Source organism: Microtus pennsylvanicus, chromosome 15, assembly GCF_037038515.1.
Source record: "Microtus pennsylvanicus isolate mMicPen1 chromosome 15, mMicPen1.hap1, whole genome shotgun sequence".
In the NCBI taxonomy this organism is placed as follows: domain Eukaryota; kingdom Metazoa; phylum Chordata; class Mammalia; order Rodentia; family Cricetidae; genus Microtus; species Microtus pennsylvanicus.
In genome coordinates, this window is record NC_134593.1 from 10,089,906 (window position 1) to 10,160,964 (window position 71,059).

The 71,059-nt window shown below is 45.0% G+C and overlaps 2 protein-coding genes and 1 non-coding gene across 5 annotated transcripts; 1 reads left to right on the forward strand and 2 right to left on the reverse strand.

Moving 5' to 3' along the window:
* Positions 1-3,875: 3,875 nt before the first annotated feature.
* On the forward strand, positions 3,876-16,953 carry Cnih1 (cornichon family member 1). Of its 2 annotated transcripts, XM_075949012.1 has the most exons (6): positions 3,876-4,067; positions 8,816-8,884; positions 9,117-9,164; positions 13,015-13,127; positions 14,350-14,493; positions 15,998-16,953. In XM_075949012.1, the coding sequence occupies exons 1-6, from the start codon at positions 3,987-3,989 to the stop codon at positions 16,023-16,025; spliced, it is 483 nt and encodes a 160-aa protein (XP_075805127.1). In that variant the 5' UTR covers positions 3,876-3,986; the 3' UTR covers positions 16,026-16,953. The 2 variants fall into 2 exon arrangements, with proteins under 2 accessions (XP_075805127.1, XP_075805128.1); XM_075949013.1 differs by lacking the exon at positions 9,117-9,164 and having other exon boundaries at positions 3,880-4,067.
* A 1,407-nt stretch (positions 16,954-18,360) lies between these two features.
* Cdkn3 (cyclin dependent kinase inhibitor 3) lies at positions 18,361-32,511 on the reverse strand. 2 transcript variants are annotated; one of them, XM_075949010.1, is made up of 8 exons: positions 32,410-32,510; positions 30,443-30,525; positions 28,518-28,573; positions 28,089-28,133; positions 24,867-25,089; positions 23,358-23,389; positions 22,029-22,132; positions 18,361-20,452 (listed from the first exon to the last, which is right to left on the reverse strand). In XM_075949010.1, the coding sequence occupies exons 1-8, from the start codon at positions 32,416-32,418 to the stop codon at positions 20,366-20,368; spliced, it is 639 nt and encodes a 212-aa protein (XP_075805125.1). In that variant the 5' UTR covers positions 32,419-32,510; the 3' UTR covers positions 18,361-20,365. The 2 variants fall into 2 exon arrangements, with proteins under 2 accessions (XP_075805125.1, XP_075805126.1); XM_075949011.1 differs by having other exon boundaries at positions 20,262-20,452; positions 22,029-22,129; positions 32,410-32,511.
* A 15,066-nt stretch (positions 32,512-47,577) lies between these two features.
* Positions 47,578-47,684, reverse strand: LOC142836214 (U6 spliceosomal RNA). Its single transcript, XR_012908015.1, has one exon. It is a non-coding gene; the product is annotated as a U6 spliceosomal RNA (small nuclear RNA).
* Positions 47,685-71,059: the final 23,375 nt, after the last annotated feature.

The following is a 71,059-nucleotide window of genomic DNA, read 5'->3' on the forward strand; positions in this document are numbered from 1 at the left end:
CATAGCTATTCCTTCCAAGGTTTATGTCTTGGGCACACGTGTAGATTCCTGTGTCACTCACAGTCACTTGTGATTTCCAGGTAAGATTACTATTTCTCTAAAAACACAAACCTCTTATGGCAGATTGAGAACTGTTGTCCTACAATATTCTTTGTGCATGGAGGATCTTTAGCCAAGGAGCCATTCTCTATCCTCCTGTAGTGGTTTGAAAAAAAATGGCCCCCATAAGCCCATTGGGAGTGGTACTACTAGGAGGTGTAGCCTTGGAGTAGGCGTGGCTTTGTTGGAGGAGGCGCATAACTGGGGGCTGGGCTTTGAGGTCTCAGAAACTCAAACCAGTTCACTTCCTGCTGCCTGATGATCCAGATGTGGGGCTCTCAGCTGTCTCCAGCACCATGTCTGCCTGAATGCCACCATGCTTTCTACCATGACGATGATGGACTAAACCTCTGAAACTATGAAATGTTTTCCTTTCTAAGAGTTGCTGTGGTCTTGGCGTCTCTTCACAGCAATGGAAACCCTAACTAAGACACCTCCCAAAGCATTGTATAACTTGAGATGACACGCCCCCCATTGTTCCACCTCTATGGGAGTCCCTAGATGAATGAAGGTAGATTGAGATCTGGCCAAGACTTGCCCTTTTCTGTTATACTCTATCTTTAAATATCCTACTCCGGCCTCTCCTGGAAGTGGCTGCAGGACTCCAGAGCCTTCTGAACCAAAGAAGGATTGATTCCTTGGTGTGAACTGGATTGGTACTGACTACAATGCTCTGGTCTTCCACCTGGAAGAACAATGGGCGAAGTGTATTCTGTTGTCGGTTGCCAGCACCCGTGGACAGGTAGGTGATAAGGAAAAAAAATAAAGGAATGAAAAGCCAAATTTGGTTGCTAAGAAACTCCCTAGATTTTGGCAAGATGGTGCTGGTTCCTGAGGTCCTGCACATCCCTTTAAAACGGCTTAGTAACTCCCCTTTATCATGTAACACTAGCATTACCTAGTCTGGGGCAGACTCTAGATGTTACAATCTGCTGACTGGTCTGTCACCTGAGTACCCTGTCCCTTTAAGAGACAAGCCCTGCCCACTCCCAACCTCCTCCCCAGCCTGCTTCCCCCTCCCTTCTTCTGAAGAGTAACTACTGCCTCCTTTTCCTCCCTTCCCCTCACTCCCCTATCTTCTGGAGAGGCAGCTTCTGCCTCTCTTCTCTCCCCTTTCTCCCCCCTCCCTTTCCCCTCCATAACCCACTAAATAAACTCTATACCCAAACTCTGTCTGCCTGGCATATCTGTCTGTCTCCCATGGAGGCCTCAGGCCACCCACTAGGGGACCCATTGAGGCCTCGGGCGACTCACATGTCTTTATAAATGATAACTCTAGATGCTTTGTAGGATTTATCCTTTAGATCACCAATGTCTGACTGGCAGTGTCTAGTTATATGAGTTGGAGGGCCTGATCAATAGGAGGTGTGGAGGCAAACTCATGGAAAGACAGCTTGAGCCAAGGAGGAAAAGAGCCCCGAGAGACAGAAGGAAAGAGAGTGCCTAGGCCAGTCAGCATCCAGCTCCATCTCTCTCTATAGTAGAACCAGGAACTTCATGTGTACTACAAATACTCCTGTGTTTTGAGAGTTAATGTGAATCCTGGGAGCTGTTTGGACCCAGGGCATAGATTGTTCACTGTTGGTAATGGCCCTCCAAAACGTCAGGTAGACTTATTAGTTCCCTTGTCTATTGCCTTGCATGGTTGATTGATTCAACTGGCTCTTTGCCCTCATTAAAGAGAATGTGTTCACCAGCAGTTTACAGCTGCAAGATACTCTATACAGTTCATTCGGCAGATTTTATTTTTGTGATGGCAGACATATCCTGTACGCATAGTGACTCAGTCACATGAGGACACTGAATGCTAACAATATGACCAGTGTGGCCCAGTAACTACTTTTTTTTTTTTTTTGATTTTTCGAGACAGGGTTTCTCTGTAGCTTTTGGTTCCTGTCCTGGAACTAGCTTTTGTAGACCAGGCTGGCCTCGAACTCACAGAGATCCGCCTGCCTCTGCCTCCCGAGTGCTGGGATTAAAGGCGTGCGCCACCACCGCCCGGCCAGTAACTACTTTTAAAGGTTTGGTTTCGGTTTATGTGTATGGGTCTTTTGCCTCCATGTCCTTTGTGTGTGCAGTGCCATGGAGGCCAGAAGAGGGCATCAGATCCTCCAGGACTGGAGAGAGCCTATCTGAAACGTACAATTTTCACATGCCATAATATCCTGGTGATACAGACCTTTACTGTTCACTACCTTAGCTGTGTGCAGTATTTGAAGTTCAGCTGAGGGCTGGAGAGTTGGCTCCGTGGGTAAAGGCATTTGGCTAAACCTCGAGTTCCGTCCCCGGGATCCACATGGTAGAACTGATTCCTCTAATTTGCTCACTGACCGATAAATAATCGTTCCATGGTCTCCAGGAATGGACCTGACTGGGGTGTCAAGTAAATGAATAAAAGAACAGAACAGCTGGGATTAGGTGAACTGGGTTCTTGGGTGGAGAAAGCACAACATCCTCTGTGTGTTTATTTTGTACAGTAAACAGGGAGAAGAAGCTATTGCATACAGCTGAAGGAGGCTGGTTTAGTAAGCCTCGGTAGGAGCATCCACACACAGATCAGAGAAAGGCTTTGCCATTTCCCTGAGCCTGGAGGTGTGGTTGGATTTGCCATTTTCCTGTGGATCTGAGGTGTTAGAATACTTGATATGGCCATGCCCATGTCAATAATAGCACACAATCACTCAGGGCTTCCTCCTCTCACCACAGACCAATGGGTGTGTGCTCACACAATACAGAAATGAATGTAGCGTTAAAATTAATTTTAATTGATTGAATGAGGCAAAATTTACAATTCAATTCCTTACCCACGTTAGCCACTCTGCATCTACAAGTAGCCAGTGGCTGTTGTATTGGATGGGTTCCAGTAGGGCAAGTGTCTACCACTGCAGGGAGTCTCTCAGACAGACTGGATATACCTTCTAAACCATTCTATACCATTTGCTAGTGTGAGCAAATTCCAGCGCAGATTTGGCAAGTCTTTCTTGCTTAAGAAGTTTTGAGTAGTTTTCACTTCCACCAGCAGCAGGGAGTAGGGTGAATTGCTTCTGTGGGTTGCAGCCCCCATTAAAAGTGAAACACCTTCTGTTCTGGAGAAATTTTATTTTGTTTTTGTTTCTTTTTCTCCACCTCTGACTTTCTAATTTGTGGTCTTTATGATGTTACAGGTTTGCAATGAGAAAAACAAAATCTTTGAAATCCTGTGATAAGCAAACATGTTTGAAAACCTTGGGGGTCTGGTTATAACCTGAGCTCCGGCACTTAACATATTTTGGTGTCTATGAATTGACCTCTCTCTGCTCTTTCACGCAAGTTCCACTAACAGACCCAATGCTATTTGCACACAAGTTTTCCTTTCCTTTTTGCCATCTCTACCTTTGCTCATTCGAACCATTTTCCCGTATTACTAGTGCTCCCTTCTCTTTGTCTGGACTTATCGTCACGAAAACCTCAGATTAGCTTCAAGGAGGGATAGGCGCTCGGAGGAGGTTTGGGTGCCCTTCTATGACCTTTCATAGCACGCACGGTTACCTGCTTACAGGTTATAACATTGTTATTTAGTCTCTCCTTTCTGGTAGTAGATTAAATCCTTTCAATACAGGCACTTTTAAATTTATTTTTGCATCTCAAGCAGGAGAACAGTCTCTGGAACAAACTAGGCATTCATTTAACGACAGTTCAAATAAACTAGATCAACTGTTGACAACAGAACTGTTAGGCAGACGCCGGCCATCAGGGGGCGCGCACGCAGGCGACCCTGTGCGCAGGCGCGCCGGGCGGAGGCCGTGGCGGCGGCGGCTGAGGCCGGGGGAAGTGAATGGTTTTACCCAGAGGGCCGTGCGCTGCCTTTCTCCGCTGGCCCCGGCGCGCCCGGCAGCTCCTCCCCGGCCATGGCGTTCACTTTCGCGGCCTTCTGCTATATGCTGGCACTGCTGCTCACCGCCGCGCTCATCTTCTTCGCCATCTGGCACGTGAGTATCCGGGGCAGGGGGAAGGAGGGCGAGCGACGGCGCAGCCTCTCGCGGCTCCGGGCCCGCGGCTGAGCGGGGGCCCCGGCGGCCGGCGCGCGCCAGGACGTGGCCCGGTCGCAGGGGCGGCGAACGCGGGGCTGCGCGCTCCCGGCCGAGGGGTCCGGAGGGCCCGGTGTGCGGGAGCCCAGTGTCCGCGCCGCCGCTGCGGGCCCAGGCCGCGCTCCGCTATTCGCGAGCGGGGCTGGGCGGGGCGGCCGGGCGGCGCCGTGGCTGCGCCCGGGCTGCCCGCGTCCTCCATCCGGGAGGATGCCCAGTGCGCTCCGAGCGGCGACTCTCGGTGTGAAGTTTTCCAAATTTTTATCCTTGAAAAACAGCTTGCCTTTTAAGGCTTCCTTGGAGCACGGCCAAAATCAGAGAGTTAGAAGCTACTTTAGCCGCATTTCCAACTCTGCTTTGCAGCACTACCCGATGGGCGCTTTTCTAGTAGGACACTGTGGCACGGATGCTGGCTCCTGGTGGACTTTGAAGCAGCTTGGATTGATTACTAAGTTGGCCACATTTCCGAGTTTTCCCCTTAAGTCATACTTGAATCGCGGGAGCTTTTCTGGAGTCAACCTTCTAACCCACCACTGTGGCCAGGGCTGCTTGATTTAATAGAGGGAGTTTTAATTTGATTTTGAAAATTTCAGAAACCTTCAGCTCCTCATACCGTTGTAGGGTGGACGCGCGTCTTAACTGTGCCAGGCCCCGTTGACAGTTCTAGTTGAGATAGTTTCTCTATCGCCTTAGCACTGAGAGCTCCCTGGAGATCACCAATCTTTAAAAGTTGATCTCGTTTGTTCCTACCCTTCCAATACCTTCTGGAATAATAGTATAATTTGAATGAAGGAGCGGGTTCCATCACCATCGTGTGCCTGGCCAAATGCAACAATAAGATGTAGCAGAAGTCTCAGAAGTCGAGCGATCCCACAGGGCCCGTTGCTTTTGCTAAACAGTGCGCTTGTACCTATTTTAGAGCCTTGTGGAGCGGGGAGTCCTGGTGTAGGCTGGTCACTGGGTCAGAAGTGACTGCTACTTCCGAACGCTCGTTGGTAGGAACCAAAAACTGGAATGGCATCTTCTGCCCTTTGGTGGAAGAACACTGAGATCATTTAGGAATGCGAGCTGGCCCCACCATGGCTCCTTCCCTTCTGTAGATGTGACTTTACAAATGCCCTTTGGGATGGTGGAGATTAATAGAAGAGAGTTGTTCTGGGCGCGTTCCCCTCATTTTCCACATTCTATGTTTAAGAAACCCCCAAACTGCACTTTTAAAAAATGGGTAATTTCATTAGAAAGGAAGTTGTCTAGGTAAGGTAGAAGATGCTTTTAAGTACTGTTACAGACTGAGAGATTGTACCACAGATCCGGGGAGAGCTTTTAGACCCAGGGATTCCTTAGTTCAGATAATTACTGTACTCTTTGGGGAATAATTTCAAGTATATGTCTAGTGTCCATTGCTCTACAGAGATCCATTCAACAGTTTACTTGAAAGAAACTGTCCAATCAAAAAAAGTCTTGACAGGGATGCGACTTGGTTGGTGAACCCTCTACATCTCAGACCGCATCCATCCCACCACACAGGCCAGCAGAGGGCTGTACCACATCCATCCCACCACACAGACCGGCAGAGGGGTGTACCACATCCATCCCACCACACAGACCAGCAGAGGGCTGTACCACATCCATCCCACCACACAGACCAGCAGAGGGCTGTACCACATCCATCCCACCACACAGACCAGCAGAGGGCTGTACCGCATCCATCCCACCACACAGACCAGCAGAGGGCTGTACCGCATCCATCCCACCACACAGACCAGCAGAGGGGTGTACCACATCCATCCCACCACACAGACCAGCAGAGGGCTGTACCACATCCATCCCACCACACAGACCAGCAGAGGGCTGTACCACATCCATCCCACCACACAGACCAGCAGAGGGCTGTACCACATCCATCCCACCACACAGACCAGCAGAGGGGTGTACCACATCCATCCCACCACACAGACCAGCAGAGGGGTGTACCGCATCCATCCCACCACACAGACCAGCAGAGGGCTGTACCGCATCCATCCCACCACACAGACCAGCAGAGGGCTGTACCGCATCCATCCCACCACACAGACCAGCAGAGGGCTGTACCACATCCATCCCACCACACAAACCAGCAGAGGGCTGTACCGCATCCATCCCACCACACAGACCAGCAGAGGGCTGTACCGCATCCATCCCACCACACAGACCAGCAGAGGGCTGTACCGCATCCATCCCACCACACAGACCAGCAGAGGGCTGTACCACATCCATCCCACCACACAGACCAGCAGAGGGCTGTACCACATCCATCCCACCACACAGACCAGCAGAGGGCTGTACCGCATCCATCCCACCACACAGACCAGCAGAGGGCTGTACCACATCCATCCCACCACACAGACCAGCAGAGGGGTGTACCACATCCATCCCACCACACAGACCAGCAGAGGGCTGTACCACATCCATCCCACCACACAGACCAGCAGAGGGCTGTACCACATCCATCCCACCACACAGACCAGCAGAGGGCTGTACCGCATCCATCCCACCACACAGACCAGCAGAGGGCTGTACCGCATCCATCCCACCACACAGACCAGCAGAGGGGTGTACCGCATCCATCCCACCACACAGACCAGCAGAGGGGTGTACCGCATCCATCCCACCACACAGACCAGCAGAGGGGTGTACCGCATCCATCCCACCACACAGACCAGCAGAGGGCTGTACCGCATCCATCCCACCACACAGATCAGCAGAGGGGTGTACACCTATGATCCCAGCACTGAGGAGGTAGTAACAGGATGACCAGAAGTCCCCCAACTCTTTCTTGGCTACTTTGAATTCTGAGTTACATGAAGCCCTGTTTCCAAAAATGGTTTTGTGTTAATTTGAGTCTTGCTAAATGCAATAATCATATTATTGTACTAGAGTAGACTGGGGATTATCCGTGGATAATTTGATGTAGCTGACTATTAATATTTATAGCTGATCAAAGCTTCTTTCTGCCAAACTATATATTTGTATTTTCAACATTTATTTTGCTAGAAATTATTGACAAAGGAAATCCCTTTTGTTGAGTTCTTTACATTTAAAATTTTTAGCCTAGTGTTTTTTTCCCCCTCCTTTTAAAGCTCCCATCCATTCAGTAATGTGCTGCGCATTAATTAATACTTGATACCCTGGGCCATAGTGATGTCCACAGTGAGAACTTTGCTGCCCTGAAAATTACATTTTTAAATTTTTTTTTAATTTGAGATGATTTTATTTTTGTAATCCTAGGACTGTAGAAGGGTGTGCTTAAAAGTTCCATGGAAACCGGGGTGTTTATTGTGGCTTAGCATAGTTCGCTGCTTCTGTTCTTCCTCCACCACGTGTGAGTTGTAGGTGGCTTCTGTAAAGTTTGTTTCCAGGCTGGTGGAAAGGTCACATGTGAATTCTCTTGTTGCCTCCACACCTGGTTTGAGGCCCCCATTTCTGCTCTTTCCCCAGCTTCAGCTCTCCTGCTGGCAGCAGACACTGGCGCTCCGCAGGCTGGTGTCGCCTCTGGCTGAGCAGGGGCCTCTGCCCAATGGTCGTCCATCTTTTTAAGTAATTATTTTTTTTATATTTTTAAAATTAAAATGTAATTATATCATTTCCCTCCATTTCTTTTCTCTCCTCTAGTTTCTTCCATGCCCCTCCTCCTCTCATCTTCAGGTTTCCTTGGATGTTACATTTTAATATTTCAGTTACTTTTCCTTCTATTGCTGTTTAGAGTTTTTATTACAGAAGGCTAGGGAATTTTATATATGTCTAGAGATTAAGAAAACCTGTACTCTTTTGAAACAAGGAATTTTAACTGAAAAGTGATGACAGTGAAAGCTAGAAATATGTAACTATTGATCACTGATGACTGCAAGCAGTCCCATACACATCTGAAGGCAAGAGAGGCAACAGGGCCTCACAAGCCTTCTGATTTGACCTCTGACACCTAAGTTAATGCCACAAAGTGGTGGGTATCTTCAGCTTTGATTCTTTGTACATTTTTAACTTTGCAGTTCTGTGTAAGGATGTTAAGACACTTAGGTGCAATGCTGTGTTCACTTAGAAGCATGAGCCTTAGCAGTGTATGTGATTGGGAATAAATTGAATTGTTGGAGTCCGTTTTAGAGTCTCAGAGCACTGTGCCGAGGGAGAGGGTTGCACAGATAATTAAAAATGGTCTTTCTCCCCAAGGCCCACGCAGTCCCGGGGGCAGGCACATCTGCATGCAAATGCAGTGTTCCAGAGCGAGAGATGCCAGAGAAGAGATGCTCACAAGGATACAGTTTGAGTCAGGGAACAACTGCAGAGGGAGTGGGACCAGAAGAGGGGTTTTCAGGATGAGGGACACTTCACACCAGTAGCTGTATAGGTAGGAAGAGCTCTTGCACATAGAGGAAACAACTGGACTGGAAGCATTGGGTAAAATGAAATTTGAGGTCACAGTGGGCTCAGATCGTTGTAGTCACAATGGCATGTTGTCAGGGCTTTAATTCTTGTTCTTTTTGGCACATTGGAGTTTTTGTGTAAATTGGTAACCAAAATGTTTCACTTTGTTTTATTCTGCAATGTTCTGATGGTTGGGGCAGGCTTGTCGCTGTATGTTAAAATGAGTGGTTCTAACTGTTGTAATTTCATTTTAGATCATAGCATTTGATGAGCTGAAGACTGATTACAAGAACCCTATAGACCAGTGTAATACCCTGAATCCTGTAAGTTATGACATCACGTTTATCTTTAGATTTTAAAAACTTACTTGCTTTTAACTTGATGTAACCTGAAGATGGCCAATCTTCTCAGTAGCATGCTGTCTCAAATGTTCTTGAAGTAGGCACAATAAAAAGTCCCCTTTGCTCTCAGACTCGACTGTTGTGTTATTAATCTGGTGATGTCAGCTGCCGTACTAACATTCTTTCAATCTGCTTTTTACATTGTCGGCCAAAGACAGTTGAAAAGGTCAAAAAGATTAAAAGAGTCAAAATTGCACTAAAGGTGTGTACTGCTTTTTTACAAGTTGAGTGTTTTAATGCCGCATCATCTCGCGGGTGGGCTAGGGCATTTGTATCTGTATTGTTCTGCTCAGTGTGCTTGTTCATGTGCCTGTTGAGGGTTATGATTTCATGAAACTTCATATTTTATGCAAATGTTTGCTTGCTGGCCCAGTCAAGTAGGGAAAGCTGTTAAATGCGTATGCTTCTTTTATGTTATGGCCATAGGCACATCTATATTAAATTATGTAGTGCAGTATTTGAAAGGCGGCCAATGTCAGATTTAACATTAGTCCTGGGGAGTTCTTCTCAGGCTGTGACTTGGACACATGGACTCTAGTGTGGACTTAGCTGCCATGTCTGCTTTCATCTCTGCTTATGTGGCTGGTGGAATAAATGGGTTCATGCATTTGCTGTCTCAGCCTTTGTTGCAGCTCTGGGCTTGGAGCACAGTCTTGTTTGTGGTGATGCCTCAGGATGCCAGAATTTTGTAGCTAGCAGTTTGTATATAAATGCCCCAGTCTATTGTATCTGCCTCAGAGTTCTGAAACAATCTCCTGTGATAGATTTATTGGTAACGTGTCTCTGTGGTGTTTTGGTTTGAGTCTAGATACATTTTAGCATCTGAGGAAAATTCTCTAGCCTGTGGGTTTGATTTGGCCTAATTGGTTAGAAATTGAAGAGCTGCTTGTGATATGGCAGCAAATAGTAGAAACAGGGTTACCCCTCAGTGCTGGTTCAGGACTGGAGGAGACCAGCGCAGGTGCGTTATCAGGCTCTTACTTGGAGAAGCCAGTGTGCCACTTGACCCTTGTAAATGTGAGCGGTGCAGCAGCTCTCCAGTGTGTCTGTGGAGAGCGTTTATAGTCAGGCCTCATGTAGCTCTCCAATGTGTCTGTGGAGAGCGTTTACAGTCAGGCCCCATGTAGCTCTCCAGTGTGTCTGTGGAGAGCGTTTACAGTCAGGCTCCGTGTAGCTCTCCAGTGTGTCTGTGGAGAACATTTGTAGTCAGGCCCCATGTAGCTCTCCAGTGTGTCTGTGGAGACCATTTACAGTGAGGCCCCATGTAGCTCTCCAGTGTGTCTGTGGAGAACATTTGTAGTCAGGCCCCATGTAGCTCTCCAGTGTGTCTGTGGAGAACATTTATAGTCAGGCCCCATGTAGCTCTCCAGTGTGTCTGTGGAGAGCGTTTACAGTCAGGCTCCTTGTAGGCCTCCAGTGTGTCTGCAGAGACGGTTTACAGTCAGGCTCCATGTAGGTACAATCCCAAGTTTTAATTTCCTGGCTCCCTTGCTCGAAAGAAGAAAGACGCCAGAGCTGTTTTCTGTAGGAACGTAACTGGTGTGCATTGTAGAGCACTTTGCCTCAGTCCTTAAAAGCGGTTGTCAGGCAGTCAGGCAGCTGGGATCTCTTGGTCTGTTAATAGTATTTCATGTTCTTCGGCAGTTTGTTAATTCCGATATTCAGATGGTGAGGCTGCTAGCTAGAATCAAATGAACACTTCCCTGGGTGTCAGGCCCGGCACAGAAGCATTTCCCTGGAGTTTTTCATTCACAGGTGAGTAGTTACTCTCAAGAGTAGGACAGTTGATTGAGTTGCTTTAGGAGGTCCAGGTGCTCTGACCAATGCTAGGTCAGAGGTTAAGGCAGAGACCACAGTTACAAGCTAGACATCCTAATTTTTGAAGCTCAAACTGTGTTTTCTTAATTTATTGTAACTTTAAGAGGGACAGATTTCATCATTGAATATAGTGTGTGATTTCTGACTTCTCTCAATGGGAAGGAATTCATACTGAGAAAAGACATGTGTTTGGACGCCTGCAGCTCCCAGAGGGGAAAGGCCGTCTTTGTAGCCCCAAGAGCTGTGTTTTGGAGAGGGTGCCGATAATTGGCTGAACAGCAGTGCATCTGACAGTTTTCCCTATTTAAGTTTGTTTTGACAGTTCTGCCAAAGTATGGGGGAAGACAAGTATTATTTTTAAAAATGTAAACTTACAAGAGAATACAGTTGTACATGTTTCAGTCCGAATCATTTCAGCCATGTTTGCAAGAGGTACTTTTTTCTGGATACTAGTCTTAGTATGAGCTGTGGGTCATTCATAGAATATGAGTTCCGTGGTAATTGAATGATTGGAGAGCTCAGGTTTTTGTGAGAAATACGTGATAGATGTTTCTGGACGTTTTTGAGGAGCGACAGTGGGGTCTAGTTCTTGCTGGAATGGTCAAGCTGCAGGAGAATGCAGGAGTAGTGCACTCTAAGGGCGAGTTGTGGGGGGGCGTGTGACTCCACAGTCCCGCTCTCCTCCCCTCAGTCTATGTAGTTGCCAAGTCATTCATTTTGTTAGGCCTCAGTGGCTTCAGGGCTGCAGTAGGCTGGACAGGGTTTAGAGCAGCATCCTGTCCTTTAATTAAACTTTGGTCACAAGAGCAGCTCCAGTGGAGCTTGTATGCATGCTTTTCTTGGTCCGTTCTGGTTCTGGTTACTGAGTTTCAAAGATGTCCTTTGACAGTTTCTTGTCTATAGAAATTTAGCCTGAAAACAATACATACATATGTGAATATGCATGCATGCATATGTGGGGCTTATATTAGTTACTTATTATTGCCTAAATTTGTAGAAAACATCTGGTTAGTGACTTAGGCTAGTTGACTCTACTAGGATTTTATTTAAAATAATGTTGATTAAAACCTGATGGTGGGACTGGGGATATAACTCAGTTCTGAGTGTTGCTCAGAACATGTGCCACGCCCTGGGCTTGATTTCTAACTCTGGGTAAAGTTAATTCACCATGTATGGCTTTCAGCTGGAAGAAGTAATATGGGCTATTAGAAGATGGACTTGAATATGCAGGATGATTTTATTTTTACAGCAGGGCTTACACAGGAAGGACCTGACTCACTGTTTTAACTTGGTGCAAAGCTAGTTAGTTGATAACTTGGACTTTGCAGCTGTGACTTAGGGGTTTGAGCCAGAAGTAGCTTCAGATAGTTTTGATATTTTATTTAATAACTCATTGGATTAGATTGAACCTTTTAGGATAAAGAGTGATTTAAAACAAATCATTAACTCTTGGTCATTTTATAAATGCATGTCGTTTGAATTAATTTTTCCTTGTTACTACTTACCAAAAGGCTTATTTTCTTTTTGAGGTCTGAGATTCTACTGGTCTTCGGCCGTGTAGCATTTTGTTGCTAGGTAGGCATAAGAGAACACAAAGGCTAATGGTAACTCTGGGACCTGGGAATTTCTTCATGGTTAAGAATCACGTCTTTTCCCTCCTACATTGCAGAAAATGTGTCCCTTGCATTGTGTGGCTCGGTGTTCTCCCCAGCTGTGCTGAGATGTTGGCTGGCTTTCCATTGCACAGCCTGTGGGAAAGTGATGTGACTTGCTAAATATTGTACATGCAGCAGTCTTGGTTTCGTCTAAGGCTTAAAAACTAATGTAAACTTATAAACGGGAGTTTGTTTTATGGATTTTTATCATGTTGCATGTGCTCTGGTTATTATTTCATTTTTGTATTCTTATTGCTGAATGATGGAAATAAAAGCATTCTACTTGATTCACAAACAATCAAACAATCTGGGTGGTAATTGCAGTTTAACTTGCTTCTCTAAGACCCTGAGTTTTAAATATCTCATCTTATTGTTGTAGTAAAAGCTTCATATCCCTTGGCCAGTTTGCTATAATCACTTTCAGTAAAAAGTCAAATACGGAGGTAGGACTCAGTAGCATCGTTGGTTTCCAGTTCTAGGAAACAGTGATGTTTTAAAATGGAAGCTTGGTTGCCACTTGCTTTCCAGATAAGCAGCTGCAAGCCAGGCAGTGTGATAATTGCTTTGTTTTCCTTTCAGCTTGTCCTTCCAGAGTACCTCATCCATGCTTTCTTCTGTGTCATGTTTCTCTGTGCAGCAGAGTGGCTCACACTGGGTCTCAATATGCCCCTTTTGGCATATCATATTTGGAGGTAATACTTATATACGCTTGAATGTTTTCTTAACTTTGACTTTGGCTGTGGTTGCTCCGGTCGTCTTTACTATTGTATGTCTACACAGATGGAGTTAGTTAGCACTGACTCAGCTCAGGTCGCTGTGCCCTTGCTGGGCTTCCTTCCATAGTCCTTAAAGGAGCTTTGACATAGCACATACAAGTCTGACGTGTATAAGTGAATTGTCTGTCATGCACATGTGCACGTGTGAACTCAGAGATGAAGATCCAGCACTTCTGGCCTCAGAAGATTTTCTGAGCCAAATGTCAAGCTGTCTCCCTCAACCAACAACCTTTAGTGGCTCAGCCTAGTTCTGCCATTTTAAATGTCATGGAAGCCCGAATGTGCAATACTTGTCTTTTTTATACTATAATTTTCATTCCTTATTTTATAACTTTTAAAGCATTTAGCATTTTATAGATGAAATCTATTATATAAGCTTACACAATTAATGCCTGACCTGAATAGAGTTTTCCCCCATTGCCCATAAGTTGAAAGCTTTGTTTGAATGGGCACATCAGAATCTCCTATCTCTCACTTTAGGAGCCGTGTTTAAGACTGTTCCGGTGTACAGTGCTGTTAGGTCTATAACCGAGTGGAGTTTTCAGAGAAACTGTACTCGTGGCTAGAGGTGGAAGAAGCAGGGCTGCAAAGCCAGTGTGGCTGATGTAACACGGGGAGACTCTGGGGGAGGGCCCTGCTCCTTCTTGGAGTGTAAAGTTAGGTTGAGATAAAAAGTAAAAAGAAACACTTTGGGGCTCAAGAGATGGTTCAGCAATAAGAACACCAGCTGTTCTTCCAGAAGACCTGGGTTTGGTTCCCAGTTCTACGTGGTAGCTTCTAACTGTCGGACACCCTTTTCTGGCCTCTGTGGCACTGCAAACACGTGTACATGATGCACATACATACATGCAGGCAAACACTCATACACATAATATAGATACCAATCTTAAAAAGAAGAAAGCAGACACCTAACTTTCCCTTCTATAGTTACTCCTGTTCTTCCTGCATCTCTGAGCTCCAAGAGACCAGATGTAGCTGTTCCTTTCTTGTTATTTAGTGTCTGTAGTTTTAAGATTTAGATGTAAAAGTAAGGATTTGGACCTGCAAGCAAAGGTGTGCCATGTGTCTGGAGCACTGCTCCCATAGCAAGTGCCGGAGAAGAAACCTTCCTCTTCTGTAACGACTGTGTTTCCTTCAGGTACATGAGTAGACCGGTGATGAGCGGCCCTGGACTCTATGACCCGACGACCATCATGAATGCAGACATTCTAGCCTACTGTCAGAAGGAAGGATGGTGCAAACTAGCTTTTTACCTTCTAGCCTTTTTTTACTACCTATACGGGTAAGTTTGAAACCACATGGCGTTCATAACCATAACCCCATAACCCAGTTCCAGGGGGTTCATTGCCCTCTACTGGCCTCGGGGGGTACTGTACACATGTGGCACACAGGCAGACATGCAAGCAAAACACCCAAATACATAAAATACTAAAAGTATTAAAAATTGGCTATTGTAAGTTGGAATGACTAAGTTCTGTTAATTTATATTTATTACCTGTTAATTTTCTATTCACATTTTTTTCTAAATCATATAAGTTTCTGTTATAGAAAAGAGCAAACAAAGTGTTAGGTTGTTGAGAGGCTGTTGTCTGTGCACCTGAAGTCTTTGCCCATAGGTGAACTATAATGATAGGTTCAGTCTTTTTGGTTGTGACCCTTACCTTTACTGCTGTGCCATCTCTAACCATGACTAGGTCCTGAATGGTGAAATTCCATCTCTTTTTCTTGCTAATTTTCAAGCTCTTAATTTTTTTTTTTTTAAGACAGTGTTTCTCCGTGTAGCCCTGGCAGTCCTGGAATTCGCTCTGTAGACCAGACTAGCTTCAAACTCAGAGATCCACCTGCCTCTGCCTCCCAAATACTGGGATTTAAAAGGTGTGCGCCACCATGGCCCCAGTGGTCTTAAGTGTTTTAGCTAACTCTTGGGTTACTGGACTGTACTAGGCATTTACAGTGTATTGCGGAAAGAAAACGCATGAGTACTTGGATTAGAGATGCACGCAGTAGACAGTGTTCCTCAGGACATGTTTGTTTTAGAACTGTCCATGTCTGCTCACCTCCTAGTTTTCTTTGGGGATAACAATGTGTACCATCCCCAGTGCCCCGACCCATGTTTTAAAAATGGTTTTTATTATTTTCTAGACTTTCATACACTATGTTTTGATTATATTTCCCCCTCCTCTGCCTTTTCTCAGTTCCTTTCTAAAGTCACTGTTGATACAGAATTGCCCTTGTTACTTTGTGAGCCTAAATCATGTATTTACTGCCCCTTTCACACACCCCCCCCCCCCCGTTGTATACCTTCTTGTCTCCATTTCTGTTGCTTAGAGTTGTTCTAGGCTATAATTGGAATGTCCCTTTCTTGACCGTTGGTTCCCTTGCATAGAATGGGACCAGTAACAAGCGCAGCCCCCTGAGTGCTTGGAGGCTGAGTGAGGTTATGCCTGGGGAGGACGAGCAGCTGCAGCACCAAGCCGGCTCTCCAGAGAGGCTCTTCCTGTGATGCTGGTCCAGAGAGAGCGCTGTTTGGATGGCTTCTCTAAGTACTGGTCCTCATTGAGTGCTCAGTCACACTGTTCTGCTTTCTAAACTTTGAAAAGATTCGGGGCCAGTAGGCAAAAGTCCATAAATGTAACTTAAAACCACACACTGAACTTGGCAATGTCTTTTCTATGATGCTGTGATACCGCGTATGGGCAGAATATATAAAGCGGGCTCAGCTCTTTTGTGCTCTTAGTTTTTGTGATCAGGAGTGTTTGAACTAACAGCTTCTTTCTTCGTTTCAGCATGATCTATGTTTTGGTGAGCTCATAGAACAACACAGAAGAATCGGTCCAGTTAAGTGCATGCAAAACGCCGCTGATGAAGGGATTCTATCCAGCAAGGTCCTGTTCCCAAGAGTAGCCTATGGAATCTGATCAGTTACTTTAAAAAATGACTCCTTATTTTTTAAATGTTTCCACATTTTTTGCTTGTGGAAAGACTGTTTTCATATGTTATACTTGGATAAAGACTTTAAATGGAATTACGTATAAATTAATATAAAATGATCACCTCTGGTGTTGACAGGTTGAACTTGCACTCTTAAGGAACAGCCATAACCCTCCGAGTGATTTCATTAATTACTGACTGCCCTGAGTCCTTTGGGAGCTTGGTTTAGAGGGCTCGTTGGGCTCCAAGATAAATTAGTGTAGATATGAGGTGCTTCTGGTGAACTGAAAATGTACATCTGACTCGTGGGGAAGGCCGTGGGCTTCCGCACTGATCGCTGTAGATGATTATGTACGGGCATGACAGTAGGAAGAGTGGGGTTTCCTTCCCTGGCGACTTGAATAGTATCCCTGTATATTGCATGAGAGAGGGGTCTCCCTCCTTTCCATCAGAGTAATACACTCGCTTTAATTCTTAAACATAAGTGATACAAACATATGCTGAATTACCTGTAAAGAATGCATTTAAAGCAATTTTAAATGTATTTTTATTTGTAAGACATTATTTACTAAGAAATTGGTTATACTATGCTTACTCTTCTAATCCAGTGGTCAAGGTATTCTTAAGAATTTGCAAGGACTTTAGATTTCCAAAGTGAATGAGAGAACTGTGTAACCACCTGCTGTTCCTTCGGTGCAACCCAATAAACTCTGAGATGAAGATGCTTTCCGGTTCGTTGTTTTTGAGATCACCAGCGGCTGTTCCTCATGCTCAGTCATAATAAAAGACATAATGTCATTTTAAAATTTAATCACCATATTGTGTGTTTTCTTAAAACAATACTTCTGAATCCAAAGTCTGAAGAGTTTTGAACAGACAGGCCCATCACTGTTCCATCTGAGGGAGTCCTCCCTCTGCAGACACAGGACCATCGTCCTCTCACTGATCTCCGGTACAGACAGGCCCATCACTGTCATTGGGGGGAGTCCAGGCAGTTGACGTCAGATGCTCGTGTTGTGCTTTCCTGTAATGCCCTTCACCTTAGCCAGTTCTCTAGCTCCCAGAAGTCTCCCCGTTGTGCCTGTCTTCTTGTGTCACATCTGGAGCAGCAATTCTTCCTTGTAGATTCTTCTGCGTTAGGCCTTCCGCAGCAAATGCCTGCTGAGCTGGCTGTTGAATAGTGCTGTATCATGCCAGCAGGCTCTTTGAGGCTTGAGTTAAAGGGAAAGTGATGGGAAATGACGTGCTAAGCCACTTTTAACATGTATTTGAGCATTAGTAACTGAAGTTTCACTTACACAATGACCTGTCTGACTTTTCATTTAGGTTTGTATGTTGAGTAACAGTGTGACTTGGAAACCAAGAACAGGTCATTGGCAAGATGTGTCTCCTGTCAGGTAGGAGCTAACATGGAGCTCCTATACCTCCCAACTCCATATGTTATGAGGGCCTATCTAATGTATAGAAAGGACTTAAAGTTGTGTATGCTTTTTTTTTTATAGTGTGCCTAGATATAATTAGTGGAGCATAACCAGTGATTTCTGTGTATCTTTCTCCTTGCAGGGTAAGTAAGCTCTTACTGTAGGTGTGACTGTAGAACTTTATCCAGCCCATTCAAATGGTCTGTATTAAAAAGCATTTATATCCAGCTATTTGTCACTTCATATCCACAGATGTACAGCTCAATAATCAGATGCAAGTCAGAAATTTGCATAACAAAAGTATTTTAGAGGGGAAAGAAAACTATTGCTCCATTCATTGCCTAGCCTTGTTCATAAATGCCCATCTCCGCTGGAAGCTGTAATAATATTGGTTTCAAGTGACTTTGAGGTGTTTTATTCAGACTGATTGATTTGTGGCCAGATGAGTAGTTAGAAAGTGTCTGATATTTAGCAGTATAACCTAGGAGATGGTTCTGAGTGAATCTTCCAAAGTGATGCCCAAAGATGTTCTGTTCCTGGATTTCTTGACTTGTTTCTCAGAGCCATTTACTGTGACTACAATTCAGAAATTTCCAGTGTCTGAAAGGAGTGTGTAACAGCTGCCTATTCTGTTTACTTCGGAAAGTGATATCAAGCACAAGGTGTGAGTCTGAGGTAGAGCGAGGGATTTGCTCTGCGTCCATTTCTTGATAACATTGTGGAAGACATGGAGCGTCTTGACGTGCAGAAGACCGGTGTCTCCCAGATGGCAGTGTTATACAGTGCCTTTTCTAAACACTTATATTTGATTGGTAATGCTTATGTATTTTGGAGAATGAGTTTCTTAAATGAGTTGATGACAATAGATCCTAAAACTAAAGAAAACACGAAATCACGAAGTGTAGTCATGTTTTGTTAAAGCCTAAGCATGGAGGTGGTGGTGCAGCCCTCTCTTAGGCCTTAGAGCGTGCTCGTTCCACTTTTGCATATTTAATAAAAACTGTCTCAACTACTCCTTGTGTCGTTGATGGGTAGTGCTTGAGTCCATGTAATCTTTGTGCTGATTTCAAGTGTAGCGTGCACAGACCAGGACCCTAGATTGTGTCCCCATTGCTTTTAGATAGATCATATACTTTGGGCAGGTAAAATACTTTCCCTGGAATATTGGCATTGTACTTCATTTTTGTGTGCTCTGCAGTGCAGGGTTTCTCTGTCTAGGAGCCTTAACTGCCCTGGAACTCACTTTGTAGACCACGCTGGCCTCAAACTCACAGAGATCTGCCTGCCTTTGTTGGGACTGAAAGATGTGCACACCACTGCCCAGCCGGGCATTGCATGTTTCTAAACCTCACCACACAAGTATATTCCATGACTAATGTTTCCCTGCTGTGGGTAATTAAAAATCTTCCCATGTGCGTGGAATTAGAAGAGTTTAGTCAGACATCTGAATGTAGAAGTTTGACAGACACTTGCAGTGGGAACTGAGAGGTACTTTGAAAATCCAGTTGTTAGATTACTCAGGAATGAGCTTTGTCTTGGGAGGAGTGACTGCAGACGTTGCTGGAGTCTGGGGCTAGGGAGGTGTCCTGTTGATGGAGTGTTTGCCCTGGGAGCTGAGAACATGCGTTTGCTAGTCTCGATACTGAGGGAAGAATCTGATGTGTACTTGTAATCCCAGTGCTGGGAAGATGAAGACAAAAAGAGTCTGGGGCTCACTGACAGTCTAGCCTACTTGGCAAGGTCTAGAAAATGAGACCCTATCTCAAAAATCTGGGTGGACAGATCCTGAGGAACTCATTCTCCACACACGGAGATTTGCTGGTGATGGTCTCAGTCACTGTCTAAAGATTCCAGGTACTGTGACTTTAAAATTGGTTGAAATTGCAGTATGTACAAAAACAAAAAACAAACAAAAAAAACCCTAAAAAAACAAATTAAGAAACACACACACACAAAACTTTTGGGACATTTTTTTTAAAATGTCCCTGGATTAAAATTTGGTACTAGTGCTGTATGATTCTCCCATCTTTCTCAGTATTTTTTAAAGGAATCATAAATTCTATAAGCTAGTTAGTTGGTTGTGGTGGCGCACACCTTTAATCCCAGCACTTGAGGGAGGCAGATGCAGGAGATCTCTGAGTTCAAGGCCAGCCTGGTCTACAGAGTAAGAGCCTGTCTCAAAAATGAAAAGAAGAAACACCCCAAGTGTGCATGGAAGCACTAGGGTCCCCACGGTGGTAAGGTGCGCTGGGAGGGAGCCGGCTCTAAGCTCAGAGTCCCTTGTAATTCTGTAAGTAGTGAAGTAGGAAAAGAGAATTGCAGGAGGGGGGAGGGTAAAAGTTTTTTACAAGTAGTGAGTAAGGTGTGTGAGAGATGGTTCAGCGGATAGAAGCACTTGCCACCAATCCTGATGGTCTGAGTTTGATCCTGGAACCCACGTGAAGGAAGAGGAGAACTGACTTCTGCCCCTTGACCTCTGACCTCCACCTGTACTGGTTAACTGTGGGTCTGCATACAAAATCTTCATTTTTACTGTGTCACATGCCTACCAGTGACTGTCGGAAGAGGCCAAAGCGGGCTAAACAATGAAAGCCCAGTGTTTTTCCTTTCTTTCCCTGGCGTCCTCTAGGTAAGCGAGAAAGTCAGTGCACTTCTAGAAAGACAGCTGTATCAACTGTGCAAATTCATGACCCGAAGCTTTTGGAGGAACCACACATAACATTTATATTCAGGATGGTAGCACTAGTAGTTTTGCTAGAGAACTTGGGAACTTCACACGTAGGCATGTATTTGAAATCTTCATTATCTGGACACAGATCTTGATAGTGAATCTCTTGATGATAGATATGTAGCTAATTTATCCCGGAACTCATGAAGATAATTATATTGCTGGAAAAAAAAAGTAAAGATATGTTGAAGTCCAGAAAATAGGACCAGAGTAGATAGACCCCCATACTTGCTAAGAACAGGAGAAGGTGCTGGCCAAGCCAGGAGGTGGGAGGGGCAGGGTCAGAGGTGAGGTTGGGTAAGGAAGCTACCCTTACTGGAAGGCAGGATGGAATTCACAGGAGGGTTTTCTAAGTCTATACAATGCTTCCTTTATTGCTGAGACTAATAGTCAAAGGGCATCTTCTGTCCCATGTGGAAGGGCTTACTTTTTGCTTGTGTTTTTTTCACTACTGAATACGGAGGAGGGCATTCTCTCTAACAACAGTGACACAGTCTAACAGGAGTTTGTAGAAGCCCAAGCTACTCGTGCTCCCCGTCCCCCATTTTTTTGGTTTTTCGAGATGGGTTTTTCTGTAGCTTGAAGCCTGTCCTGGAACTGGCTTTGTAGACCAGGCTGGCCTCGAACTCACAGAGATCCGCCTGCTTCTACCTCCTGAGGGCTGGGATTAAAAGTGTGCGCCACCACCACACAGCTGCTACTGGTACTTTTGATGACAATCCATTTGGAATAATTTTCATAAATAAAAAATTTAAAAACCAAACATCATTATACAGATAAGCTAAGTAAGTGCTTTTTGACAATTTATTGAAGTTGAAATCTCTTTCCAAAAGACAGCTCTGATAGCCCACCATCCCTGATAGTGAAACCCTGCCGTGCTGGCTTTCCTGGGAGAGGTGGGGATGTCCAGGGGATGAGCTGACGCCCACGAGTGTGGGCCTCATTCTCGGTGACACATGTATAGTGCGTACATGTCGGACCATGGTTCTTGTTAGAAAAAGGAGACTGAACTTCCTAAATTTGAAGTATTTGATGTTAACAGAATAAAGGGAGTTCTATTTTCAGAACTTCTGTAGAGAAGTAGATGCAGTAAGGTGTATTTTATGAACGGCCATGTTTAAACCTTGAGAAGCAGTTTGCTTGACCTGAATGAGTTAGTACAGTAAGTCCCAGTACTTGATGCTGGTGTAGTCCGCTAACCCAGGGAAGGGAGACTGGACCACAGGCAGCCTGTGGGTGAGGATTCGTGAGCACCAGGCTGATGACAGGCTAAGCTGGTTCCATGGGGTGGGGGTGGGGGGCGGATGATTGCCACATCTGGCGCGGTGCTGCTGCCTTCTTCCTACTTGTCTCTACATGTTCAGGAGAATGGAAGGCATCTGGTATCCATGGCAACAGACAATAAACTAAGCACTGCTGCGCAGTTCTGATACCACTCATCAACGTGTCGGGGCACAGCAGGATCTTTAGAGTGCTTGGGCTGCAAGTCTCCCCAAGAAAATGAAGGTTACAGTAGCCATTTCCTGACCAAGTGTGAGCATCAGCCCCAGAACTGACTGGGGCAGAGCTGAACAGTCACATCTCTCAGTGAGCAAAACGCAGAGTTTAACATCGTCATTATTTTGTTTAAAATTCAGTGGCTTGTGCAGATAGCTTGGTTGTATTTACATGTAAATGCAAAAGGTAAACCCATATATGTGCATCAGGATTTGGAATGTCAGCTCAAGGCCCTCTTACCTTGATGGTCTGTATGGCCCCAGATCCCCTGACATCTCGAAGGCTGTCTATGGCTTGCTGTGGTGATACTGAGTCAGACAAGTATAGGAGGAGACAAGCAGCTACTGAGAACATGACAGAATAATAATGGGTTATTAAAAACTGGTTTGCTTTTGTTGTAAAGAGGCTAGATAGACTTCGTGGCCACAGCAAACTCTGTTCAGTGCGATTGCTAAAAGACAGACACTATAGTCTGCACTTTGAGACTTCTGTGATTCATACTAACGGCTTTGTTGCTACACACATTTCTCTGTGTACAGAGCTAGGAGTAGACCTTTGAGTCACGGTGACTGAGAGACAGACTCATTTTAAAGAGCAGTTGTGCTGCTTTACATCCCCAACAGTAGTGCTGAGCTCCTGTTTCTTGGAGTGCGCGCCGATTCTTTCCATTTTAACATCGCAGCCATACCTAGCTGACATTACTGCGCACAGTTCTCATGTGCTTTTTGGGGAAATGTTTACTCATGTCCTTTGCTCACTGTTTAGTTGCCATGTTGGTCTATCTGTATGGGTATGCTACATATTCTAGATGTATTCCCTTACCACGTACATGCTGTGCCCCCCCCCATTCTATGTACAGTCTTTGCATTTTGGCAGTATCCTTTCATATGTTTTCACTTGGATCTTGTTTATCCTGTTTTATAATAAATTTTTTTTTGGTAGCACACTTTAAAATTAATACACAGAGGCTGGAGAGATGGCTCAGAGTTAAAGGGCACTGAATGCTCTTCTAGAGATCCTGAGTTCAATTCCCAGCAACCACATGGTGGCTCACAACCATCTGGTGGGATCTGATGCCCTCTTCTGGATAAAGGCAGACATGCTGAGAGAGCACTCATATACATTAAAAAAAAATCAATCAATTAAAAAAAAATAGACAGTAAGTAACTATACTATGTTGTTGTTTCCTATTTGTTTGGGGTTTTTGAGTCAGGGTCTCCCTGTAGACCTGCTTGACCTTGAACTCCTGCTATGCTGTGAGTTTTATACTGAGGCACTGGGTATTCTTTAGCATTTTCAATCAGTGTCATAACACTTCATGGGAAGAACATCAGGAAAACCCAGACACAATGCTAAGACTTGCAAGTGATCCTCCTAGGCCAGGCTGAGAACAGCTGGCACACCCACCTAGGCTTTCCAGGAAAAACCAAGTTCAAGGCTTTACTCAATCCCTGAGTCTTGGTAAACTTACATTGTGCTTTCTTTCCTTAACTATAAAGTGAGACAAGGTCTCCCGAAGGAGTTTGCCTTTTTTTGAAGTTAAAGAGTTAGTGAAAATCTATTTCTTACCAAGACAGGATCTTCCAAGTCCTCCATAGCAGCTGAAAGGGAAAGAGAGTTTTGAGGTGCGTCCATTTTCATTCTATCCCAGTACAGCTCAAGACTTCTCCTCTGCCCACGGTTACCTCTCCAGCACCCGGCACAGCACTGCACAGAGTAGCATGCGCAGTTAAACCACCCCAGAGCCGTGTGCGCTCATTCATATGGGGAGGGATTCTGAATACCTGGAAGGACCAAAGAATGCTGAACCCCAAGACCTATGGCTGAGAAATGGAGCACTAAAGAACTAGGAATCAAGGCTATCTGTCTTTTAGGTAAAATTTGAGTGGTTTTGGACCAAGTGCCAACCACACAATGAATGATCCGTCATCTGTCAAGCACAGAGGTGACAGATCAGTGTTAGGGAGGGGCTGGAATCCTTGCTTTTTTACCATTACCTGTGTTAATATTAGAGGGCTGCCTGAGGCAGTGTTTATCCCGGGCTTAGAACACAGGCTGGCGGAGGAAGAGACGAGTGAACGCTAGTGGAAATGACCTAGCACTGTGAAGATGTCAACAGTTCTGCAAAGCAGCCATCAAAGCTGGACAATCATTTTAAAGACTCTAAAAAAGTACATTGTAGGAAAATAAGCAAAAGCCCAGCCATTGGATGCTTTAATCTTACGAGCCTGAAGCATTCTCCCAGTACAGGGACACCCATCCACCTATCTACATCCATCTCCACAAAACAGAGGTTGCTGTGAAATTTTTGAAAAAGAAATTTCGAAACTGTTTGGAAAATGGGCCTAAAAGTTGTATTTTTTTCCTTGTTGCATCTGATGCTAATTTGTATATGCCTACAAAGAAATTATACACACTTGTGTATTCTGAAATTCTGCCTTTGCATTACTTCGAGATGGGCCTGCTGTTTTATGGGAGATTCCACCATGCCAAGCTTTTGCCTCAGGTGCTGGGGGTCAAACTCAGGCCCTCACACTTGTGGCAAGTATATTAGCCACTGGGCCGCCTCCTCAGCCCTCGGAAGTCATATTTTAAAAGACTGCTTTTTGTAGTGCTCAGATGCACTCCCTGCCTTCCTCTATAGGCGCTCAGATGCACTCCCTGCCATTAATCTATAGGCGCTCAGACGCACTCCCTGCTGTTCCTCTATAGGCGCTCAGACGCACTCCCTGCTGTTCCTCTATAGGCGCTCAGATGCACTCCCTGCCTTCCTCTATAGGCGCTCAGATGCACTCCCTGCCGTTCCTCTATAGGCGCTCAGATGCACTCCCTGCCTTCCTCTATAGGCGCTCAGATGCACTCCCTGCCGTTCCTCTATAGGCGCTCAGATGCACTCCCTGCCGTTCCTCCTGAAGGGCAGTAGCAGGAAGTGTCTGATGCATCCTCTGCACCAGGCTCTGAGCTAGCACTTTCCACGCATCAGCTCTCTAGTCCTGACAAGAGGAGGGAGATCATGGCCAGGAGGAAGCGTTGTGACTGGCATATTGCTCGTGGGCTGTCCAGGGAAGAAGAACGTACTGTATCAGGGTTTTCCGGTGGTTTTTAAGGCAGGTGGCCAGCTCCTCCATGATTCCCCAGCAGCTGCCTATGTCGGGAGTCCCTCCATCTGGAATTGGGTGGTGATGGGTGACAATTCCAGACTGTTGGTAGAGGTCCAGAAGGTTTGGGACTCTATATTTTGACAGCTCCCCTCTGGTGCAGAAAACAAATACGTCTTGGATCCCGTAGCTCTTTAGTTCCTCTGCCAAGACCAAGACACACACAGATGCACACATAAAACAGACATGTTTAAATAGTCAAGAGAGTATATATAGAGTTACATTCTTCAACCAAAATAGTAACAGCTGAGAATTTGTAAATCTGATATATCTGATGAAAATACCTAAACCAAAAGCTGATGAGAATTAAACCAGGTTGATTTATAAGTAAAATGCTTTTGAATGAATTTCAAGATAGGCTGATGGGTTTCTCTTGCAATAAATCCTGCCTTTAATAGTTAATATTTAAACTCTTGAGAAGGAACGATAGCACTATTTTAAGTTGTCCTTTTGTCCAAGAATTAGCCACGTGCACTCTAACCCTGCCTTTCTCGGGCAGGTGTTATAAATCATCTCCAGCTGAAGCCCTGTGTTCTTCCGCTGTTCTGCACTGAACCATACCAACATGAATTTACTTTTATAAACTCGGTCTTGAGAAAATAAGGCATTAACTGCACTAACCTTAATGATTTAGAGCTTTTCATTTTAATACTGTGAACCAAGAACTATTTCTCTACGATTTTATACTGGAACTTAAGAAAAAAGATTTTCTTTTTAAACTATGTGCATATATGTATGTCTGTGTCAGGGTATGTGCACATGTGTGCAGGTGCTTGTGGAGGCCAGAAGAGGGCGATAGATCTCCAGGAGCTGGAGTTACAGGTGTTAAAAACCACCCTATGTGGTTCTGGGAACTGAACCCTGGTCCTCTGCAAGAGCAGCACCCACTCTTAACCACCGGGCCGTTCCCCAGCTTCTGGACCTTCTTTATGGCAATATTCATTCTGGATTATTTAGTTAAAAACAAGTAATTCTGAGCCCAACCTGTGGACATTTATCTAAGCACAAAGTCTTTGCAGTTGAAGTGTAAAACATATATCTTACTTTAAAGACAAAGAGAATAAAGGTAGAAATGATCTTAATATTTTGCTTGATTGCATATTTCCTCTTGTGTGGAAATACTATATATGACATTCCTAGTATGTATGTATATATACACATACATAAACATGCACACATATGAAAGTAGAACAGATTATACGGAGAAGGAAAGGATCTAAAGGGAGAAGGAGGAAAGAGGGGAATGTGGAGGGAAGAAAAAGATTACTTTCTCATTTTGTTTTGTCTCATACGTGCAACTTATATTTTAAAAATACATATATTTAATGAGATGTGAAATCAGAGGGACTAACCTGGGGGGAGGAAGGAAAGATGTTGAGGTGAACATGAACAAATATAATAATGTTGTAATAAATCTCATAATTTTGTTCACAAAAAATAATATAAAAAGGATAATTTGCTTTCTACTTAAAGGCTGGGTTAAATGATGATACTTAGAATATATTAAATTATTAAAATTTTAACTTCTTTATCTTGTTTTTAGAGACAGGTTTCTCTATAACAGCTCCAGCTATCCTGGAACTCACTCTGTAGACCAGGCTGGCCTTGAACTCAGAGATCCACCTGCCTCTGCCTCCTGAGTGCCGGGGTTAAAGGTGTGCACCACCATGCCTGGTAGTTATGTCTTAGCTTTTTGAATGTGGCAACTAGAAAGTGTCATTCCGTACACAGCTTCCATTTGTGGCTGTGACTGCATTTCGTCGTGTTTGTTCTCTAAGTCAGGACTTTTGGTATGATCTAAGGAGGCCTGAAGCATGATGTCCTCCAGCCCACTTCCTCAGTGCTGAGACTACAGACATGCACCATCATGCCCCGCTTAGATAGTCTCATCTTGATAAAGCTATCATAGTGTTACAATTGTAAAATAATTTTAACATATTTAATAAAACTTTCAGAAGAGGGGATAATCTATTTGTCTTCCATACACACTTGACAAAATATGGTGGTTTTCAGATTTTCCCAAGGATACACCACAGGAAGTTCTAGGTCTCTCACCAAGTGTTTTGATCTGTTCTATATAATAAATCCTATGAATGATTTCATTGTTAAAAATATAAAGTTAATGAAAAAACTAGAATCTTCCTATTATAAAAGCCACTAAATAAATAGGAAACTCCAAAATGTGTAAGGTTAGTTTTTGAACCAGCAATTTAAATAGTATTTGCTATGTCCTCCAAATGGAACATGTATACCTGAAGCAGAATATGTTTATAAACACCACAAAGGCCAATCCAAGCATTAGACTCTTCATCCCTTTTGATTTTGAGACAGGGTCTCACTGTGTCACTCTGGCTGGCATGGAGCTTGCCGCGTAGACCAGGATGGCCTACCTCTGCGCCCTGGGATTAAAGGATTGCACCACCATGCCTTTCTTCTCATCTTTTTGATAGGTAAGAAATAAAGTACATTAACCAACTACCAGAACAAGTAGGACAAAGTATGATGAGTTTAAAAATTCTGTACCAGTCAGACTCAAACCAAGCGTAGATACTTATTTTCTGTGTGATTAGGCTCTTAGTGTTTAAGTAGGTTACAATATTCCGGCCCAATCAGAATGAAATATGAATTTCCCATTTGTCACTATCATATAATATGCAAGAAGACTGCTGGGGTTATCATTAGAGTGGAGACGGCAGCGGCATGAGCATCCTTGAGCAAAGAAAATAGCTCACGCTGCCGGGCCCACCTGCATGTTGGCTTTATTCTGACCAAGGGTGGACAACTTTCCTGCTACCCGGGGGGCTCCCAGCTCAGGCTAAATTTGTGCTACCACAGTCAAGTCTGCAAGGAACAGTGTGTTCAAAGGCATGGGCACCGCAGTATGCCAGTTTTCTATTTACAAACTTTTCTCCCTTGAACGGACACAGTTTCTATGTGTGAGCAGAACTGTGACAAGCAAAGTTATGCCCAGGTAAATGATGAACCCCGGGGCCCATCAGATACCGCTTCACATGTAAGAGCTTCACAGTTAGAAATGTCATAAAAACCGATTTTATATATTGAGAAGAGAATAGCTTGACAGATTTTCATGCTTAAAACAAACACACAAGCTAGTAGTAGGTTTTTCTCATAGTGACTCTACCTGTATCTTTGTGAATGTTTCTTCTAACATCTTTAAATTTACAACCTATAGATAAGGCAAGGAAAAAAATTATTTTAGGGTTGTATAATATGGCATATTTGAACACATACAAGCTAGTGTAGACAATCATTTTACATGGCTATTGATGTTTCAATTCCATTCTAAATGTACATATTAATTTCTTAGAGTCTTAGACACAGCTGCAGAAATTGGTAAAATCTACTGACAGAAGCCGCAGTGCTGGAGCTCCTGGCTGTGGGCTTTAAGTCTCACTGAACTAGGTCAGTCAGAACTGTAGCCCTGGGCGTGGAGGGTGTTCCTGAAGGCTTCCAGAAGACAAGCTGCCCAGCGCCGCTCTGACATCAACCTGTCAGCTCACAAAAGTCTGCCCTAATATTACTAGGAAGCCAACAGCATGCTTTTACCTACCTGGAAGAGCACACAGACCGAGAAACTGTGAGCAGTTCACTCGTGACAGAGGTAGCCTGTGAAGAAAAAATTACCATGCTTAGTGTTTAAAAGCTAGAAATGGAGCTGGACAGTGGTGGCGCACGCCTTTAATCCCAGCTCAGGGTGCAGAGGCCAGAGGATCTCTGTGAGTTCGAGGTCAGCCTGGTCTATAGAGTGAATTCCAGGACAGGTTCCAAAGCTACGCAGAGAAACCCTGTCTTGAAAACCAAAACCAAAAAAAGGCTAGAAATAGAAATTTAGCCTACTCAACAGAAGCATCTGCCACAGAGTGAGGGTGTTTTAGCATTTTTCAGAGGTTGCAAAATACCAGTTAATCAGATGGGGGAACAACAAAGGCCTAGAATGACTGGAAGTTTGGAAAGGGGGGCTTTCATACCATTTATATCTTCAGAAAAAAGCTAATTTAAGTTTACCATAAAGATCCCTTATAGGTAGAACCAGTAACCTGTGGTGTGCATCCCAAATGCTTGGGACCACATGTTTTTCAGAGCTCGGAGTTTAGTGATTCTAGAATGATTGCAAAGGCTTGACCAACTTGAGCATCCCAATCCGAATATCTAAAAATTCAAAATGCTCAGAATAAAAAATCTTTTCAAGTGCCAGTGTGAGTCTCAAAAAGTTGTAGGTTTGGACTATTTAAGATTTCAGACAGAAATGCCCAGTCAGTAGGAACCTTAGTTGAATGAACTGGAAAATTCCATTTTAATACTAATTTTGCAATGTTAAACTCTTTTGGTTAAATTGTCATACAGATATAATTAATTGTATACCCAGGGACAGAGGCCCTGTCTGTAAGTCAGGAGACGTTTGGAGAAAAGCCAGAGGCATCACAGAGGTAACAGCTGGGACAGAAAATTAGGTGTGGTTTTGAGTTTAAAAAGGAGCCTGGTAGGTAACGTTTATTTGATGACAGAATAAAGGACCTTTCGCGACAATTCTTAGTGCTCAGCGTTTTCTTGAGAGATCAGAACTTCTATTTCCAGTGCTGGGCCTTGAACGCAGGGGTTGACAGCCGTGTGCTCTATCGCTAAGCCACGTCCCAGTGAGACGCTGGCCTTATGGGGACGAGAGAAACCAGTTGGTTGCTGGAAGTACAGACTTGGAAGTTGATTGACAGAGAAACTCTTTTTGATTGTGATGGTTGATGTTGACCTGCTTGGCTGGATTAAGGAGCACCTAACCGATCGGGAAGACACACCTCTGCGTGTTTCTGTAGGACATTTCCAGAGACAGTGAGGCCAGGAGGTCCTAAGAAGGGCTCGGCTGGCTGGGAAGCATGTCCTTGGGGACATGCCCCTCCCTGGCCCCTTGCGTCACTGTCCACTCCGCTTCCGGGCGGCCGTGGTCTGGACTCCTCTGCTCTGCCATGCACCCTCCCCGACATAATGGATGGAAACCTCTGAACTGATGGCTAAAACCACCCTTTTCTCCCTTCAGTTGTGTGTGTTGTAGTCTGTCACAGCAAGAGATGCAGATATATTGATATGGCTTTCATATTAAATGGTCCACTGATAGATACATCACACCACAAATAGTTCTGTGTACTAAATGGGATTTGACTTAATGATAAATTATTGAATACCCTATTTTTGGTATTCCAATGGTTTCTCTAATTCTAAAAGAATACATAAATTTTAGTAGGAGATCATTTCAAAATATTCCACTTCTTATTGGCTTCTACAAAGATTTTTTTCTTCAATGTCCACAAGAGAGATATGTGGTTTTATTTCATATCAGAAAGTAAATAAATCACGGAATAAGGAAATCTCTTAAATATGAAAATTCTAGGTTGGCAGAAGAGAATTACACAATTACATGCATTATCTTGCCCGGAACTGCTGTACCATCAAACACTGTAGCTTACCACTGAAATGCTAACGTACCATGAGATTTGAATTGGAGTCTGTTCATCTTCAATAGGCTCTTCGTCTGAAGAATCAAACTCACTTGCCTGTATTGAAATGGGCTTCAAAAGAAATGTTATATTAAATTATTGCAAGGAATATTTGCATGTGATTTTTTTACATAGCCAATCCTTGATTAAACACCCACTGAATTAATACTTGTGTTTTTTTGGTCATTAACCTGAACTGTCAGCAATATCAATAAATGATTAGTGCTGACCATTTGATTAATCACGGCACTGTACGGTGGGCAGAATTAGACCAAAAGGATATCTGACTCCTGGATTTGGTCCTTGGATCATCTCAGGCAAGGCACCGGGTGCAGCTCTCAAGTGCCATCTGCCCATCCCTTTTCAAGCATCTCTTGGACCTTGTGCTGGCATGCTCTGGAGACCCTGTGACATAGCTAAGAGACAGCAGTCTGCAGGATTACAGAATGGCGGAAGTGCTAAAATCGCAGAAACTGTGCTGTGGAGCCGAGGGAATGGCTCGCCATTGAGGGAGCAGCAAAGGGTTTCACAGGGACCATCCGGCTAAGCTTTGAAGAAACTGCAGGTTTCTAGGTAGACAGGGAAGTTGAAGCAGTGTGAAAATTCAAGAGCTGAGCCAGTTATGATGTCGGCACTGGGGAAATTGAGGCACAAGTTCTATAGAGCAGTGGAATACATGGCCAGGCTGGCTCAAAAGAAAGCCCGAGAGAGAATTTGGGTGGAGGCTTGTGCATTCAGTAGGGATGACTCAGAAGAGACAAGGCCAGTGGGAACTCAGCCTCTTTCTACAAAATAATCCCATACAGCCTAGCAAATGGGTGAACACACGCGAACCAGCTCCCCCTCATCTTTATGAGTCACTGGATTAGAAGAACCCAGACCGACCTTACATGCTGATCTAAGCAGGTGGGGCTCAATTCTGGATGCAGAACTTCCACACGGAAGAAAAACATATCCTTTCCCACTCCCTAGTTGGAGCCATCTTCCGTGTTATTGAGTGGCAAAAAGAGAATGTGTATCTGAGTGATTCCCACATCATTCCTGAATGTGACTGATCCAACACTTCCCAGGCAGTGCTGGACAGCCCAGAATTCCCGTATGCCAGATAGCGGACGGAAAGCAGGCAGACCTCAAGAGAGGAGGGAAGAGAGGCTTCACTACTTGTATTCAGTTCCTCTCTACTCAGAGATCAGATAGCTTATTCCTCTTCTCTGGAGCCAGAAGGCAGGAGTGAATGACAGCTGACATCTCGTGGACACAGGACTCACAAGAGTAACCAAATAACGGGCTGCTTGGCTTTCAAGCCCTTGTAGGAAGGTCTTGCCAAAGGAGCTCACGACAACTCACTTCGGCTATGGACTGGGGTTTCTTAGGACTGCTCTTTGGTATAAAAATAAACAGAACCCAAATGAACCCTTTAAGTAAGGTGTCAGCTGTGAGGTAGTCAGGTGTCAGGTGGGGCTTCAAATCCTGACTAGTCCCCAGCCATCCCCCCCCCAGAACCCCAAGATTTTAAGCTTGTAGGGCCCATTCACTCCACCCCTCCCAGCCAGGTGTGGATAAATCCTAACATGCTAGACGTCTCTGCTTTCCCATGCCCAGCGATTTTGACCTTCAGGGAACAGGATGCAGTCCCAAGAGGACCCCGAGGGAGGGTGGCGGTCGTGATGTCACCCACAAACAGGGTCGTGACTGCCTTTGCATCAGAGGCATCAAGTCACCCACAAACCGGGTTGTGACGGACTTTGCATCTGAGGTTTCAAGCCACTGGCTTGGCCTTCTCTGACAGGGCTGTCGTGAGCCCCTCAGGCGGTCAGCTCCGCCACTCTCCACCTCCCCGACGCGCAGAACGGTTACAGTGCGAGTCGCACCGCTGCCCGCCCAGCTAGGCAGCCGAGGCCGGCCAGCACCTGTCCCCGCGGCGCGGTTCCTTCGGGTCCCGCCGACCCCACTCACCGGCTTCATGGCTGGCCGCGGCTCGCCGTAACCAGTGCAGCCGCTCTCGCAGCATCCGCGTCGCAGCCCGCGCCGAGTCAGTCCCCCGTCAGCCCATTGGTCCATCCGCGTGGGAGGCGGCGCGGCGCCGTCTAACAACCAATCATATCCTCTCTCTGTTTCTTCCGCCGAGCCCTGGCTTAACCTTTAACTGCTCATTGGTTCGAAGGAAGTCTTTGAAAGACGCGCGGGAGGCGGGCCCGGGAGGAAGTTGATTGGCTGGAGGGCTCCGCCCCCTCAGCCAGTTGGGGGCGTGGACGTAGCAAGGGGCGGGGCGTGGTTCTGTAGAGGCTGGTGGCTGCAGACGCAAAGGATTATAGTTCAAGTTCAAAGGCCAACTCTTGTGGGACCAGAAAGAGCCTGTGTTGTAAATGAATTGTGAAAACCAGAAGCCAAAGAATCCTCCTTGTGCGGGAGTCTATCTTTCGGAGTAGTCAGGTTTTCAATTGAGTAGTAGGGAAGACAATCAGCTTTGCCCTAAGTCTACTTACTTAAATGTATCCCCAAAACGTCCGTAATAGTGTTTATCCAACTATCTGAGCCCCTGGCTCAGCTAGGTTGATGTACAACATTAATCAACATACTGGCTCGCTACGATTTTCTATATTGATTGCTTATCTCCAAAATCAAAGGTTAAGTTAGAACAACAAAGCAATAAATGCTATTTTACAGCTATTCTCTCTTAACGTAAGTCTGCTTCCTCAGACGATGTTGCAGTAGACATAGCAAACTAGTTATCCCTAACCACAAATTTACTATTGGTCATGGTACAATGTAGAAGAGCCTCCATGAGTGTGTATAGTTCAAAGAACCATCCAGGATTTAAGCACCTACCTTCTGATATGTGCCTAGGATACTGGCTTTACAAAACTTTAAAAAAAAAATTTCAAACATTTCCCAGTGTGCCAGAACAGCTTGTGTGGAACTGTGAAATAGGTAGCGTTTGGCTATTAGGGCTCGCTCCCTGACAGCTTATCCCATTCTCTCAGAGGTCAGTCGGGTGACAACATCTGCCTCACTCTGAGCTTCCAGGACACTGAGAGGTGAGCAGGACCAGGCAGTGGGTGGGATGCGGGGCTTACAGGATAGTAAGGTGCACACAGGTGTGTGTGAAGCAAGGCATGAGGAGCCCAGACATGGAAACACTGGAAAGGGGGGTGAGGGGCTGACCTAGGGATGTTGCTAAAGCAACAAAAACCACATCCCACATCCAGCCTCACTTGCTTACCATAAACATGGGTTATGGTTTGAGTCTTAAATATTCCTCACAGGGTCATGTCTTGGATGCTTCGTCCCAGCTGGGGGCACTATTTGGGGAAGTTCTAGAAACTTGGGGGTAGATGTTGTATATAGAATTTTCCGTGTTCACTATGGAATGTGGTGAGTTCAAAGGCCTCATTTGAGAGAGTAGGTCCCTAGGGGTGGGCACTGTGAGCATATTTATTGTCCTATCTACTTCTAGTGGCCCCCTGCATCCTCTTCACCATGATGTGAGTTGTTCTGCTCCTCTACGCCCACTCGTGTGATACAATGAAGCATCTGAAACAGGGAGCCAGAAGAAGGCCTCCCTAAAGTTGCCTAGGCCATGCATTTGTTCAGTGTGAAGATAAGTAACTAATACTGCATGTCTGGATAGGTTTTAGGGCAGGAGTCATCATGAGCTTCTTTCCTTTAAATATTTTTGTTTGTTTGTTTTTGTTTTTCGAGACAGGGTTTCTCTGTAGCTTTGGAGCCTGTCCTGGAACTAGTTCTTGTAGACCAGGCTGGCCTCGAACTCACAGAGATCCGCCTGCCTCTGCCTCCCGAGTGCTGGGATTAAAGGTGTGTGCTACCACCGCCCGGCTAAATATTTATTTTTAATGTGTGTGTGTGTGTGTGTGTGTACCATGTACTTGCCTTGTGTCCATGAAGGGCAGAAGTGTGCTTTGGATCCTCTGGAGCTAGAGTTACAGGCAACTGTGAGTTGTCCCCAATGGGTGCTGGAAATGGAACACAAGTCTGTAAAAGCAGCAAGTGCTCCTAACCTCTGAGCAACTATCCAGTGCTATCAGCTTGTTTCTACGCCAGTCTCTTCCTGAGCAGAAGCCTTATAATCCTTCAGCATAGGGAAGACACTAGGTGTTACTTTAGTCATCTGTTACATGGCCCAAGTGAACAGAAGCAGTTAGTTCACTGTTTCCCTGTGGCAGGTCACAGTCCAGCTGCCTTAAACTCTCGCCATCAGGACCTTCCCGTCATGACGGACCGCATCCTCTGTTGTGAACCGAAACAAACTCTTTGTCCTCTAAGTTGGTTTTGTCAGTGTTTTACTCCAGCAACAGGAAAGTAGTAAAAATGGTCTTTAGCTCAGTTTCTGATGGTGTTCTTGTTCCCTGAAACTTCCTAAGCCAGGCGTCCGCTGTCTGCATTTGTCTTGGGATTTAACCTTCCGCATTTGGACCAGAACGACTCTTTAAGTTCTAGTTACAGCATCCTAGGGATTTTCGAGCCCACAGCTGCAAACTCGTCCACATTCTTCCCACAAATCAACTCTGAACACCAAAGAGCCACCTGGTCAGGTTTATGATAGCAACGGCCCCACATCTTGGTTTCAGTTTTCTGCTTGGTAACTTTTCTCATAGTTAGGGTCAAATTCCTGACAAGACGTGATGAAGGTTTATCCTAGGTTATGTTTCCTGAGACTCATCCCACCATGGCAGGGAAGAAATGAAGCAGGGAAGGGGGACATGGACGCAAGAGCAGGAGTCCAGCCAATGACATTTCATCGGCAGCCAGGACCATAGGGCTGGGCAATAAAGCCGCAAGACCTGCCTCCAGTGACCCATTTCCTCTGGAAAGGCTCCACCTCCTAACTGTTCCATAACCTTCCACAACAGAGCAACCTGTTTAGGGCCAAGTGTTCAGATACATGCGCATAAAGGGTGTGTGTGGGGGGACTGGCATTTCTCATTCAAACCATAGCATACCACTTCAACTGAAAGGCACATCATGTTCAACCATCAGCCAGGATGGAATCCAGAAAGTCTGAAACTGAGTTGATATAATTTCCCACTGCTTTGTACTGACCATGTATCTAGTGAGCAGTCCAGACAAGATCAGTTCTTTTGTTCCAGTAACTTCTGCATTTGATTATCAAACTGTCATCAAGCTATGTGTACTGAAGGAAAGGATACTAGAGGGAGGCCATCGGACTGTGCAGCGAGCTGCATCAGATATTCACATAAGCTATAGAAGTCACACATTTCCGGAGTCAGTTTGATTCCAGTCTACTGGGAGTGGTGGGGAGGGTGCAGTCACTGGGAGATGGAGCCCCTGGTAGAGGTCATTTGCTAGGAAACAACAGGCCTTTACCTCAGAAGTGTGGAGGCAGGCAGCGACTTTTGGTCCCATCTGAAAGTAAAGTCTCTTTCATGGTCATCAACATATAGACCAGCCCATATCTACAGTTATTTCATGGTTTATGTCTCCCTGGAGGGCTGTCCCCATCTGAACTGGCTTTCCCAAGTTAAAGTCTTATTCACTGACCCTCAGCCTGCTTACTCCAGAGATATCATTATTGCTGGAGTCCAAACTCACCAGCAGAGCCGCTGTCAGATTTTAACTTAAAGTCCAAAGAATTAAAATCTGTGGATTCAAGATTAAGCAGTTACAACCCAAAGGCTTTTCTAAGGCAGTTCCAGAGAACCAAGCAACATGTTCCGACCCCAAGAGACAAACATGGCTTTTCTAAGATCTCTTGATTAAAAAGTTGGTCCAGAGTGACCCTCTTAAAAGTGTGCTCACCAGTTAGGAAGTCATGGGTCTCTCTGAGGGTTAGATGTCTGATTTTGGGATAGTTTATTAGCAAAGAAAACTGATTCATTCATTCATTCATTAATTCTAAAAGTAGGGCTAGAGAGATGGTCAGTAGTTAAGAGCACTGGCTGCTCTTGTAGAGGACCTGAGTTCAGTTCCCAGTACCCACACCAAGGCAGTTAACAACAGCTTAACACTCCAGTTCACGCTCTATTTGGTTTCTTGGGGGCACCCACATATGACTATGGCATACACTCATACAGACACATATACATACATAAAACTCTTTTTTGAAAAAGGTTTTAAAATTCTAAGTGTGTCTCTGGCAACTGTTCATCTTTCCATGTTCTCTCCTTTCCCCTGAAGCTCCCGTGAGAAAAAATCACAGTAAACCTCATCTGCTCTGGAGGCTGGCTTTGTTTTCCACACTCAAGAGTTTACATCTCAGTTCACCAATTGGTGCAAAGGCACTTTCTCCTTTGCAAGTTGCTTTGATTCAGGTGAAGTTACAGACATACAATCGTTTTCATCCGTTGTTACCATATACCTAGATAACACAAAGCTATTCTTTATCTTTTAAGAAAACGGTTTGCCATGTTTAGCCATGAATTCAGCCTCTAATTGTGAGCACTACCATATCCAAGCCAGATTCAGTCTGGAGTGTGAGGGGTGACCTGACAGTTACTGTGGCAGGGCACAGTTGGTTTGAAGAAAACAATGGCAAAAGTTTCTCTACAGCTTTGGTGTTACATTGCCAAAAGATTGGGGGCTGTAGGCAGAGACTGCTCGTTCATTCCCCGGCTGCCCAGACCTGAATAACCACACAGGAACTATATTAATTACAACACTGCTTGGCCAATGACTTAGGTGTATTTCTAGCTAGCTCTTACATCTTGAATTAACCCATTTCTATTAATTTGTGTATTGCCACAAGGCTGTGGCTTACTGGGCAAGGCTCCAAAGGTTCCAGCATGTCCTTCTCCTTCAGCAGCTACATGGCATCTCCCTGACTCTGCCTACTTTCTCTCTTCATCTCTGTTTGGATTTCCCACCTGGCTTCACTCTGCTAAGCCTGTAGGAGAAAGGTGGCCTGTTGGTTCCTGGCCAGCCAGTTAGCTTAGACCCAAAATAATCACACAGAAACTGTATCAATTAAATCACTGCCTAGCCCATTAGCTCTAGCTTCTTATTGGCTAACTATTATACTAATTTAACCCATTTCTATTAATCTATATATCGCCATGTAGCTGTGGCTTACTGGGTAAAATTCCCAGCATTTGTCTCTGAAGGCTCCATGGCGTCTCTCTCTAACTCTGTCTTCCTCCTCCCATGCTATAGGCCAAGCCAGTTCTTTATTCATTAACCAATACAAGCAACACATAGACAGAAGGACCTCCCAGCAATAAGCCACTGGCTAAAAAAGTTTTATTTATCAACTAATAAAGCAACACATACACAGAAAGACATCCCACATCAGGAGGCAAAACCAATACGCAAAGTTTTCACATTTTCAATTAATTTTGAAATCCATTTTTGGATATTTGAGGTCTCTTTGTTTTCTTAATTGAAGAAGAGAATAAAACTGAAAGACGTCATCCAAGTTGGAGACCTCATCCCGTCACTGTTAGCTGAAAGGGCCCAAGGCAGCCAGATGAGCCTTGCTTCCCGGGTTTTGAGATGATAGGTCATCTCAGAATTCTACAGAGAATACACAATTCACAACACACACAGAGCAGCTGCCATTCCGTGTGCTGCGGATGCCTTGCCATCGGGACAGTAGACATTTGTCACCTCTTGCCTCTCCAGACTTCCTTTTCCTTCCAATGCTTTTTGTCATAGTTCAGTGCATCAGGACTGTCCTAGCACATCCCGGTTCTGATGCCAACTGGTCAGGAAGATTCCACATGCTCACCTCTAGGTTTGCTGATTTGCTGGGATCATCAGGGTTCAGCAGCAGAGATGACCTCATAGCTGTGGCCTACTAGAGCAAAGGACCACAAGCAAAAGCAGAGAACTTAGAGAAAAGTGCATGCGGCAAACTCTGGGGGAAACTAGGTCTAAGCTTTCAAGAAAGTTCTCCCAGGGATGGTACACAGGATTTGTTTGTTTGTTTGTTTGTTTATTCATAGATTTATTTACTTTTTATATGTTCAGTGTTCTGCCTGCATGTATACCTGCAGGCCAGAAGAGGGCATCAAATCCCATGATAGGTGGTTGTGAGCCACCATGTGGTTGCTGGGAATTGAACTCAGGACTTCCGGAATCTCAGCCAGTGCTCTTAACCTCTGAGCTATCTCTCCAGCTCTGACACAGGATATATTTAATTTCCCCAGGGATAGGTTTGACACTAATGTGAAAGTCGTTAACTAAAACAACTCATTACTCAGTGACCAGGGTTTTTATCGGGTGCTGTGCACACAGGCCAAGAGGGTAGGTGATAAAGCTGATCTTGGTGGGAAGCTTCAGAGCTAAGAGCGCCAACTCCTAGACCAAAAAAATAAAAAAAACCCCACAAAACACACAAACAAAGCAAAAAAGCAAAACCAACCAAACAAACAAAAGCAAAAACCCACCACCACAACAAAAAAACCCAAAAACCCCACCAAAACAACATAACCACCTAGTCTCCTTCTGTTGAAAAGTTCAAGGGAAGGTTCCGGTCAGCTAATTCTTATCTCTGTATGGCTATGGGGAACAATTTCTCCCAGGGCTTTTTCGGGGTATCTAGTACTCCCTCACTCTAGAGCACTGGTTCTCAACCTTTATAACACTGTGACCCTTGAATACAGTTCCTCTTGTTGTGGTAACCCCCAACCATAACATTATTTTGTTGCTACTTCATAAGTGTAATTTTGCTACTGTAATGAATTATATTGTAAATGTCTGAGGCGCAGGATATCTGATATGCAACCCCTGTGAAAGGGTCGTTTGACCTCCCAAAGGGGTTGCGACCCACAGGTTGAGAACCACTGCTCTAGAACATTCACCTCTCTATTTCTCTCAATGTTGTCTCAGATTTTTTTCTTAATTTTTATCATTGAGCATCTTACCCATCTTCCACGAGCATACCTGCCCATTTCTCCTGCCCAGGGAGTCACTTTGAATGATGTGCAAGTTCTTCATCCATCCTCAGCAGGCGTGCTGAGTATGAAGACAGTCCCAATCTGACTTAGTGTAGCTGGGTTTCTTACTCTGTAATTTTGCATTGTTATGGTTCGTAATGTAAATATCTGATATGCAAACCCCAAAGGGGTCGTGACCCACAGGTTGAGGACCACAGATGTAGCTCAACCTATAAATGCACCTTATTCCTCTTGCTTCAGTCTTGGATCCAGGAGAGACTTGTGCTCGAATAGGACTGTGCTTCTTTTTTGTGCTTTTGTTTGCCAGTGCTCTCATTTTCCCCTCGGCATCCTAAAGGTTTGGATTTACTACAGAATGATGCCTACTTCTAATTTGTGTTGATGGTTGCAGTAGATTGTAAAATTTATTTTCCAAACTACTTAACAATTTAAATGGTATTGTTTTTCGTAATTGTAATAGGTTGCATTTGCTATTCTAATATTGCTGACCCTATGTGCTTTTGTGAAATGTGATTTTGATATTGTCCATTAAGAGGTGGAGTCTGAAAGTAAGGTATCCCTGATTTCCTACGATGGTTTGGAAGATTTTTACAATGCTCCAATAAGGTACCACTGGTTGGGGACCAAGTGTTCGTATAAGTGACTGTGAGGGGGACATTTCACATGTAAGCCATCACCAACCTTATAACCAACACATGCTTTAGCAAGGAAAGGAGTGTGGTTTTCTTTTTTGAAAATAGATTCTTCTCATACAATACATCTCAACCACAGTTTCCCTTCCCCATACTCCTCCTAGCTCTCCCCACATCTCCCCTCTCTTCCAGATCCACTCCTTCTCTATTTCTTCTTCAGAAAAAAAGTAGGACTCCAAGAGATGATGGGCAAACAGGACAAAATAAGGTATAATAAGATAAGGCAAAAGCCCTCATATGCGGGCTGGACAAGGCAACCCAATAGGAGGCAAAATGTCTCGAGCAGGCAGGAGAGTCAGAGACTCAGCCACTCCCACTGTTAGGAGTCCTACAAGAACACCAAGCTAACAGCCATCACACATATACAGAGGACCTGGTGCAGACCCGTGCAGTCCCTGTGCACCTGTGTGAATCCCGCTTAGTTGATTCTGTGGGCCATGTGTCCTGGTGTCCTCCATCGCCTCTAACTCCTATAGTCTGTCCTCCCCTCTTTCACTTGGTTCCCCATCTCTGAGGGGAGGGACCTCATGGAGACGAGACCTCCAATTTAGACCCTCTTCATATTGTCTGTCTGTGGGTCTCTGCACCTGTTCCCATCTGCTGCAGAAGGCCTCTCTGATAACACTGGACAAGGCACCAATCTGTGAGTATAGCAGAATATTATTAGGAATTCTCTCTCTCTCTCTCTCTCTCTCTCTCTCTCTCTCTCTCTCTCTCTCTCTCTCTCTCCCCCCCCCTCCCTCCCTCTCTTTTTGCCAGTTGTGTTTGGTTCTACCCTAGGTTCCTGGCCATCCAGGCAGTATAGGGCATGGGCTCCCCCTTGTGGTGTGGGCCTCAAGTTAAACCGTGCGTTGGAACCCAGCGTTGGTTGGCCACTCACACAGGGTCTCCAGCACCATTCATTGCCCTGCATATCTTGCAGGCAGGACAGATTGTAGGTGGAGAGCTTTTGGCTGGACTAGTGGCTTCTTTTCCCATAGCTTGTTGAGTATAGGAGTGAAGGCTCCAAGCTCATACCAGGTAGATTTCTCTGCATTCCATGAGCTGTGTGGATGTTGCCCTTGGAGTGACCTCCTGTCCTAGTATTAGCCTGGGTTGTTTAGGGATCTCAATTGGCCAACAACTTAACTGAATGTAACCCAATTCCACCACTGGAAGACTTACCTGGCTACAAAAAAAAGGTCAATTTCAGAGCTATAGTAATAAAAACCACATGGTATTGGCATAAAAACTGACACGGTGATCAAATGGAATCAAATTGAAGATTCAGACATAAATTAACATACCTATGGACCTGATTTTTTATTTTTTATTAAAAAAAAAGCCAGGAATATATACTGGAAAAAAAAGACAGCATCTTCAACAAATGGTGCTGGTCTATCTAACTGGGTATCTGCATGTAGAAGAATGCAAATAGATCCATATTTATCACCCTGCGCAAAACTCAAGTCCAAGTGGATCAATTACCTTGATATAAAATCAGACGACACACTGAACCTGATTGAAGAGAAAGTGGGTAACAGCCTTGAATGCGTTAGCACAGGAGACACTTTCTGAACGGAACACTGATGGTGCTAAGATCAACAATGAGTAAAAGGAGTGTGATTGTTCAGATGCAGACAGGGTGGGTTTTGCAAAGCATCTGTGAGTGTTGAAGGGATTAGTACCACGAGAGAGACTCCAGCAACTCTGTACTGAGACAACAGAGAAGATGCCTCTCACTCCACATTATGAGTTTTCTTAATAATGCTTGTGTTTTCATGGTAACCATGGCAAGTGAGTCATCTTATTACAAAGCATTAGTTTAAATTATTAAAAGATTAACATTCATGAGCCAAGTATTAGAGAGAATGAAAGATGTCATTCTTTCAAAGGTACTGAGCTTTGGTAGTTTTTAGGATGTCTTTATAAATTATCTCTCTTTCTCTGTCTCTGTCTTCCTCTGTCCCCCTCTCTCGTTTCCTGTGTGTGTGTGTGTGTGTGTGTGTGTGTGTGTGTGTGTGCATACATGTGTGTATGGAAGCCAGAGGTTGATGTTAGCTGTCCTCTTCGATCGCTTTTCCACCGTAGTGTTTGAGCCAGGGTCTGTAATGAGCCTGGAACTTGCTGCTGGTTGGCCAGCAGTCCTCTGCTTCGCGAGCTCTGGGATTACAGTATACACTACTGCCTTGGGTTGTGTGTGAAGACCTGAACTTGGTCTTCATTGACAGAACCATCGTCCCAACTCTTAGAATTGTTTCTAGGGGCTAGAAAGATAACAGAAGTATTGAGTGTTTGCTGTTCTTGAAGAATGACCTGGTTTGATACTAACACCTATAATGTCACAACTGTTTGTAATTTTCATTCCAGGGGATCTGATGACATCCTTTTCTGGCCTTTGTGTGCACCTGCATGTTCATGATGCAGATACACTTATGTAAGCACACATATATACACATAAATACAAATAAATAAATACTCAAAAGAAATTATCTCTATATGCTAAGAACTACCAGAGATACCATTGTGACAATTTGACTGTGATTGGCCCCCATAAGCTCCTAGGGAGTGGCACTGTTGGGAGGTGTAGCCTTGTTGAGGCTATGGCTTATTGACTGTGATTGGCCCCCATAAGCTCATAGGGAGTGGCACTGTTGGGAGGTGTAGCTTGTTGAGGCTATGGCTTATTGAAGGAAGTGTGTCACTGTGGGGTGGGCTTTGAGGTCTTTTTTGCTTAAGCTTTGCTCAGTGACACAGACTATTTCCTGTTGCCTGCAAGATGTGGGGCTCTTATATACAGCTCCAGCACCGTGTCTGCCTGCACGCCACCTTATCTCACCATGATGATAATGGACTGAACCTCTGAACTATAAGGGAGCCACCCCAATTAAACGTTTTCCTTTATGAGGGTTGAAGTAGAATAAAGGTAGTGGTGACCCCAGGGCAAGATCCTACCCACCTAAGTTTACACCTTGTGAAAAGGAATTGAAGAAAAAGCTTAGAGCTGGGTGTGGTGGGGCACATCTTTAATTCCTGCACTGGGAAAGGCAGAGGCTGGTGGAGCTTTGAGTTTGAGGCCAACCTGTTAGAGATCCAGTTTCAGGACAGTCAACTGTAGGCAATGCAGAATAGAAACTTGTTGAAGATGTAATTGAATGAGGGGGCCATGTTCCAAGCCCAACAAGCAGCAGAACTTGGCAATTTCAGCTGCACGGTTCTGGAGATAAGGATAAAAGAAATGGATTATGGAAAGCTGCTGAGGTCAGGCATGTGTCAGGTGTCTCCCTGAATGGAAGCCTATAGAGGCCATTTCATGAAGCTGTGAAGTTGAAGCCTGGACTATTTTGGAGACCCCAAGAGATTGAAGACTCCAAATTAAATGTTTTTTTTTAATAAGAGTTGTCACCCCAATTAAATGTGTTCCTTTATAAGAGTTGTCATAGTCATGGGGTATCTTTATGACAATAGAAACCCTTACTAGGATAACATATAGATATTTTCTTGTATTATCTTATAAATGCAAATATCATTGCAATGTATATCCCTGCCTACTATATAACCATAAAACTACTGATATGAAGTGAATGGCCCAGGAAGCACCCTCTTCTCAAGAAGGTTCTTGTTTAGACTCAGCAACAGTGATGACCTCCCCCTGCAACTGGACAAAAATGACTTGAGTTTCTGTTTATCACTAGCTTGAACTGAAATTGAGCAGAATAATCATCTTTGGTGAATTATTTTTTCTCTCTCTCTCTTTCTATTCTCTATGTCAGAGGTGTTCTGTAATCAGAGTTTCTCTCCCACCCACCAGTTCCCAAAAAACCATTCAGAGGCTAAATATTATAAATGCTTGCTGTATGACTCAGACTTATTATTAGCTAGCTCTTACATTTAAATTTGTGGGTTCTTGTTACCTCATTTTTTACATGTCAACTGATGCATGAATTCCAGACCATGACCCTTTCATAGACTACTTGCAATACAGTACCAACCATTCTATTCTGTTTCTGGGGAAACTGCCACATACACTATTTACCCAACCTCTTCAAGATCTTTGAAAACTATGACAGCTCTTCTAAGTTTCACTGACTTGTAGAATCTGTAGAGCATGGGACAGAGGATATTGGGCATGACCAATCCTGAATGGTACCCATCCCTTCCCTATTGCACATCTCACTGATGCTGAACTCATGGGATAGAGGATGTTGGGCGTGGCCAACCCTGAATGGTACCGATCCCTTCACTATTGCACATCTTGCTGATGCTGAACTCAGTTTACATGCTTAGGTTTTGCTTTCCCTCAGGGTGAGGTGCTCTCAGGAGTCACTGTCTTACCCTGTTAACAGTCTGAAAGATCACACCCCAGCTGTGATGGAATTCTCAGGTTTGCTCTCAAGTACAGACATTCAGCACATCTGTGCTGGCCCAGGCTAGCCCTGATTTACATAGCTGTGCCGTAGTAATCATTAATGTTTCTGGTCACTCGGAAGAACCCTTATTAGGACAGTGTGATGCGGATGCTGCTCTCTCTCTAGTCATCTTTTCCATAGCCTATCTGGAAAGACCTGGGAGGGGATGCTCTGAAACCCGGTCGGTAGTAACTAGGGGATTACCCACTATGCACTCTGCTTAGTTTTCCTAGCCTGGCCTCTGCTGTGATGCGGGAACAATTCTGACCCTGCCTGAAGCCCTGATGGTTTCTAACCTTGTCTCCAAAATCTGGCCTCCTCTGTTCCTGGAGCCTCAGTCACCAGCCCCCTTCCCGAGCTGTGGCCTCCCCCTCAAGGCCTGCTCAGCTCAGTCTCTTCAGTGTGCTTGCTTTGTGCTTTGGGAGGCATGCTGTGCTTCTATGTCAGGGTCCCACCAGGAATGAGGGTACTCTATCAGAAAGTTCAAAGGCTTTGAAGTCAGAAGCCCCAAATTCAAATTCTACCTTGGAAGTTAGCTGTGTGACATCGAACATGTCCCCTCAATACCCAAAATGGAATGGAATTATTACTTGGAATGAAGGGATCGCCTTGTTCACTAGAGGACTTCCTCATCCGCTCAGATGGAGTCAGTTACCTGAGGCCAGGTCAGTCTTTGGGAACTCAGACTTCCGAACTAGGTAGCACTACCTGCCAACTTGCCATGGCCTAGAATCACCTGCAAAGGGAGTCTGAATGAGCAATAATCTAGATCAGTTGGGCCTGTAGGCATGTCTGGGGGGATTTCTTAAATTTAATTGATCAGAAAACCCAGACAACTGTAGGAAGCACCATTCCCTCTTGTGGGAGGCTGCTTGTTCTTTCCCAGCTGCTCAGACCCAAAATAATCACACAGAAACTATATTATTTGCAATACTGTTTGGCCAATAGCTTAAGCATATTTCTAGCTTACTCTTATATCTTAAATTAACCCATTTCTATTAATATGTCTATTGCCCCATGGCTGTGGCTTACCAGGTAAAGTTTTGATGAGTCTGTCTCTGGCAGAGGAAACATGGCTTCTCACTTGACTCCACCTTCTTTCTCCCAGCATTCAGTTTAGTTTTCCTACCTAGCTCTATTCTGCTAAGCCACTGGCCGAAACAGTGTATTAAGCAGGTATTAAACAAGAATTACAGTTACAACATTTATATCTACTTTATCTTTTATCATAACTAAGAAAAACTATAACTATCTATACTTTAACTCCATCAAAGACTCCAAAAGGATATAATATTACCTAAGTAAACAGGAAGTGCATTATAAACAACTTCCAAAACTCTAGAATTGACAGAGATATCTTACTACCTGGACAGTCACCCAAAGTTTTTCTATAACATGGTGGCATCCATCTTCAGTCTACAGGCCCATAGTATCTGGCAGACTTTTCCATGAAGCAGGAAATTTCAAAGACAGTTCCACCTATATTGGCAGTTTGTCAGTAACTTTCTTCTGTGTCCTGCAGAATGTCTGGCAAACTCCTTCATGAAGCAGGAATCCCAAAGGACCATCTCACCTTTTTTAAGCAGCTTCAGAAGTCATTTTTCTGTGGGTCCTGCTGTAGTAGTAGGAGTGGCGGGCTGCATCCCACTGCCTGGCTAGCCAAAATAACCACACGGAAATTGTATTAATTAAATTACTGCCTGGCCCATTATATCTAGCCTCTTCTTGGCCATCTCTCACATCCTGATCTAACCCATTCCCGTAAATGTGTATCACCACTTGACTGTGGCTTATCGGCATGAGTCTAACCAGCATCCTCTCAGGCAGGAGAGCCATGGCGTCTGCCTCACTGCCTTCTTCCTCTCAGAATTCTGTTCTGTCTTCCCTGCCTACCTGAGTTTTGCCCTATCAACTAAACCAAGGCAGTTTCTTTAATAACTAACGAAAGCAACACAAATAGAGAAGGGCCTCCTACACCATCCTGCAAGTCTAGTTCATACAGCATAACATCAAGCAGTCCAGACAAAAGCAGTTTTTTGCCCAAATGGCTAGCCAACTCCATAAGGAGCCTCTTCAATGCCCATCTTCCTCTTGAAGTAGATTGGTGCTGCCAGGAGCAGATGTGTCTCATTGTCATCGAAAGTCCTAACTTTTTTTTTTTTTGGTTTTTTGAGACAAGGTTTCTCTGTAGTTTTGGGTCCTGTCCTGGAACTAGCTCTTATAGACCATGTTGGCCTTGAGCTCACAGAGATTCACCTACCTCTGCCTCCTGAGTGCTGGGATTAAAGGTGTGTGCCACCACTGCCCAGCTGAAAGTCCTAACTTCTTAAAACATTTTGCCATATTCTGAGGGTCTCTAAAAGGTCTGAAGAATAACTATCTATCTGAAATATATTTCTATATATATAGAAAACCTAACATGTCTATAAACTTGACTGTTATAGATGACTATCTATTATTAACTTGTATTTCTTAATTATCCATTACATTTTAAGTGAACTGCACAATCACAATACCTTACTCAAGAGCAGAAAAATACATATAACAAGATTGACCTAAAACTTGTTTCAATAGACCAAGATCCATACCAATGCAAATTATTCATATCTATATCATGTCCCCCTTTAAATGTAAAGAAACATTTATAAAAAAATCATTTAGGGAATTTGGGCATAGTTCTCTCCAAACTGCTTCTTGCTTTTTGTTGGGTGAAGCAATTTTTTTGGGAGTGTTCATGGCAACCTTTTGGGGGGTCTTGGTCCATTAAACCACATTAGTCTGGAAGGATTTCACAGGTTCTCACCCTTTGTGGAAACAAAAGAAGAACCTCTTTTCCAAAGCAACAAATCCTTAGACCCAAATTCTGAAGTCATGATACCTCTAAAAGATATATGTTGGTTTAGCTTAGTAGTTGATACAATGAAATGTCTCTCTGTCTTAGCTTCTTTACAGTCAAAAAATTCAAAGAAAGCACAATAGTATACATAATCCAGAATCTCTGTGTATTTTCCATCTATATGTGGCTTATTTTTCTTTACTCCTTTTAATCTATGACAGTCTGTACTCTGTCCCCTCAAAGACCTTATTTTTTTAAATGATTTACTTCTATTTATAGCTTGCTATACTCTTTTCTTTTTTTAATTAATTAATTTATTTATTAAAGATTTCTGAAAAAATATGGAACGCTTCACGAATTTGCATGTCATCTTTGCGCAGGGGCCATGCTAATCTACTCTGTATCGTTTCAATTTTAGTATATGTGCTGCAGAAGCGAGCACTTGGTATACATTTTGCCTTCTCTCTCCTAAGCCTATGTACATTTATCCAACACTGTGACCCATCTAGAGATCTCTTCCATCTGGATTTGTCTTTATTGCATGTGTATCTGTAATTATTTTCTGACCATGGGTGGCTTCTTTATTAACCAATGGCAATAAAACATATTCACAGCATGCTTCCCCTCCCACATCTATTTCCTAGGTGTGGGTTCCTGGACAGAATAAAGGAGGAGAAAGCTAGCTGAAACCAAACAAACCAGGATATGTTTATTCTTTTTCTGCTCTTGACTGTGGATGTGACATGATCCTGAGTTCTGGAGCATAGACTGTGACCTGGAGTTCTAAGCCAAATAAACCCTTTCTTCTAAACTTGTTTTTTTTAAAAAAATTATTTATTTATTTATTTAGGTCAGTATATTTTATCACATCATCAGACATGAACTAGAACATGTAATAGTTATATATTAAAAAAAGCTGGGAGATTTAGCCAGGGCCAACAGAGTTGATTACACACCTTCATTTGAAGGGGAAGACCAGCTAGTTCCTTCTGTCCACCCTTTCCAGTGCTCCAAGCCTAGACTGTTCTCACAGAGGAGCAACTGACACCTTTCTCAGTCTCATCAGCTTGTCAACAAGATTCAGGGATGTGTGCCAGGGGCAGAAAAAGAACCTTTCTCTCGGTAGTCCTTTCCCCACTTAGATTCCAGACAATGGGAAGAGCATGATGTCAGCACTTCATACGGAGGTGAATTCAGAAGGAATTGGGACCATGTGTGTTACAAGCATCCATATTAATGACCTGAAACATAAAGCAAACTGGCAAGGCCACATAGATAACATTTCTGTTATTCCTTGGGCAGGAGACGGTGCAGAAATTTAAGATTTCAGTAAACATCTCACTTCCGTATAGAAATCCCCAGCCTGGGACTCAGATCTGATTAGGTGAGTCAGGTCTACATTTATTATGGTATATTGCTAACATTTTTCAGCGTTCAAAAGTGACTGGTGTCTCTGTGGATCTGGTCGGTTCCTGGCAGCCATGTACTTGGCAGCTTGTTGTAATCGAGGCTGCCAAATGCTGGAAGGATGTTCCACGCCTGTGGCTTTCAATCAGGGGAGGGTGCTGTCCCCCACCAGGCCCCTTCTCAAGGTGGCCAAATCCTCCTGCCTATGGTGTATTTACATCTGTTTGTTCTGAAACTGGACTAGAAGGGATGCAACCACATCCCTGTCTTCTTCTTCTTCTTCTTCTTCTTCTTCTTCTTCTTCTTCTTCTTCTTCTTCTTCTTCTTCTTCTTCTTCTCCTCCTCCTCCTCCTCCTCCTCCTCCTCCTCCTCCTCCTCCTTCTCCTCCTCCTCCTCCTCCTCCTCCTCCTCCTTCTCCTCCTCCTCCTCCTCCTTCTCCTCCTTCTCCTCCTTCTCCTCCTTCTCCTTCTCCTTCCCCCTCCTCCTCTTCTTCTCCCTCTTTCTCTTCCTCCCCCTCCTCCCCTCCTTCGTTTTTTTAAAAGAAGTCATTTAATACATAGTGCCTTAATCAGAAAATCACATTCAAACATAACCTGTTGGATGGATTATTAGAATATATTAATACTTTAGAAACCATAGAGTCTACATCCCTGTTCAAATCTTAAACTGAATGATGATATTATTTGACTGAAAGGTTTGTGCGAATGACCCTGTCCCAATGGTCCCTGATTCATGCTTGTTTGTCACCACTGTATTTACTTAAGGGGACAGTCTGTCACTTAGCATGAGGGTGCTGACTAACAAAAGTAACTTTAAGGGATGTTTTCCAGGACTGCATGGAATATGTGACCATGGCTGGAATGTGTGCTCCTCCATGCCTTGGAACACGTGACGATGGCTGGAGCACGTGCTCCTCCATGCCTTGGAACACGTGACGATGGCTGGAGCACGTGCTCCTCCATGCCTTGGAACACGTGACGATGGCTGGAGCACGTGCTCCTCCATGCCTTGGAACACATGACGATGGCTGGAGCACGTGCTCCTCCATACCTTGGAACACAGGACGATGGCTGGAGCACGTGCTCCTCCATGCCTTGGAACACGTGACGATGGCTGGAGCACGTGCTCCTCCATGCCTTGGAACACGTGACGATGGCTGGAGCACGTGCTCCTCCATGCCTTGGAACACGTGATGATGGCTGGAGCACGTGCTCCTCCATGCCTTGGAACACGTGACGATGGCTGGAGCACGTGCTCCTCCAGACAAGGGATGATTGATGTTTTTTTTTTTTTTGACTCCAGAAGCTCGTGAGTGTGTCTAAGCACGGGTGTACTGCCCAGTGAACAGCATTTTCTTCGTTTCCCCCTTTTCCTTTTCTTTCTCTTTGTTTGATTTAGGTAGAGCACTTGCCTAGCATGAGTGAAGCCCTGGGTTTGATCTTTGTCACTGCCAAACCCACAGTAAGGAAAACTCAAACATTTAGACACATAGGTGTGACGGTTTGAATAGGAATGTCCCCCTAGACTCATGTATCTGAATATTTAGCCCACAGGGAGTGGCACTATTAGGAGGTGTGGCTTTGTTGGAGGAAGTGTGTCACTGTGGGCAGGCTTTGAAGTCTTATATACTCAGGTCACACCCAGTATGACACACAACCTCCCCCTGATGTCTGTGGGTGTAGGACTCTCAGCTCCTTCTCCAGCACCATGTCTCCCTGCATGCCACCATGCTTCTCGCCGTGATGATAATGGACTAAACCTCTGAAACTGTAAGCCACCCAATTAAATGCTTTCCTTTCTAAGAGTTTCCATGGTCATGGTGTGTCTTCACAGCAATAGAAACTGTAAGACAATACTTAAGCATATTTCTCTCAATAGGGCAAGAGGAAAGTGCCAACATCTACTTTAGCCAAGGGTTCACACACACTGATTAGTCTTTTTATTTACCCTTCCTACTATTTTCCCCACAACTGTCTCCAGAAGCAGCCACCCTTCCTCTGCTTTCTCAGAGGGTAGCTTGGCCTGACTGACTGTGTTGGGTGTAGCCCTAGCAATGTTTGCCTCTTTGTTTGTTTGATTGGTTTGGTTTGGTTTTTGTCAAGACAGGGTTTCTCTGTAGCCTTTGGAGCCTGTCCTGGAACTAGCTCTTGTAGACCAGGCTGGCCTCGAACTCCCAGAGATCCGCCTGCCTCCTCTGCCTCCCAAGTGCTGGCATCACCTCTTTTCCTTTAGCTCACAGGAGGTGCTGCTTCTACACGACCATTTTTTTTTTCTTCTGTGGAATCTTCCAACATCATTGATTCTTTTTTAAGCTTTTTAAAAAAAGAGTCAATAAAAGAAATGAAGTGTTGCAATAGACAGACAGACAGACACAATAATGAAGACCAACCACCATTCTCCTCAGACCCAGCACTGTACCCTATCACTGTTATCCCCATAGCCAAGCTTTTTGATAGACAGAGCTACAGTCTGCCTGCTTTCTCTATGAAATTCAACAAGAAAAATAAGTTCTAGAAGAAAAGACAAAAGTAGAGAATAAGAAATATGCCTCTTTATAAGATAAGAACCTGACTTTTTTCTTTCTTACCAGGTAGATTTTTCATTGTGCAAAAATATCTGTCACAGTCATTCTGACATAAATATGCCACTGTTTATACAGAGTATATGTCTAAAACTTCTGTTTTTACAAACCCAAAGAATTCTTGTGAGTTCCAGGGAGCTGAATTGAAGGATCCACCTTAAACAAGTCAGATACATCCCCCTCAATTCCCTGGTCCCAAACTTTTTTCCTTAACTTTATTCTCTGTTCTGCCAATACCCTAAACAGGTATAAGAGATACCAGACATTTCCATGCCACAAACACTAGACAGGAGTAAAGAGACCAGCTATGCTAGGATGTGACCAGCACCCAGCCTTCTCAGGTTCCCCCCAAAGATGACACCCACAAATAAGCAGGAAGAAGTCTTGAGAACCCACCGCCCCAATTCCGTTAACCTGTGGTGCCTAACCTCCTGCCTTTTAAAAAATTAATTAATTAATTAATTTATTTATTAAAGATTTCTGTCTCTTCCCCACCGCCACCTCCCATTTCCCTCCCCCTCCCCCAATCAAGTCCCCCTCCCTTGTCAGCCCAAATTGCAATCAGGGTTCCCTGCCCTGTGGGAAGTCCAAGGACCACCCACCTCCATCCAGGTCTAGTAAGGTGAGCATCCAAACTGCCTAGGCTCCCACAAAGCCAGTACGTGCAGTAGGATCAAAAACCCATTGCTATTGTTCTTGAGTTCTCAGTAGTCCTCATTGTCTGCTATGTTCAGTGAGTCCTGCCTTTTTTATTATAAAAAGAGATGGGAACGTAATGGTTCTTCTGTCTCTTTAAGAGACAAGCCACGCCCATTCCCTTGCAGCCTTAGTCTTTTTTCTCCCTCTCCCTTTTGGAGAGGCAACCTCTCTCTCTCTCTCTCTCTCTCTCTCTCTCTCTCTCTCTCTCTCTCCCCCCGTTCTACTCTCACTCTCCCTTCCCTTTCATAATCACTAAATAAATATCCAACCTCACTCTACATGGTGTGTCTGTCTGTCTTTCACCTGCTGCCCACATGGCTTGCCGCAGGGGATGCCCCAGGGACCAGCCACCTTCTGAGACCTGCCTTGTGGTCTCATGCGCCATCCCTGCCTGGGACCCGCTGCCCCTGCCTGCCAGGGATCTGCAGCAATTTTTAATTTTTCCATTACAATAATTCCAAAAGCTTAAACACAAAGAATGTCATGTTTGGCTGCCACCTTCCACAGTCGCACTGAGAATGTCAGCCTCTACTCTGGCGTTCTTTCAATGGCCTCAGTGGCGGTCTCCGACAATACCTTCATTCACCTCCTGCAATCAGCATCTCACATGATCTTTCTGTGATGTGTCATTCTGATGACCAACGTTGTCTTAATAAAATTGTTTCTTCCTTCAGTTCTCAAGAAGCAATGTGATCAAGCAATGTGCGACCCAAAACCTGCAGTTCCAGATGTTGGGGAGACTGAGGTGGGAGAATCAAAAGTTCAAGTCCTGCCTGGGTTCGAGTTCATGATCAGCTCTATTGCCCATATATACATATGTGTATACACACATATATGTTATATATGGACATATAATACACACATATGCATGTTCTACACATACATATACCACACACATATGTTTTATGTATGTAACACACACATATATAATACACACACACACACATATATATAATACACACACATATGGGAGATATAGATCAGCGGTAGAGTTTGCCAAGCAACAGCAATGTCCTGGGTTCCATCCTAAATAAAAATAAAATTATTTTTTTTTAAAAAGCAGAAAAACAAACCTAGAGCAACCTGGCTTTCCTCATTTGTTCTGTCTTAGTGCGTTTGTGGTTTTAGTGGCTCATTATTTGCTGATTCTGCTCTGCTTCTGGCTCTGCCTGTCTCTGAGGTCCTGTTTTGCTGTTTCCCATCTTTGCAGTTGTTGGGCAGTAAGAATCCACATGTTCAAGACAAGAATTCTGTCTCATCCTCAGACTGGCTTTCCTTCCAAGTCATGGTAACTCTGCTCCTGAGTCATCCCACCTTCACTGGTGGATGTAGTTTGACATCTGACTGTGTAATGTCTCTTTTAATTCCTTCACTTCACATCCCTTTCTCCATCTCCATAGCAACCTTCGCTCTGTTTGGAAAGCTTCTGCTCCTCCATAGCCCTTTTATTCCACTTTAAGCCATCTCCTAATCATATGCCAAGCACCTTGATGCTTGTGAAGACCCTTCCCCATGAGTCTCCTGGCATCTCCTGATCCCTTCCATGCCGCTTTATGGTGAATATTTCCTTTGCACTCCAAATGAATAGATGGAGCTTTCCAAATATTATTTCTTTCCATGATGTAATCTCTAAACTTCAAGAAGACAGATCCCAGGTATTTTCTTGTAACCATAGTGTGTCAATGGGAACATGGTAGGAACACAATAAATGAATGAATGAAGCAGACATTCTAAAATTACAACTTTAATATTTTTAATAAATATTGCTAGAATGACTGATGTTTTAGAATGGAAAATTTAATATTGAGCCAGGTGTGGTCATACACACCTTTAATTCCAGCACTCAGAAAGAATCAAAGGCAGAAGCAGGTGGATCTCTGAGTTTGAGGCCAGCTTGGTCTACAAAGCAAGTTCCAGGACAGTCAGGGTTACACAGAGAAATCCTGTCTCAAAAAACAAAACAAAGGAAAACAAACAGCAAACAAACAAACAAACAAAAACAAACCAAAAGCAGTGTTATTTCAAAAGTGCCATGAATATTAATACCTCTTTTGGAAATTATCCAAAGCTGGTCTGTAGTAAAATATGCCCCAAGTATTCTTGCTTCCTTATCGTTCCCTCCCTACATTCTGCGCTGGCCCACTGAGTTGTTTTGTTTAAAAAAATGCATTTGTTTTTATATGTGTGTATACATCCATGTTAGCATATGCTGGGTGTGCCAGTGTCCCTAGAGGCCAGCTGGAGTTACAGGCAGTTGTGAGCCACCGGATGTGGGTGTTGGGAACTGAACCCAGGTCCTCTGGAAGAGCATCAAGCACTCTCATCTGCTAAGTAAGCTCGTCCGTGCCATGTGCTCTTTAACCAACAGCATGAGATGGAAGTGACGGTGGCTGGTTTCCAAGTAGCGGTCCTCAGAGGTCACAGAGCTGGAGTGTCTTGATGTTGGGACACTTCCTCCGGGAATTTAGCAATGTGCTGTGCTCCACAGGTCTTAGGAAGAGGCCAGGTGTAGGCCACATACAGACCCCTGCAGGTTGGCTCTCAGCCAACAGCTAACATCAACTGCTATGCAGGAGTGAGGTATGAGCCCACCCGCCCCATGACATCCCCTCTGTGGGAACTGTCCAACGGAGCCCATTCAACCCACAGGGCTACTGGGGATAAAGACAAAATAATATTTTGAGCCAAGAAGTTTCCTAGCATTTGTCAAGCATCACTGGACAGCCAGAACACCTTTGAAGTGAACAAAATACAATGCTTGAAGTTCTTGCCAAGAATAGTTTAAACTCTTGTACAGCAGACCTTGGAAATTTACGCTGCCTCACTTCACAAATAGCCCGCCTGAACTCAAGAATCGGCGACTGCTTCTCTAGCCGCGCTTTCCTTTAGTAATACACTCATGATGTTTTACATAGTTATCTTTAAAAATCTCTAATTAAGTTCTCTAACAAGCTCATACACAGCAAATCCTCTCATGGCGAATGGTGGGTACAAGGCACCTCAGAATGGCAGTGTGATCTCTTTCATTTGTAGCCACTGTGGTTTTTATCTCATTAGAGTAAACTTTCGCAAGAGCTTTTTTCTTTTCTCTTCTTCTCCTTCTCCTCCTTCTCCTTCTCCTCCTTCTCCTCCTCCTCCTCCTCCTCCTCCTCCTCCTCCTCCTCCTCCTCCTCCTCCTCCTCCTTCTTTTTAATTGCCCTTCCCATGAAATGGTCATTCTCCAGTGAAATGGTCCATGGTGCATTCTAGTTAGTGACTGTGCTGGCAAATTTTATGTCAGCTTGACACAAACTAGAGTCACTGGGGGAAGAGAGAGCCTCACTTGAGAAAAATGTCCCCACCTGAATGTCCTGTGAGCAAACCTGTGGTGCTTGACTGAGTATTGGTGTGGGGGACTCGGTTTCACAAGCAGTGCTACCCCTGAGGTTGCAGTCGTGGGTTCTATAAGAAAGCAGGCTCAACAAGCTACAAGGAACAAGCCAATAAACACACCCCTCCATGGCCTCTGCTTCAGTTCCTGCTTCCAGGTTCCTGCCTTGAGTTCCTGTCCTGACTTCCCTCTGTGATGGAGAGCGACATGAGAGCTGTACGCTGAGATCAACCCTTTCTTCCCCAAGTGGCGTTTGGTCACAATGTTATCACAGGATTGGAATTCCTAACTAAGATGGCAGCATTAATTTCATTTCTGACTGTTGGATGGATCTTCATCTTTAAAGTAAATTATAATTATGTGCAGTGAGAGTCATGCTTGCTTGTGTATCCCAATGCAGATTTGGGCTGCTGAAGATGGAGGCGTGCTTCCAGCGGCAGTCAAGCCCGCAGCAGTTCCCGCTCCCCTCCAGACGAGTGTGCTGCCCTTCGTACAAAATGAAGCATTTCTCCACCTTAAGCAACCTTGAGTCTTTTTTTTAAAATAATTTATTCAGGGAGAATTATTTTGTTTTGTTTTTTAAGACAGGACTTCTTTGTGTAGGCATGGCAGTCCTGGAACTAGCTCTGTAGACCAGGCTGCCCTCGAACTCACAGAGATCCACTTGCCTCTGCTTCCTGAGTGCTGGCATTAAAGGTGTGCACCACTATTGCCTGCCTCAGGGAGAAATTCTTATAAAATTTGCCATTTTCAAGTAAATATTTCTGGGTATTTAGTACATTCACTCTGTGCATCTGCCACTTCTGGTTCCAATGTTTCCTCTACTGCTCCAACGAAAAGCTCCTGGATGTGTTCTTGTCTATCACTGCTCCCACAATCCTTTGCCACTCCAATCTGTATCCTGGCTGCATTGATGTATCTACTCTAAATATTTCCTGTAAATGGACTCATACCACTACACCACCGCTTGCATGTCATTTAACAGCATGTTCTGGAAGTTCCCGGAGGTAGGGGAACTCAGCATTTCGTCTTCCTCGCAGCCGAATATTTTATTGTATGGATATGATCTGGGCTTTTGCTCCTCCGGATTTAATTCATAGGGATTCCATGCATGTGAAGTTGCAACCTCTGTACACTAAGAACACGTGACGCCTTCCTTTTTTTTTTTTTTTTTTTGGTTTTTCGAGACAGGGTTTCTCTGTGGTTTTGGAGCCTGTCCTGGAACTAGCTCTTGTAGACCAGGCTGGTCTCGAACTCACAGAGATCCGCCTGCCTCTGCCTCCCGAGTGCTGGGATTAAAGGCGTGCGCCACCACCACCCGGCTACGCCTTCCTTTTTACCCCCATCTCTTGCTAAGCCTTTTCTTCCCGTGTTTCTGCGGTGCCGTGTGTTGGAGTAATAACTCATATGTCCCCTATTCCTTTATGCTTTGTTGGATCTCCTCGCTTTCAAATGGAAGTCTTCCCTTGAGGGTGACACCCAGCAACAGTGACCATCGCTCTAAGGAAAGCTTGGCGTGAAAAGAGTGACCGCCAAGTGTCTGATTCTTGACTTGAAGTCCAAAAGCCATTTGATGAGTCTAGGTAAGATTTGTGAAGAAATGTAAGAATTCCTATGGATTTCCCCCAATGAGTCATGCGCGAGAAAAGAGGAAAACATGGAAGGGTAGAAGTGAAGTGGTTAGTGGTGGGAGTGAAGCGCGGTAAAGCCGCTTCCTTTATCCCTGTCACCTCCTCGGTAAGAGGAGGGGCAGTCCAGGGGCATGAATACGCTGTGCAGACAGAGAGCAGAGGGAGCCTGTGGCTCTGGGAAGGCTTGCCCTGGAGTCAGTCCTTCCTTTCCCATGGTGTCCTTGAAGAAGGGTGGCAGAACACGTCAACACAGCAGGAGCTCAACAGCGGCCTGGCGTCCTGATACCCTGTCACAGTGAAGCAGATACATTCCTGTTGCCGAGGAACGGCTTGCCGGGAGCCGAAAGGAAGTGTGAGCGTGGGTGGGCGTGACGGGGCTTTGTGCTCAGGGACCAGCTGTGGTGACGGTGCATGTACTCTGTGACTGGATGGCAGATGTGGGTTCCGCCTCTCAGTCAAGCCTCACCTGGAGCTCCTCAGACTGAGGCCATCAGCAGGTACCATGTGAAGACATGTTTGGCTCAGCTGAATGCCTTGGCACTTTAAAGGATGTGTCAGTTGATTTGATAGCAGCATGTCAGTGCAGTGGCCTTTGCTAGGAATTAATGGCCCAGTGTGGCGTATGCTGTGGTTTTGCCAGACTCACCTTGCGCATTATGACATTTTCAGGATGGCTAACTCGGTGACTTTTCCTCACTTCTCACAGTTTTGTACTTGTGGTTAGTGTCCATCAGTGGCTACTTTCCTTAGACACCCTTGGCTTTGGTCTGTTAATGACCCCTTGGGATGCTGTGGAAGGTCAAATGTTATTGGCTCCCACAATCTCATAGGGCGTGACACTGGGAGGTATGGTTTTGTTGGAGGAAGTGTGTCACTGTGGGGGCGGGCTTTGAGGTTTCCTATGCTCAGCATACCATCCATTCTGTCAGTCGGCTTCCTGTTGCCTGCAAGATGTAGGACTCTCAGCTATTTCTCCAGCATCACATCTGCCTGCATGCCGCCATGCTCCCTGTCATGATGATAATGGACTGAACCTCTGAAACTGTAGGCCAGCCCCAATTAAACGTTTTCCTTATAACAGTTGCCGTGGTCATGGTGTCTTTCACAGCAATGGAAATTCTAAGGCAGAAGTCTTTCTGACGACTGGCCCCCTTTCTAGTCGTGAGTAATAGCCTTTCTCCGGACCACTTCTGGCTTGTGTTTCTTCCTATTTTCAGATACCATTTTGTACCCATGCAGAAGTTCATAGTTTCGGAAAGGGAACTAAGTGCCTGGCTCTGCACGAAGACTAAATAAAATAAGACCCATATTAAGTCCATTAAGCAAAAACACACGTTGTATCAAAGAACAGACATGTTTTCTCTCACATCATCCAGTCTTCTCTGGGGGACACCCAGCTCCCACTGTGCACATAGGCTCATCCCATAGGTTCCATGGGAATGACTTCTCATTGTTTTGGGATGATAATTTTTATTTCTCAGATGTTAAAACTTTTATTAGAATAGAAAGGCTTTATTAGAATAGAGTAAGTAGGTTTTTCTGATGTGAAAATCTGTTTGTGACTTAGTCACTGCAATGAAGCAGTTGGAACCCTTTTCATTCTGGGGAGTTCTGTCTGGGCATGCACACTTTCTACACCGTGAACCTGTGCCTCTGTGGAAGATGAGCTGGCCCTACACCAACCGACAGGGGGCGCTGCAGGTTTCTTCAGCCCAGACAGAAGCGCACAAAGGCAACAGCAGCTGGCTACTTTTAGGGATTTGTAATTTGTTTACCTAATCCGTTTTCCTGCAATGTTGAGGACCAAGCCCAGGCATGAACTCTGCAGGTGCTTTCACTGCTGAGCTACATCTCGCCATTTGTTCTTCCTCCCCTCCCTCCCTACCCAGTTATCTTTTCTCTCCTCCCTCTGTCTTTAACAGGGTCTTCCTATGTTGCCCAGGCTAGCAACATATTAAGACCCCGAACTTTCCTCCTATCTCAATCCCTTGAGTGTTGGGATTACACCACCACATGCAGCATTGTCTTTTGGTTTCTATGTATGTATGTATGTATGTATGTATGTATGTATCTATCTATCTATCTATCTATCTATCTATCTATCTATCTATCTATCTATCTATCTCAGTGTCGCGAACGGAACCCAGGGCCTCACTGAGCCACACTCCCATCCTGGTGACTTATTTTTAAGCAATGTATTAACAAGCTTCTACACAATAGTTTCTTTTTCTCTTAAGCTGTGGAAAAGCCCCCACTGGTCTGAAGTTGAAATGCAGGTGAGTGTCATAAGACCATGGACTCAGAGAAAAAAGAATCTGCGCCGCCGCCATTCTGGGGACTCTCTTTCTTCGTTTTCCAGCCTTCCATTGAGTCAAAAAAGCCATCGTGAGTCAGGTCCCTCCCGTGGTTTGTTCTGCCTTGGAGTCCAACACTGGAATGCCTGAGGCATAAAGCCAGCACAGTGCAGTCGGGTTGAGAACCCCAGCGTCTGGGTGAATTATTGCCTCATTCCTGGCTGAAGCGGCAGGAGGCAAGAGGATGAGTGGGCGAAAAAGCCCGTGGACTCCCACGTGGACGGAGGGAACCAAAACAAACATGGAGGAGACAGGCCAGTATTGAAAGCTACTTAAGGACGGAACATGCCGGAATGCTGGACCATATTCTGTCTAGTGAATAGATTTGGGTTTGTAATGGCTATCAATCAGTGGATACAGAGTGGCAGGGTGGAGTTTAGCCCCCCCTCCCCACCGCCGTGGTCCTGGATCCTTTAGAGGAATGAGATTCATTACAAGCTCCCGTACCACTTTTAGAGGCGCTGTGTATCTTCCCTTTATTTCTATTTCCCAAATAGGTCTCCCCTCCCTAGAATCTCGGGGACAGGGAGGTGTAGGGTGTGTATGTGTGCTGTGTAGTCCCCTGTCTCTGGCTACTTTTTGTTTTGAAAAATCCTTCCCCAGGGGAGATTTTTTTTTTAATCTTCATGCTTATGGTATATTTTCATGCTTCCATCCATCTCTTCTTCCTTCCCCCCAAAATCACCCCCTGAATATCATAAATTCTTCAAACATACTCCTACTATGGCTGAATGGTTGGTGTCCTGGTTCTCATCCAATCTCATGCCATAGTCTCTGAGGCCAAGAAGCCTGTATGTCTTCATTGTTACTTTAGATAACAAATTCTTGCATTTCTAAAGTATTATGCCAAACACGAGACGGCACTTAGCAACATGCCGCCTCTTTATAATTCCATTATGAGGTAGAATATTGGCTAATCAGGTCTCCCTCCCTCATTCGCTTCCTTTCCCTCCCTCCTTTTCATCCGCAGAGGGAGAATATGGCCCGAGAGGGACAGTGAGGAAGCTGTTTATATAGCAATTGGACAGGAAAGCTTTACATTTTACTTCCTTTATATATTTCTCTCCAGCTTTCAGGAACACAGAGGAACTGGCTTGCCACGGTGGAATGAGCTTAATGGCTGTTTGTCAGTTACACTATTAATAAAGCCTGGTTTAATTTAAGCTGCAATCTAGATTTTCGCCTGTAGAGGGTACTCCTGTTTAAACAATAGCATAGCCACTATCTCTAGAAAAGAAGCCAAAAGCCTTTTTGCGCCTATGTGAGTCAGATGGGGAGAAGATAAGGAGCCCCCCTTTTCTGACAGACAATAAACTCACTGTTGTATATGACTTGTTCCCCAGGAATAAAGTTATCTTGCAATTTGTAACTTTCGGTTACAGTTCTGTTCAAAGGGGGAAAGCAGGGCTGCCAGAGTGATCCCCGTAGCTTCTGCCTCGCCCTTGGTAGCAAATGAGTTGCATGCTGGGAACTGCAAGGGGCCATTCAAAAATGGGGGAGGAAAACGGGCATTCTTACCTATTTAGCCTCCATTTAGGATGGATGTCCCATTTCTGCACCTCCCAGGGTCCAGGGGACCGAGTTTCTTCCTCCACTCTAACCTCTCTCTCCCCTCCCCCTTTCTGTTGGGGACAAATGAGGAACAGCAAGTCCACCCTTCCCAGAATTTTCTTCTCATTCCCCCTAGCTTCCCTCACACCTCCCAGGCTGGCCAGTTCCCTCCAGTTCCTTAGTCTTCAGTTTCTTAGAGGCCTCTCCGAAGAGCCTTATTCTTTTTCCTTTTTCTCTATCCCATCTGAATATGTTTCTCCACGGCCAGACATTTTTAATTAAAAAATTAAATTATGGTATAATTTCACATATCATGAAACTCACCATCTGAAAATGTCTGACTTAATTAGTATATTGACAGTATTGCAAACCATCTGCCTCCCCTTTAAAGTAACCTCATAGCATTACGAAGTCACTCCTGGGTGGTAAGATGACCAATGAAGAAAATTACCACCAAGGCTGACGACTGGGAGTTCAATCCCTGGGACCCACGCAGCAGAAGAACTGGCTTTTGCAAGCTTTCCTCTCAGCTCCGTGTGTGCAGTGAGCCGCGCAGGCGCCCGCTCCCCTCCGCAACAGAAATAAAAGGATGTGCAAATGGAGAGAAAAGGCGTCCTCTCTGCGTCCTCCCCCTTGGCGTCCCTAGACTCCCTCCCTGTCTCTGCATTTGCCTGCTCTTTGTAAACCATTTCCTTCTCTCTAACTCTTCAGACCAGAAACCCAGTTGGTTACTTCTCCGGCACGGGCACTTACTTAGCACATTTGCTCTTATTCCACGAATAGCATGTGGACTTCCTTCCCAGTCCGCCTGGCAATAAAATGAGTGGGCCTCGTAACATAAGGAACTAATCAGCGTGGGATGTGACCACTGGTGAGCTACTGTAGAAGAGACCAGTCTGTAGGCGGGGCTTGAGAGCCTCATTTCCGTCCATCAAAAGAACAGCTTCCCATCCACCCCACGGCCAGCTCCCTGGGCCTCATGTCTTCCCCAGGAAGTTTCTGCTTTTTACTTGCAACCCACGGAGTCTAACTACAGAACACTGCATGGGTTTCTAGAAGACTCTTTAAGGGTTGGGTTATGATGGAACAGGAAGTGTAAGTAGGATTCTCGGAGAAGTCTCACCCCCAAGCATAAGATGAACTCAACTCATATTGCTCCACAGGGTCTGCGAAGACCCTGAGATAGTTCCTATGATTGCACCCATTTTTAAAGCCATGGAACCGAGGTGCGGGGGTGCATTTGATTCAGCTGGCTTGGCTGGAGTGCTGACAGACCAACCTTGCTCTCAACCACTGCTCCCTGGCAGCCTCTCAAACTCTGTCACACAAAGGCACAAAGCCACGACGCAGTGTTTGCATGTGACATCTGCAGTCACGTTATTGCTCCCTCCACTAGAATGTCTCACAACGTCATCACCAAGAAGTATATCCTGCTCCTGAAGCTGCTGTGCACTGGTTAAGTATCCACCAGATGTCCATCCGTGGGTTCGACACTTGGCCTCTAGGTGGCACTAAGAGGAGGTGGTGGAACCTTCAGGAGGAAGGGTCTAGTCCTCAAGTCCCTGGGGATGTATCCCTGGAGATAATGTAGAATCCCAGTCTGATCTCTTTAAAATGTTATTACCTTTGATAACAGAGGGCAGTATTATTGGCAAGTGTCAGAGCTCCCCCCACAGATGCCAACGTTCAGCTTGTGTCTCCCATCAAGTGCTGCCGAGGACCTGTTGGGGAGCAGCGCATGGCAGACTCCTTGAGGTTCCCCCAGAGAACAAGGGCTTGCCGGAGGTCTGTCTTTGGGATGTCTGGTCCATGAAAGGTTGGTTTCAGCACTTTCTAACTGGCTGAGGGAGGACTGGTCACCATCCACCCAGAGAAAGGCAACCACTGCTGACTCCAGCCGCCCCCATCTTGCGTTCATTCTCTTGACCTCGTCCTCTGGTTACTGAGGTCAGGCTCTGTGTACTGGGGCCATAGCAATGAGCAAACCGCCAAGTCTATGTGTTTGGAAGAAATCTATTTTCTGGGGAGTAGAGAGGGAGATAGACAGATAATAAATAAATAAATATATGAAGGAGCAGAGGACGTTAAATGTTTAGAAGGAAATAAGGCAAGAGAGGAAATGGAGGCTGCCATGGCCAGCTGTGTGTCCCGGCTTCTGGTGGCTTGGGCCATGACACAGCATGACCAGAGGGGTTTCCCGGTAAGAATGACAGTGTCATTTCCAATAAAGCAATGGCTGAAGCCTTCAGACACAGAGAATTCCAGGCAGAGGAACAGGAAGTGTGAAGTCCCAGCTGGGGTACCTGAGGAGGAAGGGGCCTTGTGGGAGTGAGAGAAGTTACTGAACAGAGGGGACAGAGGGAGCAGGTGGGGCCTCTAGGCTCACCGTGAGCGTCTAGGCTTCTACCACGAGAGCCACGCCACTGGAGGGATTGTGCAGAGCTGGCTGCTCCACTGGGAACGGACTGGGAGGAGAGGAGGCAGAAGCACACACACTCGCCAGAGTGGCAGAGAGAAGTGAGGGTAAGTGGGACCAACACAGTGTGAACAGTGGCCAGGATCTCAGAATCCGCTCGAAGGTCTGCTTTGAAGGCTGGGAGATGAGATCAGGGGAGATAGGTACTCTCTGAAGTACATATGTGTCCATATGTGTGCTGGCTGCAGGTGTGACATGTGTTGGGGTGTGTGTGATGATATTCTTCCTCAGTCTAGTCCTCTCCTGGATGATTCTGTTGCTCCTTAGGAGTTCAGGATTGTTGATGGTGATAGGGCTGCCCGAGGACTAGACATCCTGGGGCTGTTCAGGACATTTGCCTGATGAGTCCTTTTTCCCCTTTCTTTTTCTTGTTAGTTATGGTTTTTGGATTTCTTTTTAAAAGTTATTATTTATTTTTAATTATGTGTATGTGTTTGGATATATGTGTGTGAATGCCAGTGCTGCATGGTCAGCACCATCGGTCGTGAGCTGCCGACCCAGGCCTAGAACTCAAGCCCTCTCTGCAAGAGCAGCAGACTCTCTCAGCCAGAGAGCCATCGCTTCCATCCCTGTCTCCAGTTGGGGCCGATTCCACCCGTGTGGTGGAATGTGCGTTTGCCTGCCTCACGTGTGCAGTGCAGACATCGAGGCCCAGTGGCCACTCCAAGGAAGTGACCTCATCAATGTGCCTCCCAAGCCACACAGGATGGGTCGGGGAGCGACACCGGGCCACTCGCTCTGGTTTACAGCAAATCCAGCGGCTTGTGGCCTGCAGATCCTCAGGATAAATAGCTGGGAAAGCCTGACCCCGACAACCTCATTTCTCATTCCTTTCTTGTTACAGGTAATAGAGCTGAAAATGTGGTTTTAATTATGGCACTAATGAAAACTGAAAATCCAGACAGACACTTGACGAACTCTGCTGCGCGTTATATTACATTTGTGCTAACTACAAAGTGCCCAGCTGGATGAAACAGTATCCCTCCCGAGCATCCGCCTGACTCAACCTGTATAATTGATGTGGACTTTGGCAGGAGGTCAGCTTAAAGGTATTTTTTTTTATTTTAAAGATTAAAAAAATATATCTTTTAACGGTATTTTGGGGGAAAGAAATACGTTTATTACCTGAGGTGGGAGAGCATTTTCTCTGTCTGTCTCCTCGCCCCATCCCATAGTTTGTGGGCCTTCCTGACATCACCTTCAGGAGGAACTCCCGAGCCACAGGGGAGATCAGAGGCCCATTCCTAACTTGGTATAACTTTGTCATTGGCCTCCATTCTTTCCTGCCAGGAGCGTGTCCACAGGCTCCCCTGCAGCTCACCTCCTTGTTGCCCTCAGTTGCTAGCTCAAGACTGCCCCCGGCCACCGGGTGCTCCTTAGGATTGCCCCAAGTAATTGAGGACACCTGAGTCAGCTTGACTTCCTGACAAACAACCACCACTTACACGTTTTTGTGTGTCTACATATGTTGGCATGTGTGTGCAGTGTGCATGTGTGTGCATGGTGTGAAGAAGAACAGAGGTTGTTGGGGCGAGGGGGTGTCTTCCTCAGTCACTCACCAATTGGCTAGACAGACTGACGAGAACCCCAGAACTCCTCCCTCCTGTCTCTGCCTCCCCAGTGCCGGGATTAAGGGCTCAAATGACCATGCCAGGTTTTCCACACAGCTCCTAGGGATTTGAACTCGGGTTTTTATACTCGCACAGTAGGCGGTTTACCGACTGAGCCACGTTGCTTGCCCTTAAACATTTTAAATTACAATCATCTCCCAGTCTCAGAGGAATATTTGTTCCAGGACCCCTTGAGGATGCTCAGATTCTCAGGCAGTTAAGGATCTAACACAAAGTGGTAGAGTAGTCATAGTTAACCTGTTCACGTCCTCACGCATGTGCCGTTTTACTGCAGCTACTACCCATGCAGCTGCCACCGCTGCAGCAAGCATTGTGTGCGGCTGTGCGCATGCTCCTGGGTGGAGATCACAAGGCTGCTTTGAGGAGTTGGTTCTCTCCTTTCACCTTGCCGAGACAGGGCCTTTCTTACCCGTTCAGCATACTCAGGTTAGCTGCCCGCCGGCTTCCAGGAGGTTCTGTCTCTACCTCTGGCCTCCCAGTAGAGTGGTAGGATTACAGACTGAGCCAGCACACCCCGATTTTTAATACAGTTCCAGGAGCGGATCATATCCTTAGACAAGTACCTCACTCACCGTGCCATTTCCCTGGCCCCTCTTGTATATCTTAAGCCATTTTTAGATCACTGACAATGGTGTCTGCCTTGTAGTGTGAATAGTTGCTATCCTCCTCTTCAAGACAAGAAAAAGAGACTGTATGTGCCCAGTTGCAGGTGTGATGTTTTTTCAAATACAATTTCAAGTTTGGTTCAATCTGCAGCTCTGGGAACTGTAGATATAGAAGTCCGACCTTATTTGTTGTCTGTATGAGGTGTAATGTAATAGTTTGTTAAGTATGATCCCCTTTTTTGTGTTTGTTTTGTATGTATGTGTATTTGCTCACATACATGTCTATACACCATAAGAGGGCTGTGGATCCCCTGGGAATGGAGTTACAGACAGTTGTGAGCCTCCAAGTGGGTGCTGGGAATCAAACCTGGGTGTCCTGTAAGATCAACAAGTGCTCTTAACCACTTAGCCACCTCCCCAGCCTGAGTGTGATGCTCTTACCTACAAGATTTCTGTGACTGGGCCAAGCTATCTGATAGACTTCCAGAGAGTTCTCACCTTCGGCTTTAAGCAAACCCGAATTCTTATAAGTCTGTCTGTACTCCAGCTCAGTGCTGGCCTCCAGCTCACCTCTGACCTAGAACAACACCCTCAAATCCTACTCCTCTTAGGCTGAAGAGAGCACCATGCATTCACCGGGCAGCAGAAGTTCATGGCGTGGCTATCCTCAGTGTCATATGAAGTTTCTGGAGAGATCTACCTGCTACCGACATTTTTGTGGTGATCTGGCTTGCACTACATAATCTTAATCTTGTTTAATGTATAATCTTTCTTGTTTTTTATTTAAATTTAGCCATGGCAACCTATCCCTATAACCCATTTGCATATAGATTTGGATAGAATGCACGGGGTATGTAGGAAGGGGTACGGAAGCCTTCCTCTTCCGTCTCTTGGACAGTGACCCAGTTCTGTCCCCAGAGGTGGCACATATTGCTAGTTTCTTCCACAGATACTTGTTTCTTTTTTTAAAATATTTATTTATTTATTATGTATACAATATTCTGTCTGTGTGTATGCTTGCAGACCAGAAGAGGGCACCAAACCCCATTACAGACGGTTGTGAGGCACCATGTGGTTGCTGGGAATTGAATTCAGGACCTTTGGTAGAGCAGGCAATGCTCTTAACCTCTGAGCCATCTCTCCAGCCCCAGATACTTGTTTCTATGCTCACAAAGAAGTGTGTATTATCTCCCCTCCCCACTCCTAGTCAGTTTTGTGACCTTTCTGAACCCGCAGTGCTCATTTCCAAAACCCCTTCCTTTCCCCTCTTTTAGCAGCTTGGCTATAGTCTCCGGTCCAGGCATAAAGAGCTCCCTTCCTTCCTTTGTACACTTGCATAATATTACATTGATTGGATACAGTTTCATTGTTTTGATGGGTAATAATCCAATCCTTTGTTCTTAGAGAAAGAAGTAGTGCTTGCATCCTTGTGTATCTGTGCCAGCACAGATTGTAGGCTAAACGCTCAGACACTGAGGAGCAACTGCGGGTATCCCTGCATAGGCATGGATAGTCAGATTCCAGTGGGTGTCAGTTTCCTTCTGCTGCTGTGAGAAGCTGCTGCAAGCGCCTTGGTTTAAACAATACACAGCAATTATTTTACAATCTAGAGGTCAGATGTGCCAAAATCCAAGGGCTGACCCTCTGCGCTCCTTTTGGTAGATTGTGGTGGGGGTGGGGTAGGCTAGGGAGGTGGGGGGTTTGTGGGATCTGGGGATGGGGGGTGGGGACCAGGTGAATCAATCGTTTTGTCTTTTCCAGCTTCTAGAAGTTGCTTGTGTTCCTTGACTTGTGGCCCTCCCGCATCTACACCGCCACTACAGGAACATCTTCAAGCCGTTTTTCTTTGATCTCCTCATTGGTGCCACGCTGTCTCTGACTCTGATACTCTTGCCTTCCTCTGTAAAATCATTTGTGGTTGCGTTGAGCCCACCCAGACAGCCCTTATCAGGTTGGTTAGGTTTAATAAATGATCTCTTCATGTGAATTTTACCCTAAATTCCTCAACCACATATCGAAGAGTGTTCTCTCTTTTTCTTTTTCTTTTGTACTATTTTGAATGATTTGCCACTGCTTATTTTTCAACAGTCAGCCGGGAAAGTGAATAAATGTATTGGTAACAATAGATGGTATTTCTGAGAAATGAATCACACATTTTAAAAACATTTTCAAATTTTTTATTTGTAAAAGATTCTGTTCCATTTCTGATTCTGTGTATTTATGTGTGTCTGTGCGTGGGTATGTGCTTTGTGCACGTGAGTGCAGCTGTTGGGGGAGGCAGGTAGCTCCTTCTGGAGCCAGAGTTAAAGAAGGTGTAAGCTTCCTGACGTGGGTGTTGGAAACTGAACTGAGGTCCTCAGCAGGAGCAGTGGATACTCACAGCCACTGGGCCATCTTCTCAGTTCTGAATTACACCACCCTCCCTCTTTGCTCTTTGCTTTCAGTTTGCTTGCAGAATAATTTTACCCTGCAGAAGATTTTATCTCTATGTAGTTGAATTTGTCACAATTATTTATGGCATCTCGACTTCTGCCTAGGTAATAAAAGAATACAAATAACCTTAAACTTAAATAACTAAACAATAACACCATGGGTGGGGGGCTCCACCTGGTGTGGATGAGTTGGTAGAGTGCTTGCCCAGCATGCTCGAAGCTCTGGGTTCAATCTCCTATACAACCCAGCATGCATGAAGCCCTGGGTTCAATCTCCTACACCATAGAAACTGGACACAGCGGTACGTTCTTGTAATCCCAGCACTTAGGAGGTGGAGGCTGGAGAATGAGAATTTAAACCTCAGCCTTGGCTACATAGTGAGTTTGAGGCCTGCCTGGGCTACATGAGACCTGATCTAAAGAGAAAAAGAAAGAAAGAAAGAAAGAAAGAAAGAAAGAAAGAAAGGAAGGAAGGAAAGAAAGCAAGAATGAGAAGTGAGAAGAGAGGAAGGGGGAAAGAGAGAAGGAAGAGAAGGAAGGAAAATGAAGGAAAGAAGAAAGGAAGGAAGTTAGGCAAGAAACCATTTACCATGGAAGTTTATGGTTTTGTTGAAGTGTAGGCAGTATGATAAGCAAAAAGTAGGAAAGCCCACATATAGCATATATTCTGCTGTTTGCTATGAGAGTGGTCTTTGGTTTGCAGCTTCAGCACGGGGCTGTGCTGTAGAAGATGGCTTACGTGGATCGTCGAGCAGTTGAGCTGGAGAGAGAGCAGCGCTCCTAGCACAGGTCTGGCAACATCCACCTGGCTATCTGCAGTAGCTCCTGCTGAGAACACACACACTAAAGGAATTTGCAGATGCGAGGAGTCCTAGCTTCCTCTGGTGGAGAGCAGCGTTAAATAGCAGCGGGAAACCAGGATGCTAGACCGGTCTAGGAAGAGGAATTGGGGAAAGAGACAGTCATGGGATGCAAATATAGCAAAGACCGTGACATGCTTGAATGAAAATGTCATTATGAATGCTGTCACTTCGTACAACGAACGCACACTGTCCTAGTTTCTTTTCCGCGGCTGTGATAAAATGCTCTGACAAAATCAACTTTCTGGGAGAAATTTGGCTTACAATTCCAGGTCCGTCACTGAGGGGAAGTCAAGCAAGAACTTAAAGTAGCTAGTCACATCTGATCCATCGTCAATAGCAGAGAGAAACGATTGCGTTCACAGTCAGCGCTCAGCTAGTTTTCTCTATGTTCATAGAACCAGGAGCAAAGCCAGGGAATGGTGGTGTCCTTACGCTTAAATAAGGCATCTCGCCTCTGTTAGGGCCATTGAGACAGCCCTCCCCTCCCAGACACAGCCATAGGTCAAACCTGCTCTAGACAGCCCTTCAATGAGACTCTCTTAAGTTATTCTAGGTTTTTGTCCAGTTGTCAATTTGAAATAATTGTCCCACTCACTACTACATTAAAAAAAATGTTTTTATAGCTCAGTGGTAGAACACTTGCCTCACATGTTTGAGGTCCCACGTAAATCTCCAGCGTCATAAACAAATAAATAATAAAAAAACTTAACAACTAATTAAAGGAAAAAAAAGAAAACCACCAGCTGTGGTAGTGCACATCTATAATTTCAGAATATGGGAGGCAGAGACAGGGGGATTGCGAGCTTGACCTAGTCTAGGCTACATAGCAAAATCCCATTTTCAACAAACATAAACACACAACAAAGAATTTAAGGATTGCTTTGAGCTCCTTGTTTGGTTTCTTCGGGCATGGCTGAGTGGTTGCTGAGAGGGCTAATCTCTGTGCGGGGTAGCTGGAGAATGACGGGAAGGTCATGACTGCAAAATGAGCCGAACGGAGCACCTGCTAAAATCTCCCGTCGCTCGCTCAGTCCGATGACCCGCCTCTTGTCTCTTTCATGACATATGTGCTCACGGTTCCACCTCACTAACTGTCCAAATCACGGCTTGAATCGCACGCCACAGAATAATTTATTTTCTTTTGTCCAGTTCCCCATGAAGCATCTGTGTGTGTTGGACTCCCTTCCAGCTGATGTATTAGGTTGTCCGGCTCTCTCAAGGGTGTCAGGAGAGTCAGTAAGAAAGCCTTCAATGCGCTCTGATGACCTTAGGGAGACAAGACCGCGGAGTGTTGGCATCACCATCCTCACTACCCCACGGGTCAGGCCCGTTTGGATACATCCTGGTTTATCTGTTGTATCAAGCTCAGGTGCCTTGGAAGCACACATTTTGGGGGATGTTTCTGTAGCAACAGCAACTGAGGAGGAAGGCAGAGCACCAGGGATTGGGATTACAAGAGGCAAGATTTTTGCCGTGAGGCAACCTGGGAAGGTGACAAGTAAAACAGGCACCAAGAATGAGGAGGCAACATATCAGTTTGCTGAGAGAGTTCAGACAGGTCAGCAGGCATGGTGGGTGCAGGGCGGGGGTGAATATAGAAAATATTTTTGGGGGGCTGAGAGACTTGAAGTGAGAATACATTCCCTACTTTGAATAGACCATAAAACATGCTAACACATGTTACGCTGTTACGCCTCAAGTATCTGGAACTTCCTCCACGTGGTGCTTTAGACAACGTTAGAGAAATGGGAGAATAAGAGGGCCAGTTTCAATCAGGAAACACCCCTGGAATTTTCTTTCATTCGTCAGCACCTCCGAACAACTTTGGACATCAGTTTTGCTTCGGAGACGTGGGTAACAGAATGTGCTTTTGACAATGACATACAGGATTGCTGCACTGCGGTGAGCCTGTGGCTTAGCTTGTGAAACTATTTGAATAATGTAATTGCTCTGGGTGGGATTGCCGGCTAAGGAAGGAGGCAGGAGCTCTGAACTGTCAGCCCTACATCTCTAACGGGTGGAATTTTAATTAGTGCCTCCTCCGAGCTTTGATAAGAATCTTTTGGTGTCTCTTCAAGCCTAAGAACAGACCCTACCTGGATGAAATACTGTTAAATGGCCTGTGGATTTTTAAAATTAATCCTAAGAAAAGGTCTCAGTGTTTTTTTTTTAAATTCTTAGTAATTTATATTTATATATTTGTTCTGGGATGAGGCA

Excerpts from the sequence above, each read along its gene's own strand:
- Cnih1 (XM_075949012.1), top strand. The coding sequence starts at position 3,987 with ATGGCGTTCACTTTCGCGGCCTTCTGCTATATGCTGGCACTGCTGCTC. Across the intron at positions 9,165-13,014 it reads GAGTCAAAATTGCACTAAAG|CTTGTCCTTCCAGAGTACCT; the intron begins GTGTGTACTGCT and ends TTTTCCTTTCAG. Across the intron at positions 14,494-15,997 it reads TTTTTTTACTACCTATACGG|CATGATCTATGTTTTGGTGA; the intron begins GTAAGTTTGAAA and ends TCTTCGTTTCAG.
- Cdkn3 (XM_075949010.1), bottom strand. Across the intron at positions 28,574-30,442 it reads ACTCCAATTCAAATCTCATG|GCTACCTCTGTCACGAGTGA; the intron begins GTACGTTAGCAT and ends TTTTCTTCACAG. Across the intron at positions 22,133-23,357 it reads ACTTGGAAGATCCTGTCTTG|TAGCTGCTTGTCTCCTCCTA; the intron begins GTAAGAAATAGA and ends TCATGTTCTCAG.